The sequence below is a fragment of the Hippocampus comes genome, unplaced genomic scaffold (assembly GCF_001891065.2).
Source record: "Hippocampus comes isolate QL1 unplaced genomic scaffold, H_comes_QL1_v1.1 scaffold108, whole genome shotgun sequence".
In the NCBI taxonomy this organism is placed as follows: Eukaryota; Metazoa; Chordata; class Actinopteri; order Syngnathiformes; family Syngnathidae; genus Hippocampus; species Hippocampus comes.
In genome coordinates this window covers 356,012-428,100 of record NW_017805071.1, presented here as the reverse complement: position 1 = coordinate 428,100, position 72,089 = coordinate 356,012, and the positions used below count along the sequence as shown (strand labels likewise).

At 41.2% G+C, this 72,089-nt stretch overlaps 3 protein-coding genes across 5 annotated transcripts; 1 reads left to right on the top strand and 2 right to left on the bottom strand.

The window, feature by feature from the left end:
- The first annotated feature begins 24,683 nt into the window (after positions 1 to 24,683).
- On the top strand, positions 24,684 to 29,125 carry hps6 (HPS6 biogenesis of lysosomal organelles complex 2 subunit 3). Its single transcript, XM_019864667.1, has one exon. It carries the CDS (start codon positions 24,979 to 24,981, stop codon positions 27,679 to 27,681), a length of 2,703 nt encoding a protein of 900 aa, XP_019720226.1. The 5' UTR covers positions 24,684 to 24,978; the 3' UTR covers positions 27,682 to 29,125.
- A 2,101-nt stretch (positions 29,126 to 31,226) lies between these two features.
- On the bottom strand, positions 31,227 to 46,635 carry LOC109512680 (prominin-1-A-like). Its single transcript, XM_019864583.1, has 25 exons — positions 46,478 to 46,635; positions 45,026 to 45,144; positions 43,413 to 43,692; positions 42,864 to 42,925; positions 41,448 to 41,653; positions 41,247 to 41,367; positions 40,653 to 40,716; positions 40,507 to 40,572; positions 39,241 to 39,410; positions 38,992 to 39,066; positions 38,574 to 38,610; positions 38,359 to 38,500; positions 38,121 to 38,273; positions 37,725 to 37,848; positions 37,557 to 37,639; positions 36,962 to 37,052; positions 36,774 to 36,872; positions 35,795 to 35,857; positions 35,621 to 35,710; positions 35,202 to 35,234; positions 35,071 to 35,130; positions 34,413 to 34,472; positions 32,796 to 32,885; positions 32,586 to 32,698; positions 31,227 to 31,374 (listed from the first exon to the last, which is right to left on the bottom strand). Exons 3-25 carry the CDS (start codon positions 43,618 to 43,620, stop codon positions 31,362 to 31,364), a joined length of 2,223 nt encoding a protein of 740 aa, XP_019720142.1. The 5' UTR covers positions 43,621 to 43,692; positions 45,026 to 45,144; positions 46,478 to 46,635; the 3' UTR covers positions 31,227 to 31,361.
- Positions 46,636 to 47,353: 718 nt separating this feature from the next.
- Positions 47,354 to 60,645, bottom strand: LOC109512683 (LIM domain-binding protein 1-A-like). 3 transcript variants are annotated; one of them, XM_019864588.1, is made up of 12 exons: positions 60,328 to 60,645; positions 57,103 to 57,205; positions 56,072 to 56,116; positions 55,795 to 55,870; positions 55,103 to 55,205; positions 54,482 to 54,654; positions 54,285 to 54,407; positions 54,110 to 54,187; positions 51,878 to 52,001; positions 51,645 to 51,787; positions 50,127 to 50,460; positions 47,354 to 48,882 (listed from the first exon to the last, which is right to left on the bottom strand). In XM_019864588.1, the coding sequence occupies exons 1-11, from the start codon at positions 60,458 to 60,460 to the stop codon at positions 50,236 to 50,238; spliced, it is 1,326 nt and encodes a 441-aa protein (XP_019720147.1). In that variant the 5' UTR covers positions 60,461 to 60,645; the 3' UTR covers positions 47,354 to 48,882; positions 50,127 to 50,235. The 3 variants fall into 3 exon arrangements, with proteins under 3 accessions (XP_019720147.1, XP_019720149.1, XP_019720148.1); XM_019864590.1 differs by lacking the exon at positions 50,127 to 50,460 and having other exon boundaries at positions 47,354 to 48,740; positions 48,775 to 48,882; positions 60,328 to 60,642; XM_019864589.1 differs by lacking the exon at positions 50,127 to 50,460 and having other exon boundaries at positions 60,328 to 60,642.
- Positions 60,646 to 72,089: the final 11,444 nt, after the last annotated feature.

Sequence of the window (72,089 nt, the reverse complement as noted above, 5' to 3'; positions counted from 1 at the left end):
TTCGTCTCTGTGTGCCCTGCGATTAGCTGGCAACCGGTTCAGGGTGTCCCCCTGCCTACTGCCCGAAGACGGCTGGGATAGGCTCCAGCACCCCCCGCGACCCTTGTGAGGATAAAGTGGATCGGAAAATGAATGGATGGATATTAAATCGGTTCCTTCACTTGGGTAAAAGTAACCCAACCTACTAAAACTTTTTTTTTTTTTTTAATCACAGCTACCCAGCGAGTGGGTGAAGAAAGCAACCCAGCAATTTTGGGTGTATAGGCTGCTATTTGACCAACAGAAAGCAAGTGAGAGAGAAAGAAAGAGGACTGTCAGTGGTGTTGAAAAGCAAGATAAAGAGCATGAGAATGATGGAAATGTAAAGGCGGCAGTGATGTGATTGGGGAGTAAGCAGAGCTCTCCACTTGCCATGACAGGTAATCACTCACACACAATGTGCTTTGACAGCACACAAAATGTGTTACTGGAGATCCAGCCCTGACCCCACGCAAACATGCCACAATAAGCACAATACCACATAAAATTGCAACGTTCAATGCAAAATTAAATACATGGCATTACGCATGGCGGAGCAACAGGTGGCGCTATACCAGAAATCGGCAACATAGAAAAAAACGGCAAAAAAAAAAAAATGACATCATACAGTGAAGATAGACATGGTCAGAATTTAGTGTATGTTGTAGTCATCCGAGATTTGATTTGATTTAATTATAGTGATCCATCCTTTTTCTATAGCGCTTGTCCTCATTAGGGTTACGTGACTCATTCACACTGATCGACACTTTTGAGTCTTCAGGTTAACCTATTGTGCTTGTTTTTAGAATGTGGGAGGAAAAAATGCGTTAGCTGTCATTGAAGATAATTTAATTTAATTAAAATTGTGGCCTGTCCCAGCTCTTGGCGTGAGAGGGAACATACAGTATACAGCAGACAAATCACATTCACACTCATATCTAATGTGTGGACAGTTTTGAGTCTTGAATACATCTACCTTTTTTTTTTCCTGCATCTCATTTCACCAGATCGCTCAGACATGGTCCCAAGATCACTTCTGTCTTTTGGTGCTTTACAGTATTGAAACTATTGATTACCGGGCTCATCTGCTTGAAAAGGTGTCAAGCCTCTATTTTGTCCAGAAACACACACACATACACACACTTTTCTAGAATGGGTGTTTATTTGTTATGTAGTGTTAATACGCACACCTACACAAACTCAAACATTCCATATGTAATTATGGATACTCCTGCTCTATCATTATAGCTTCATGCATCAAAAAAAAAAGGGAAATGTCCAGAAGATTCCTCTTTGCCCTCCACCTCAACTTAGAAATGGCGAATAATGAGCAAGAAGGATTCGAGGTATATAATTCTGTGATCCAACACAAAATCTGTCACAAAGTAGAACAGATTAATCTCGCTACGTGCATGTGCAAAGTCAAACAAGGTTACGAGACGTTTCTCATTGAGAGACTCGGAAATGCTTATTCTGACTATGACATCAATGCTGGAAAACAGGAGGTAAAGTTAAATTTTCCTTTTGGTGGGGCATATGGCATTTCTGTGCGGATGTTGAAGTTACTCATAACTTGAAAAGTAAGTGGTTAGGCGGGTCGAGAGTATTGGTGGGCTGCGCAGGGCACTTACTGTATCTTACCTTAGCGGTCGCATCTCCTTTAAGACTATGTACAATGCTTGCTGTGCAAACTTTGTGAAGGCAGGCTGAGCGAATTGATTTAAATCAGTGGTCTGAAACCAAATTGCACTTTTGAACAAAAGGTGGAGCCGAGGAACAGCAAAAATAAATAAATACATACATACATAAATAAATATTAGTTAATTTACTGAAAATGCTGTCAATTTCGAAACATTTTTTGTCCAAACAATACTTGAGTAAGTTGAAAAACATGACACCAACTCTGAAATAAATGCACACCTGATGACTGCAGACCAATTCAAACAAGTCTGAGGGTAGACGGCCTTCTCTCTGACGCTGCTGACTCTTCCTCTGATAGAGTGAGAGGGAAGAGACAGAAAGCCCGAGAATAGGAAGAAAAAAGGGGGGGGGGGGGTGAATAGAAATACAATGCAGGTAACCTGAGGTGGAGGAGGGAGAAAATGGAAATTAGAAAGCAAAGAAACAAAGAAATTCCCCAGGAGGAAGAAAGTGGATAAGCATCAGGTGATGAATGAACAAGTAATCCTTTAAATAATGAGACAAAATGAAATGGAAGAGCCACAAATGAAACACGTGACATATTTTCCCTCTTAAAACACAATTATTAATCAATTCAGTTGTTGTATTTACTGAAAACCTTTTTTTTTGTATCAAACGTATCCTCTCATCCCTCATGAAAAGGTGAGGAACAACAGTGAGTACTCTCCACTGGCTCGAAACATACTGCAACTGCACACACACGCACCAGGACTACAGAAGTCATTTGTATTTTTTTGCCAACACCCAATCCAAACTGAATTCAAGAGGCAATTTGTCACAGCGGTAGTCCCGGGATTGCCTGAAGTAGCACAAAATTGATGGAGTTGAGCTCCCGCAGTCGCTATCCTGCCCTTGCATTTGAACCACTCGGGGCCGCGAGAACTGTAGCCTTCCAAGCAGGTACTACGGAGGGAAGTAACACAGCGACATGTTCACATTAACTTGTTCAATGCCAAGCGTGTTTTTTTTCATGATTTTTAAGAAACCAGGCATTCATTCCCAGGATGTTGATGTAATTTTTATATTTTTGAATGTCTTACCTTGAAAAGCATATGTGTAGGTGATAACCCCAAAAAGTGACATGTTGCTGGCATATCACATCTGGTTGCCGGCCAATTGCAGGGCAGACAGACGAACAACCATCCGCGCTCGCACGTACACCTAGGGACTATTTTATTTGGAGTGCCCAATCAGCCTGCTGTGCATGTTTTTGGAATGTAGGAGGAAAGTGGATTACCCGGAGAAAACCCACGCAAGCACGGGGAAAACATGCAAACTCCACACAGGATGGTCGGAGCCGGAATCGAACACTGCGCCTCTGCAGTGTGAGGCTGATGTGCTAACCGGTCATCAACCGTGCCACCGTCTTTTTTTTTTTTTTCTTCCCCACATTATTAACAGACAAGCACAAGAAGGAACACATCCATATGTCTACTTACATGATGCTACTTTCTTCTTTGTCTCTTATCAACATCCCTTAATTAGGTAATTAATTTGCAGATTGAGACACCATCGTTTAGTACATCAGGGCCTCCAGGACAAGTTGTCAAACGCTAAGCCTCTCAAACAGCATTTATTTTCCACACTTTTACTGGTTAATTCAAAGAGACACCCGAGGTACTTTGTTATTTGTATTTATTCGATTCTACGCTTAGTTCCTTGAAAACTGGTTGGATGAACAGATATTTAGAATGGTATATATTATGCCGTTAGATATTTTTGTTTCTTTCACTTTTTAAAAATATTTTATTTATTAACTAGCAAATGGGTAAGCTGACCTATATAGGGATATAAAATTGAGTCAAAATGAGCAGTGCCATTGTCCCAGGCAATAAGTGTCTTTCGGAAACTGAACACTGTAATGTTGTTGGAAATCTGCGTCCTCAAAAGTGGCACCAATCTTACCAGTATTAATGTGGCTGCAGTTTGCAGTGGTGCTCACCTGTTCTCATAACATTTCTGAGAATGATCCGAGTGGTTTCAGGGCAAAATATGTGATAGCTCTTGTACTGAATCTCCTCAGATTGTGTGTACTGCTGGTTGACCTTCTCAGTGACCCGAAACTTCCTAATCAGGCCAACCCATTCGTTGAATGTCTACCGCGAGTAGAAAGTTCATCCCACGTTTGCCTTCAGCATTCTTTCATGGCTTCTCTATCCTCCCCTGGGACGCCAAGAGAGCTCAGGCATCCCCACCTGCTGATAAATGAGCCACGGGAGAGGGAAGCCTCCCTTCTGTGGAGCAGACAATTACACATGGAGGTGGGGGGGAGAGGGGTGAGGTAACAGATCGGAGAATGGCAGCTGGTCACTGAGCTGTGAAATACTGCCAGAGGAATGATGGCGTTTTCATGACTACCTCACGTCTGGAGTCGTGTTCGCTTTTAGGAGGCAGTCTTACGCTCAACATAAGGATTGAAGCGGATGTTCATGCTGGACAAGTGGTTATTTTGCGTCATGCTACATACTGGATATTGTTTTGTAATGGGGCTGGGGCAGTAAAATACTGCATGAAGATAATTGACAGTATGGAAAGACACATGAAAAATACAAACAAGGAATCATTTTTTTCTATCTGTCCCAGATGAATGTTTTTGTTTCATCGAACATTTGGCCTATAAGAGAAAAATGAAGGAAAGAAAGAACGTTTCATTTCAAACGCAAATTCGAACCAGTTTGGAAAGACCAAGCTGGCATCGGAAATTTGAATGGCACCGATTTTAGCATTTGACAACATTAACATCACGATTCTGCTCATAGGAGAAATGATCATTGCTTCTTGCGACATGGCTAATAATGGTGTATTCAAATTCAAACAAACATATTGTACATATTATTTTGTGTCTTTTTCATTGTTATCATTTTCTGTCATTAATACACCCAATTAGGATTTGGCATGTAAAAAGACTAACAATCAAATGGCCAGAAAAATGTGTGATTGATATTTTAAACCAGATCGAGCGTGTGAAAACTTGTTCTCAAGGTCTTGTGCGGATGAGTTCAAAGTTAATAAATAATGATTCCTGTTAATAAATAATGATTCCTGTCACTCTCATTTTTATTGATTTGATTGTAATTCATTAACCGATATTTTCATGTATATTTGCTAATACTTCCATTTACAATTAAGTAGTTCACACCTACAGAGCAAACTGAATTTAAAAAAAAAAATACAAACGAAGAACTACTTTTGGGACACAACACCTGAAATCATGCAACAAATATTACAAAATCATGTTCCAGAATGTCATGTCAATGCTTGGCGAGCTGGATCAAAAAAACAACGCAGGACTAACAATTCAGCTTTTCATGTGTTTTGTTTGTGCGGAATAAAACATCCAGATCTTTCCAGTTCGCCTCCAAGGGAGGCAGTCTGAGCTGTCAGTCATGCAATCACATGACCAGCGTGCCAACCGCCCCCCCACCCCTCGATGGCCTGAGGCAAATACGAGCTGAAATGGCATGGCGGAGGTGGAGGGAGACATGGGATCGAGCCATTTACACGTGACATTTACTTACTAAACATGCTCACTGGCCCTCGGGTACGGCACATCTACTTCTTCACCGTGGCTCTTATTTCATGCTGAAACAAAAAAGGGTTGGTGGGGGGGTCATTTATCAGCATCTGACAGCAGGTGAAATATTTTCCCATTCTTTTTATATAACTGCGAGATGACTTTTTTTTTTTTAAATGTATTTACGTGCTACCTGCTGTGTCCTCAACCATGTTTGTAGCAATTGTTCCCACACAAATTCCTCACGGGTTTGGAGACAATACTATGTTTGTCTGCATGGGATCTGACTGTATTTGAATGCTTTACAGAAGCGTTATCAAAGGGCTTGAGTAAAATTTCAGTGGATAGCAGAGCTCCACCAGAAGAGAAAAAAAACACGAGAACCAAAATCAATAACTGTGACAGAGCGACAGAATGAAGACCTTCACCATACGGGATCGATTGTATTCCACGCCCTCTAAGATACTGTATATCCAATCCAATGTAGAGTTCATGCTAGCTCCAAGTCATTCATTTATGATTGTTATTGCATCTGATGACATCACTCAGAATGTTGAAAGGAAGAAAACCAAGTGGCAAAATGACACGAAATGGATGAGGCAAGTGTTCCATGCGGGGCGAAGAGTATAGCAGGACAACATTTTAATGTTGATTTGTGAGGCTTTTTTTAAAAAACATTTTCATGAAAAAAACGTTTTTATTTTTTCTTTCAAGCTCATAACAGTAAAAAGACATACCGGTAATAATTGGCTAACGGAGGGCATTCATTAGAAGCTTAGAAGCGTGACTCAAAGAAGTCCAACACCTTTTCTCTTTTTTTTTTTTTTTTGTGCAAGTGTATCTGTGCTAATTAAGGAGTCATCTTTCAAAGCATCGGGCGCATAAGTTTACTTTAGGTGGCAGAATTTGTGAAATTTGACAGATACCTGAATGGGGGGGGCATTGCATAATTTTCTTCTTGCGATGTTTTGTTCAAGATTGTAATATTCTGAAATGCATTACAGTTTAATTAGAATCAAATCCATTCATCTAAATGCTACAGGCTCAATTATAAAAACATTTTGTGTCACAGCCGCAACATATCTGGCAGAGATGACAAAAAGAAAAAACTAATTCAAATGGATGCAAATGACAACAGCGCCAGCACTGAGACCACTGTCGGTGGAAGTGGTGATTCACACGGAATGATTTTCAACACACCAGAAAAAAAACAATCAGGAGCATCTCGGGATTTCATAAAAGAAATTGACTACTCGATAAAAGCCATACCATTTGTAAACTGAACCGAGCAGCACTGAAATACTCCAATTTAACAACAAATCTTGACTTGCACAATGGCAAGCAAATTTTTGGGAAATGGATGGATTTCCCCCCCCCACGGTCGTATCTGTATCAGGCCAGTCGAAGCCTTCCCATCCATGGCGCCAATGCCGATGACGTTTAATAGCGTCCACGTTAACCGCTGCCCCACCATCGCTGACAAATATTTTTGGGCGTGCGATGGTCATCAGCCACAAATATTCACGGGCAGAATTTTGGTCTCAGTATCTCCGCGATGACAAGTATGATGAATTTAAATCTAGCAATGACCAGATGTATGCTAAGAGTGCTAGCATATAGCGAAAACATGATCCTCCTCTTCAACAACTCTTGAGTTCAGGGACAAATCTGTGTACAGTATAGCCTGTGTACAACGGAGTACACAAGTACAACGCACAGTTAGAATATACTCACGACATTTGGTAGACCTACACAAATGTGATACGCAATTAATAATTCTGACCAACGGCATAAACGCTCAGCACAGTAACACGGAACATATTTTTTCTCTGAAAACCTGGCGTCAACGACACTTCCAGGTGAAGTCCAGTTTAATGCAGAAGAATTGCTGCCCTGGCAACATTTGTGGAAATACAGCCCCTCAAAGCGGTTTTGCAGTCACAGCAAATATGAATATTTTAGGGTTTGCTTATGTAACGTGAATGAGTTGGGAGCACTGAAAACATATATTTGCACGTGATGATTTTTCCACTAGCGGGGTCAGCATACACCAACATTTGGGGTTGCCTTTGATTTTTTTTTTCCTCACTTTCCAATCCAAGTGAGCAAAAGATCCAATTGTTGGATGTCTTTTAAAGATTATCTTGAGCCATTATCCAGTGGTGTAGGGGACCCCTTCCATCAACACGATGTTGAAGATTGGATTTATTTTTTTTTAATCTTGTCAGATGGCCACTGGGGTGTTACAAGGGAGTTTTCCTCCCCAAATTGCTCGGGAAATAGATTGGGCCGACAAATTTATATGTGTGTGGTCTATACTGAGTAGGGGCAAGCCACGGAACACCTGATTGTGACTTGAAACATAATATTGTTAGCAGATAAGACAACAGTTAGCCCAGCTGTTTTTCTTTGCATTTTGTGGCACTTTGGATGTCCTCTGGCACTGTGCTGCCTCTCCAAGTTCTGTCTTGGCACACCGACAGACATCTGGTTTCAGGGAGCAGACTCACCCTTGTCGGTGAAGATCTCCATATACAATACGTGCGGGATGCTGACTTCACACGATAAGAACACCAAGCACACATGGTCATTTTTCCCCCCTCTCTATTTGTGTTTGGTCTTGTGTGCACCCCACTTTAGTAGAAATGTTAAGATAAGATACTGTAACTTCTCTCATTTTTCTCTTTAGAGAAGCGCATCTGACAATCTGTTTTTGACTTTTGCTCACAAAACATAAAACTTTGAAAGCCAGCACCGTTAGTTCAGAAGGGACAAGGCGCGGAAAATTATGCATAGCAACATTTTAAGAACTCTTTCGCTTCGACATCCATGTGCCATTTCTGTATTTTTTTTTTCCTGAGGTACAAATCAGGGCTAAGCTTTTCACGTTACATCTTCCAGTGTAGTTATTGATCCTTTTATCAACAAAGGCTTTGGGATTTTTCTCCAGTGACCAATGTGCTTCTCCATATTTTGTAGAGAAAGCATTGAATATGGATGAAGTAACGAGTAACACATTTTGCCTGTGAAGGAGCATCAAGAGGACACCTGTCAAATTTAGTTCTAGTAAAATGACAGAAGCAATTACTCTTTGGCTAACGGGAAGAATTCAAAAGATCTTCCATCGCTGCGGTATCTCAGACACAACCAGTACAAAAGAGCAAACTAAGAGAGAGCGAGAGATGGGGGTGAAAGATGCCAAGAGGTACCTATGCCCATTTCAGAGGTAGACGGCTAATTAATCTCCCAGCGGGAGGAAGGATGTCAAAATAGTAAAGCGTGGACCCGAGACACCGAGCAAGAGATTTTTCACATTTTAACGAGCTAGTGATACAGAACACATGACTAACAGTGACAGATCACGGCATGAGTTCTATGATGGAAATCCTGGTCATGTAAGGCAGGGGTGTCAAACTCATTTTTGTCATGGGCCACTTTGGAGTTACATCTTCCGTCGGAGGGTCGTTATGACAGTGAAACGTAATAAATGTTTCATCATCACATAGTATTATTACTTGTACACAAAAAAAAATGATGGCTCATTAGTTTTGAAATCAGTCAAGTATTTGTTAAATTATTGCTCAAGTGAATGTCAACAGGACAACAAACTTATTGCAAAATGTTACCGTTATTTATTACGTACAACAATTTGAGATTTCGGTACAGATTTACACAAGGATCATGGAAGTTGACACAAATGATTTGATTTTGCGGGCCATATAAAATGATGTGATGGGCCGGATCTGGCCCCCGGGCCATGACTTTGACACCTGTGATGTCAGGTGTCAAAACCTGGACTCGTTTGTGAAGGATCAATGAGGTGGGATAGAAGTACAGCGTAATATAAAATTCTCTTCAATAGAGTTAATTTTAGCCAGCATTAGAAGTTTAACGCTGCCCGTGTTTTGCTTTCGATACTTTTTCCGAAAAGCTGAGATTAGTAGGAGAAGAATAATGTCCACCAGCGGATCACCATGAAGGCAGCAGACAGATTTTATTTGGTGTCAAAATACTTTTGTCCACCAAGGGTATTGGTTGATAGTTGGAGATGATGTCACGAGTTAGTACTTGAGAATATCTCCATTGTGAGACAAATAAAGGCTTTCTTATCTTATCGTTCAAATCACTCTGCCGACCTCTCTCCTATCGGACACTCTTATGACGTCACTCACCTCGCACCGCCTTCTGTCCTCACATCCTTGTAGCACGTAAACAACAAATACGTGTTTTCCAACGGCGCACTGCCATGTGAAAAGGCGGTTTTGCAGTTTGAACATCTCATTCAGAGATTCTTTCACGTGCCACTAGAGGGAGCCAGTACCACTAATGGTACTCTTACTACACTTTGAGAGTCGCGGGTTTAGATTTAGGGTATTCAGCTAACTTAACATCCTTAACATGTTTCTGAAGTGCGTGTGTGTGTGTGTGTGTGAGACACAGAGAGAGAGATTTGCTTATATTTAATGTATGCATTAAAACTGTCAAAAATCTGCAGAATGAGATGGCTAGAAGCTGATAGATGTTTCGTCAAAACATTTAGCATTTTCACTCCAATGGAAATGGAATGAGCCATCAAAACTCATGGTTGGGTGACACTGTTAAAAACTTCATTTCACAGAGGCTGCTCATGAACTAGACTGTGGTTGTTTGAACCACTGCTATATGAAGCAGAGGAGCTAAAAATAGAAGCGGATGAAAATGTTGCCTTCACTCAGCACTGGATATCTTGGGTAGGATGTACAGTACCTGCATTGCTTTGCACACCCGAACACACACACACACACACACACACACACACACACACACACGCACACACACACACACACACACACACACACGCACAGGCACGCACACACAGTCACACTGTATTGCTATTTTTGTTCATGAATGAGGACAATCATTCGTGACCTGCATCATTCAAGATAAAACCCAAAACTTGTGTCACTGAAGGAATGCTAGAAAAAACAACTCAAATACACAAAAAACGATTGTGGCGCAATTTTTCCCCACTGTTGCATGCTGTAAATGTCACTGCAGGGGAAATTTTGTAACGCGTCAACTGCTATGTCATCGTTTGATTTTATTTTGTATGAATCTGGAAAATCATACTGAGGTATCTGCATTATGTGTATCTGCATGAATGAAGCGTGTGTGCGTGTGCGTGCGTGCGTGCGTGTGTGTGCGTGTGCGTGCGTGCGTGCGTGTGTGTCTGTCTGTGTCTGTGTGTGTTTTGGTGGCTTCGTTTGTCATGTAATCCATTATGCTGATGCAGCCATTGTTCCGGGTAATTGTTTTTAAATCAAATACCTTTCAGAGGATGGAGACGGAATTCCAATCGGCAGTGGCGGGCTAATTGAAAAAGAAGAACGATGAGAATATTAGTGTAATTATTGTAGCACATTGATTTTGTTTCTCAAACGTCCTCCGTTCAAACACAACCTGTCACAAATCCAAACGGAGGGCCCCATTAATTGCATTGCACGTCATGATGCGTCGTGGGCGGCGGTAGGAAATTGAACAATTAGTGGAGTTTGGCGCTTCCATTTGTTTGTTGTTGCAGTGGTTAAAAAAAAAAAAAAGAGGAAATCTAACAACTACAACTCATCCTCATCTAAACAAGCCAGCTGTCTTCACTTTCAACGCCACATCCTGCAACAGGCTGACTTCCTCCACCATTTGTTATAGCTTTCTTAAATCAGCCACTGTGAATCTCTTCCAAAGAGCGGGTTAAAGTTTGGAACAAGGGAATGGGGCTATTAAATTAAAACGGGCAGTTAAGTCTGCTTTACCAGTGGTTCCAAAAAATAAATAAATAAATAAAATTGGAAAAAACGGGCCTTGCTGTACAAGGAGTCAGTGCAAGTTGGCCAGTATAGTTATAATATTATCAAAATTCTGAGGCAAGATTCTTACTGTAGCATTTGGTACGAACTGCAGGCTTTTAAAATAAGACAAGTTAAGACCGGAAAGCAGCATGTTAAAATAGTGAAGTTTCCAATTCGTCGTCCTCTTTTCCTGCATATCAAAAGGATCTGTGAAGTGAAAGATTGCAAGATGTTGCCATTTCTGTTCATGAAATCCACAGATAAATTTTGCAGTCAGTCATTTAAAATGCATTTAGAGATGCAGGTATGAGCCAACACAAAAGCGTGTGAGGAATAATGTGATGGGACACAGTCACATAATTACAGTTTGTACTCAAATACTAATTTCTGTTGTCTCACACTTGTGAGCATCAAGCTCCACATGTTGCATTTTCCATTTGTTTCAATGCACACACAATCACATACAGCATTTAAATATAAATGACATTTGCATAATATGTAAAGAAAAAAATTAAACCTCAGAAGATCAATGCAATGCTAAATCTGAAAGTGAAGTCAAAAGCAGCTATCCAAAAAACAACCCCAAAAAAACAAAACCTGAGGTTCGATTGCCCTCTGAGGTGAGACGGACCATCTGTGTTTGCGAGTCCTGCAGCCACAGGGTTCTCATGAGGCTTTTCGGTCCTACAATAGACTTTTATCCTCGGCAAAAAATGCCTCCATCATAAATCAAAAGGAGGAGAGCACCATGGAGTCAAGCAGAGTCTCATTTAAGAATTTGAAATAAGCATCTCCCCCAAACAAAACAAAAATGAATGTGACAACATACATTATTTTCTTCGTCTTAAACGGGCCACAAGTTCCAAATATTATTTCTGCTCCAATTCTTAGAGAGGCTTTTTAAATTCACAAATAGCACTTTAAGATTTGGGCTTTCAATTGGTCAATTTGGAGCCTGTTTTGAGCTTCAGACAGGGTTGCGACTACAGTTGCCATTCATGACTATTTCATGGATTTTTGGACTCATGATTAATACAAGAAGTAGTACAAGTTTGGAACTTTGAGCGGACTTTACGTGAAAGGCTTGATAAGAGCTGGTGGGACACTGTCTGTCCCTTTGTGCTGACGGCAGCCACATAAGAGGAGGATTATTAAAAATATATAAAACACTAAAAAGGGCGATAGTGGACTTGTTGATACAATATGTTCCCAAATCACAAATCGCAAGAGCACGTGTCAACTGTGTGTGTGTGTGTGTGTGTGTGTGTGTGTGTGTGTGTGTGTGTGTGTGTGAGAGAGAGAGAGAGAGAGAGAGAGAGAGAGAGCTGTGAGGTTGAAGTTTTAAATAATGGAACAGCTCTGACCTCTTTTGTGTTTCAAGTAGGATTAACAAATTTCCAGGGCACAAAGTGTGGTCTAGAAACACACACACACACACCCACGAGAGACAACCCACACACACACACACACACACACACACACACACACACACACACACACACACACACACACACACACACCTCACGCCCGACATGCATTTTTAATAGATGCAATTGCTTTGCTTTCTTGCACAATTCACTTCGATTTCAAAAATGGCGAGTTCAAAAAAGAAAACATTTTAAAAGCTCCATGTCCGAAATTATTAACTTTTCTAAATGTACTGTTTTTTTCTTTTTTTTTAGAATGAGTAAGACTAGCTAGTTATTAGATTGCTTTTTTTAAGTGTCATTGTTTTCTCAAAAGTCCTTTTTTTCTCTCAAAAAGTAACTTCTTGACACGCTGTCATTTAGAGTCTCGAGAAGCCTTTCAACAGACGAAATTTAATTCATCTCAAAATTAGGCCATCATATGAATCAAATTTGGGCTCAACTGTATGTTACAGCAGCCTAATCAAACATCCAACTTGATGGATGACTTCTGTAAATTTGACACGATTCCAACCAAAAGCCACATAAATCATCATTCACCACAAAGGTTAACTGACAATTCTTACCTTTAAGTCAGTCAGACGGAAACTCATTTAAAATCTGTCAGACACCCAAGACCTGTATAATGAAGTCTGAGAAAAGAATCAGTCGGATGCATCATCCATCCAGACAGGCCGCACATACAGTATAGAATTTACATTTGGTTGCGTCCTCCAGTCTGCGGTTCCGTACAAGTAAAAGTGGGAGGAAAATTTGTCAGCTCATATTGACTCATCACTCCAATGCAGATGAACTCCAATGCAAGAGCTGGATCAAAAATTCAGTCAGCAAAGTGTGTGTGTGGGGGGGCAGGCCTATTTGCATTGTGCTGTTGTGATGGTCACTTTGCAACTAATTGAATACATTAAAATACCTTAAGAGAAATCGTTTGATTAACTAAGTCACTAAGACTAACAAGTCACAAGAATACTAGAGCAGAGGTCCCCAACCTTTAAGGCCGGATAGATACAACAATATAATATGATAATGACCTGCATGAAAAGTGTGGTGTTTTCAAAACATAACAATAAACACGAATCAGGACGCGAGAAACGTCCTATCTGGCCTCAACATTCTCTGGTCGCTATGGTAACGTTTAAACGTGCCTTCAAAATAAGATACGGAGCAAATAAAAAGTGCATGAAAAATACAACTCACCATCACCCCTTATTATGCAGCGTAGGCTTGGTGCGTGTGAATCTCCCATTGAGAAAAAGTCGTATTTGAAATAGGACTCCTGATTCTGTCTATTAAATATAGCCTTCTTTTTTTGAAAGTCGTAGGCTCCTGTTTTATGTCTTGGCTGGGCCTTTTCCGCTTCCCGAAAAGACTTTTCAAAGACGTTTGTTTTTTTAATGTGGTACCCTATCACGTGACGGAGAAGCGCGCATTCACCTGCGTCAAGAGTGACATACTGTAGACTGATATAACAGAGAATCCGGTAATTTTTCAAAATAAAACATCTTTCAAATCCGAAATGAATAAAACGGAAGGAATGCAAGTTATGTATTCTTTCTGTGCGGCCTGGCAACAAATGACCGGCGGTTGGGGAGCCCTGATGTACAGTCCATCCGGCTTGGTTTATGGCACTTTCCTGAGATCTTGTGGTCAAACAGATGTTTATTGACCTGAGAGAGAGCTACCTCTAAATTTCAAAACCCAGCCCGGGCCGCTATGAGAGATCGATCAAAGTACACAAAAGTGTCGCTTAGGGAGGATGGAGTGGGAGTCAGACGTTGTTTTATTAGAAGTTCACAATTAAAAGGCGCTTGCGCAGCCGACGCACGCACACGCGTTGATCAGGTTGATAAATGGCTTGGTATTGATCTGTCAACAGATAAATGTGAGGTTATCTCAAAGTAGGAGGCAGTCAATTACAAGCCCCATGCAGTGCCTAGTTTCTTTCATAGATGCTCCGTTACGCTGGTCAAAATGCACACACAGGAGCAAAGAAAGAAAAGGCCTTGCTATAAAATTGAACTTTTTCACTCTACAGTACAGGTATGTGTTTCCACAGTTAGCATACAAGAGTCGATGTGTGGCACGTCAGCGCCCAGGGGTGATGGAAAGGATCGGGGCGGTGCCGACAGGCATTGGCATGCAGGTTGATGAAGACGAAACACTTGAAGCATGCTGACACATTTGACGGATGACTATAATTCCAATATTTTTTTTTTCTACCAATTATTTATGCTACAAAGCCATGAGAAGCCTGTGCTTTCCATGTGTTTTAACAAGAGGGAAGCTTTTACTGATGCAGGGTCTGATCCGGAGAGGCTTCCCTGCCAATCTGAATGAAGTGTTCACCGGAGCGGCTCGGCAGGCTGCACCTGCTACCCGTCTTTGTGCTGCCAAATCCAGCAATGGGGATTCACTCAACATGGAGGTCCCAACAGAAGCAAATGTTTCTGCAGTTGTGTATATATATGCTCACATTGTGTACAAAGCAACTGTTGTCTCACAAATGGCCCACCAGGATTTCTGCAGGACCAAAGAAGAAAAAAAAATAAAAAACCCAAAAAAAAAAAAAAAAACACTTGGGAAAATAAGGAGCTGTTCATGATGGAATTCCTGACCATGTCATTTTTAAAGAGCAGGATGTGCGACTGATTATGATTTTTGGTTGTCTATCAGCCTAGTTTGGTTGAATGTTTATTACAATGTTGGTAAAATATCTCCAAGGGCACCAGCCCTGTTTTGAAGCGTCCCTCGCCCTATAGTTTTAGTTTTATAGCTCTAATAACGGTTTGTTTCCACGTTTCTGCTCTCAAGTGCCCCTTTTACAACAACGTGCAATACTGCAGAAATAATCTCGCGGTTAGCATTAGACAACACGGCGAGACAGACGTTTTCCTCAGCTGGTGAGGGAGGACAATAAACTGCTAATGAGACAAACCTCTCAGAGAACAACAACTCCCAAACGACTTTTGGACCATTCAACAGGCAGCTCATGTTTACACTGTGAATAAAATATGAGCATCTAAATGTCAGGATCAACACATAGCTATTCGCAAACTGTGGAAAAGCCAAACCGTACTTTTTTTTTCGGGAATGACTTCTACACTTCATGGATGAATCAGAATTAAAAGACTGTAGCGAGAAGGATCACGTGTGATGTGACCTGGCAGTTACTCGCCATCACGCAGATTACAGTGTATGAAGATCGGATGATGTCATTCAAGGTATCCATTTCAATTGAGGTTATTTGACATGCGATAGCGCGTTGCACATTTCTGTCATGACAGAACAGTTGGCTGTTTAATGAGCGTGCTTTGTTCGGTTAAGAGGTTAAAAACATGGAGGCAAAAGGGCAGGGTCAAGGAACGATCGGGGCACTTACATGAGTCAATGGCATGGAAAAAGAATGCTGGGCGTGATGATGAGATAACTAGCGACTAACACAGAATGATATGACACACAAGGTCAAAGGCATGTGGTAATCAGGAGTGACAATACACAGATGTGGGAAGACACAATCAGGGGCAGGGCGACTAACACAGAATGATATGACACACAAGGTCAAAGGCAGGACACGTGTTTTCATGCAACATGCGCGCACTTGACTTGTAGGCCACGATAATGGCGGATAACGTTTTGGATGGGTTTATCGACATTTATTTTTAGAAAGGGGCGTGTCGACTTTTTAAATCAAACGTGTCCAGTGAGTGTATAGCATCTGCATCTCCATATGCTAAAACATACAACGCAAAATTGGCGGCGCGTGTGAGGCATGTCACCGAGGGCCTTCTCTCACCAAACATCTGTCTTTGAATATACTGCGTATGAATTATAAATGTGGAAATGGTTGACTATACTTAAAACAAACTCAGTGGTTGCACCCAGTACACAAGGACGGCTGCTTGCCTCTGAGTCACATCAATACATAATTTACGCAGCTTTCGTGGCTGTATCCTTACAATAAGGTTCATTAAATGTATGGTTACAAAACAATCAAGGACACTTAGGGTGGCGTGATGCTTTATTGCATGTAATTAAAGAGGCAAATTAAGTTGTTGAGTGTCTCGGGCGTCGCTTCATTACCTCAATTTTGCTGTCAACTCCAGGCGGTATTTGAGGGAGCTCGGATGCCCGTTTTATTGTTGTGGATGCGCCACTTAATTATGAAACACATACACAGGGGACACACACACACACACGCAAGGTATTTCATTTCCATATATTTGTGATTGGATGTCATTGTATGCCCGTTTTATTGTTGTGGATGCGCCACTTAATTGTGAAACACATACACAGGGGACACACATACACGCAAGGTGTTTCATTTCCATATATTTGTGATTGGATGTCATTGCGCAATTTATAACAAAACATATATTGTCTTACAGGTGATGGATGGGAATTTTTGACTTTCTTTTCGGATATTTCAGTGCAATTTGAGAAAAAGCGAGAACACAATCATAGACAATAAGACTTTCAGGATAAACTGGGAAATGTTGCAGCCAGACACAATAAATGTTTCCCCACTCAGCTAGGTTGCTATGACAACACACCTACAGCTCTTTTTTTTTCCCTGTCTGAGCAATCTCATGTGCAAATGAAGGCAAACTACAAAGTCATTTTAAGAGTCAGCTCTCCATCTGACTCATAATGGCGGGTGGAAATCTATGCGTAGTCACAGAAAGACAAACCGGTCAGCATCTCAGTTAAAAGCAGTTTTTAATTTGTGTAATGTATTTTCATACCGGTGGATGCAGCAAGCCTCACTGCACCTGTTAGCCAAGCTGGGCGTTCCAACGTAGCAAAGGCGTGTCTGTAGAAGCGCGCAGGGCAAAAAATGGCTGACACAGCATATTTATCAGGTATTCCAGAAAAGTCATCATGACTGTTTTCACCAATATGACTAAAACAGTTTTTTTTAAATAATCTATTTGAAGAATTTGACAGCTCTTCTTGGCAAAAAAAAAAAAAATGTATTCGCATAATTCAATTTTAGAAGAAAAGACCATTTCATAATGTATGATCACACAACACCAGGGTACCTCTGAGTGCCACAAAATTGATTGACCACCACTGACATGAACCGAAATGAGTATTTTAGGTTATGCTATCAGATATTCCAAAAATGACTTACCAGTATTTGTAATTTTGTCCCCAAAAATGGTTTTCATCTATGACTGAGACCTCTGAGAAGAATAAATCGAGAGGCTGTCGTAAATAATTGCACAGAGACGATTCCAAGACTGCCTCCGACCTTAATCATCAGGTTTCTAGAAGACATAGTCAATTAATTGCATACTTCCTCAATGGGCTGTTAAATATGTCTGATTTTCCACGACTTCCATTTTTGAATCTATTAAAATGTAAATTACAGCTGGGCTTCCATCGCTCTTCGAAGTAACTGAACATTTTCTTTTTACTGACACTTGAGAAGAAGGCTAAATTCAGCATTCAAGCCTTTCCTCTGTTTTCTCAATCACTCTGCCTTCCGAGAGAGCCTCAGCCATAATAAAATGAGCCTGAATGAAACGTTGCATCATGTGCGAGCGCGTCTTCAAGCCAGGCACTGGTTCCTCATTAAGCTCAAACAGGCTCCCTGATGCGTTAGGTCAAGTCACTGGCGGTACCCAATGTAGAAACATCAGCCCTAATCAGTTTTAAATGAACCTCAGGGGACCTTGCATGACAGAAACAATGTGACATTATGAAAAAGGTGCATTATGTCAGCATAGTTGCCTTCAACTTTGCGCAGTGGTAGAAAACATATTATTGTATGACAGTGTGTTCACATCGTATTAATAGGCACTTTGAAGCAATAAGGATTACACCAGATACGAGTTTAGTTTGTTGTATGACCACGCTTTTAACTCAAAACGCTTCTTAAATCATCATCTCCAATTAAAATGAATGGAAACATCATTAATCCGTTCCAACCCCCCCCCCATTTGTGTGTGTGTGTGTGTGTGTGTGTGTGTGTGTGTGTGTGTGTGTGTGTGTGTGTGTGTGTGTGTGTGTGAAATAGTACTCCACCATATTGTTCTGGTGAAAATGTTCAAGAGGTGAGAGCCAAAGTAGAATGGAGCTGAACTGCTTTGACATCATGGAGGCTCATCAATCACAGAAGCACAGTGTTCCTGGAACAACGACGCTGAATCCATCACTTCACTTGATCTCAGATTTTACAGACGTTTGCCTCCCACGTGTGCACAGAAATGCATGTTGTATACAAGTCCACAGCGACACAAGAAAACATGCACATTTGAGTGCCACATAAACACACTCAAGGTAAGAGCAGATTATTTTTTTAAATATTTCTTCATTTATTCATTTACCAGAAGTAGAAAAGTACAATACAGCAGAAGTACAAAAGAGCCAGTGAGGGAACGTTGTCACGGGAAGCTAACGTGAAACTAGCGTCATGTAAGTATGATAATGTCGAAAGTATGGAAATTATTTCATGAGGAAAGCGGAGACATCGCATGGGCAACTTGAAGTGTGCATAAAATGGAGCATTTCACGTGGCACAAAGGATAGGTTCCAAATCATTTTTCAAAAAGTAAAAACTAATTATAATCAAGAGTCAAAAACTTCCTCACAGGAAGCATTTATTGTAGCGTTTTTGTCACATCTTTGGACTGTACACTGAGATTGTCATTGTCATTATAATTCAAAACAACTTGAATTACAAACACAAAAGAGCTGCGCGTATGAAGCATGATAGATTTAAGATTAAAAAAGCTCGGATTTGATCTAAAAAAGGAGATGTCGCAAGCCATGTTTCTGTTATCTAAGATAACAGCTGAGTCATGCTTACAGCTGAAGGGAAATTTTCAAAAGGGATGAATAGACAAGGTAAGAAACTGTGAGATCACCAGTTTACCCAACACCCACACTCGCTTTTCTTTCTCACCCACCCTCCTTGGTGTTAAGTGAAATGACCACGTCTTTGCTTATTCGACGAGAGAAATGCAATGTAACTCAGTGAGACGCTGCGCAAAGTTTCCAAAGACATCCGAGCAAAACAGCCCAACTAACTGCACATTGCGTATGCACTCAGCATCTCTCTTGTCTGTAGCGTCCTGGCAACCTCAGAACTGTGTGCGTTTGTGTGCACCTGTCTGTCTGCTGACCCTCCACATGCCCATACCGCCATGTCCCAAAGGCTTTTTGTAACACTTGCACCATTATCCCCCCATCAGGCTTGCAGCATGTGTGTTTTCCTTAATCTATAGTCAAGAGCTGGGAGTGCATGTTAAATACAAAATATAAGAATTTGCTCCCAGTATGATGCAATCTAGTTCTAAACCACTGCGAACAACCACAACAACAATAAGTTCAATTAATATCTAACCTTTGTCACATTTCTGAAGTCTGTTTTGAGTAAGACGGTAAATGTCAACATGATTTGAGTATACATTTTGGTACGGATGAATATTGTGTGCGGGTTCGAAGGCTTTTTCAAATGATGCACATACAGTAGGTTTGCATCATTTACTGTTTCTCACATTGTCCACTTCCCCCCCCCCCCACTGTTCATACGTCCCCTGGCAAGTGCGTAATGAACGTTCATAGTTGGATGCAAGTGCTCAGGGCCCTAATTTATCACGCAAAGGCCAACAGTGTCAACGCCATTTTCCTCGCAAAATGTAACTAAATAGCATGACTCACTGAGGCCGTAATGCGCAAGGTGTCGCTGAATAAATTCGAATTACCTCCACTGTCTGCATGCCTGGGAGCTCATGTTATTGACAGGAAAGCACTGGCTTGCAAGGTGGATAATGTGACATGGCATCTTAACAGTTCATTTAAAACGGTTTTGCACACTTTGTGACAAAAAATGAGAAAGGTTGTGTTCAAAAGAATCTTGACAAAAAAAAAAATCTCATCTGGGCTACACTGATAATGACAGTCGTCATTGCCCGCAGCCTCTGATCCACATCTGTCAAAGCAACTGTGTGATTTAGTAACTGTACTTCTTTCCCATTTTAATCATAATGTTATTCGTCATTCTTATGAAATAAGAATGATTATGGTGAGATTGTGAATGCCACTCTTATCTGAACCGTCGGGACCAACTATAAAACATTATAGGAGTACAAAAAGCAGCTGCTGAACGCCTGTGCAGACAATTTCAAATGCCACCGCCACAGCGTAATGGCTTGGCAAGTCATTCTCATTTCACAGCTCATCGTCTGATGCTCTCATCAGCCAGTCGCACAAGAAAAAGCAGCAGCAAAAAGGCCATCATTTGTCCCTAAAAGCATAACCCGTTTGTTGTTTTGTTATTGTTTGCCAAAAACACAAGAGTGTTAAATGCATAACCTGCACATGCACATACAGACCCAAACAGAACGAGGTTCTGCGAGACATGATTGGCTGATTTGCTTTTGTTTATCTGGATGACATTTTCATTTTCTACACTTCCCATTCAGAACACGAGCAACATGTGCGGCTCTGCTCTACATGGAAGCAAGCTGTTTGTGAAGGTGGAGGGAGTGACTGGAAGCTTCAGGTGGCTCCAGTGAAGGAAACTGCCGCTACCGAATGGCCTGTCTCTCAATCTCTCCGCCAGAGCACAGTTGATGGTGAGTGGAGGATGTTGGGTGTTCATTATGATGATGCTGAACGCATTGCTGCGGACTCAAACTGCCTGTCATCTGCCTGTCAGGAGGTCCAACATCGCAGGGAGCTGCTGAGTCAAACAAAAAAAGCCAAAGCTCTTGTGGAGTCAGTGCTCACTGAGCACAAGTTCATCGAGATTTTTGTCACCTCGTTTCAGCATTCAATCCTAGTCTGTAAGAAGGCCACATGGCAGAGCAAAGCTATGCCCGGAAATATACATAATTTCTATTACAGCTGTGGTTGACTATATGGTTGCTTCCAGGGCAGAAGCATTGGGAGGCTTTAAGGTCACAGTCAGAAATAGCAACTCGGATCTATCAAGTTCCGATTGGATTGCAGCTTCATCCTTGAAGAGAAGACGAGGCACTCAGATCAGAGCTGCTGTCCTTGGTTTCGCACTGACTCACTATCATCTCTTAAGTGCTATTATGCAAAATGGTCAGAATTTAGCATGAAACAGTCCCCAAAAAAGCCAAGCACGATTAAGTTTGTGACTGACTGTGTTCCTACAGTACATCACTTTAAAAACGGCCGGTCCTCATGAAACAAACTGCACAAAAAAAAAAAAACAACATCAAGATTTTTAAAAAGTATGAATAAATGTTTTCTCTACGCATCAAGTCAACTAAATTCTTGTGGGAAGCGTGTTCGTGCAGACTGAGGTTGAAGGCGGAATCCGAAAAAAAAGCACATGAGAAAAAGAAAACAGATCAAGTATTTATTTGTAAAGTTTGCATTCGCTTGCCACGATTAAGTATTGATTCATCTAAATTAGGACATTTCTGAAATAATGACTTTCCACAGGAAATGAGCAATCAAATTTCAGAAATTAATAAAAGAGAACCATATAACAATGTTTCAGCCAAACTATCGACCTCTATCTGCATCTCCCATCCATCTTTTTACATGACCTGGGTTGCAGCATTGACACGCACCACATCCTGATACTGTTACAGTACAAGTTAGATGTAAAAAATTGAGTTAGTAATGTAAAGGAAGTAGTAACATTCCATCATATTCATGTTAGTTGATTACTTATGGATTGTCCAATTTCAAATATCCGAAAAAAGGCAAAACACAGGAAGTATAATATTCATAATATGAACCAAAATGCCTTTAGCTTAGTGTCAGATTGTAGCATGAGGAGCTCACTATTGGCAATTAATGATTCATACAGACAAAGGGCCCTGTTTTCGGGGCCAGGGCAAGTCTCATGCAAACGCGGTTTCAAACTGTGTGCATGACTGGAGGTTTCTTTGAGTGTATTTGTAGCTGCTTTCCTGCCAGTCCACACACTGTCACATCAAAACAAGGAATTTACAATGGCACCGCGTCATAATCAGGCATGTGGCAAACAACAAACGGCAGATATGAACGAGCTGTTTTCGGAAGAACTTACCAGCACCAAAACGAGCAGCCAAAAATCAAGCCTTCACCAACCACTGGGCCCGCGGAGACCTATGAGGCCATTTGGCACTAGGCCACACTGGGAGACTGAAGAAAATAGATTTTATTGCTCATCACAATGTGAAAGGCATTTTATTTGTGACACTGTTTGTGTCTCTGTCAAAAACAGCTGCGCAATTTACATTAAACCGAATAGGCACCAAGAAAGCCTAATTTAATTGATAAACGCTCATAATATATGAGATACGTTTGTCCGATTGATCATATTTATTCATAAATTGAGTACGGACGCAGTCGCACTCCGAGTACTATGAAAACAGAGTGGGGGATCCACTTTGTCGATCAAAAAAAAAAAGAAAAAAAAAGAAAGAAAATGCAGTTTACGAGGACCAATTACACCCCCTACTGGATATTAATGGGAGGTGCACACCAAATCGAGTCAAAGATTGTATTGGATGTATATTTTTAGACGAAGCAATGTTTTGTCGCGTGAATGTCGATCTGAAACCATGACACTTCCTCCTCCATGCTTCACTGTGGAAACCACACATGTAGCTTCCTCTGCTCGCTTTTTCTGCACCTTACAAAAGAGATGGCGATTGGAACCAAAAATCTCAAAGTTGGACTAATTAGTTCAAAGGGCTGATTTCCACTAATCTAGAGTCCATTGTGGACTTTGAAGACTCAAAATTATAAAACTTACTGTTTTGATTACAATTTTTTTTGCTTAGCAAATAATTCCATCAATATTTCTTCACAATGTCGATGTTGTAAGTTTTCATCAACAATTATGGGAATTATTTTGAATGATGTAAAAACACTGAATTAGAGGGTGTTGCTTCCAAACTTCTGACTGGTATTGTATGCCACATATCTACCTACCAAGTTTATAAAGGATAGGGGCAAAAGGAACTACAGTCTATGTGCACAAATTGAGCCAATAAAGCCATGATGTTATAATACAGACTATTAGTAAATATCTTACTATAATAAGGGAAAGTGGAACTACAAAATGAAAATTATCAACCATATTATACTCAAACATGAAACATACTGTTATTACAGCCAACACAGGAATTTTGCAACTGCTTATCATCACATATGACCCATGAGAGTATTTTCCAGGTCTGCCATGCAAATAAAAACAAATAAACGCTCAGAGTAATTGCTATAAAAAGCCTACAAATACTTATGTGTGGCCAATTGACAGAATTCATGGACCACAAATTAAATGGCAAATGGTTTTTAATGCCTTAATTTTACAATTCAGTCCTAGCTGTGTATTAAATGTAAGAATAATAAAGTGCAGTTTCATTTGGCAGAGACAACAGCTGTACATTATTAATATGACAGTTCACTTTTTAGGGAAGAGCAAGTGTTAACTTCCTGAAAATATTGGATGCAACTATGGGAGGCCTTTATCAGAGGGGGCAATTCAAACAACAGCCTTTTATAGTGTACAAACATGGTCATTTTAAAACAATTTTTAAATCCTTCCATTGAAAAAGGTTCCATTCTCAAGGTAATGAAAGAAACTAATAGCTGCATTCCGTCTGTGGGGACTGAACGTTTTTAGGACTACTGTTTTAATTGAGTTGCTCTGAATTAAATCAGCTTGTGATCCCAATAACATAATCAAATCAAGAAGAAAGTTCCATTTGTTCCTGACCTTGGGTAGCCATAACACCGTCCCATGATTTCAGATCGAGATTCTTTGTAGAGGCCTGAAACGATCATTAACAATTGAATCAGGTGTGTTGGAGTAGGGAGGGATCTAAAACAGGCAGGATATGGCTCACCAGGAACCGGAGTTCCGTAATCCTGCTCTAGGAGGTCATTCAAGACGGTTGGAGAACCATTTCAAGTGATTATCTAAAAAAAAAACAAAAAAAACGAATTGAGAGAATGCCAAGAGTGTGTAAAACAGCAAAGCCTACTTTGTGGAATCTTAAATGGAAAACAAATTTGAATAATACTTAAGTTTATTTAAGGATTCCTAACGTGTTGCTAAATAGTCTGGATGACTTCAGTATCACAATGCAGCAGAAAGGAAATTGAAAAATAAAAACGCTGAATTTGAAAGTGTTTCCAAACTTTTGACTGGCACAGCTTTTTTTTCAATATTTTTCCTCGTAACACCCCTTTATGCAAATCACCTTCTGTGTCCGGAAATGAACAGTCCCGTGATGTCAGCTAGCGCTGTGTAGCATCGGAATGAGCCCGAGTCCGTTCACTCATCCAAGTGCCTCGTTCTGTACCGGCAGTGACAGGCGGCGCTCCACTGTCATCGGCTAATACCACTTCAACCGGTACCCGAATCATGTCGGAGTTTATTTCTCTCCCCAATGGACGTGAAGGGTGAGTGAATAGCGCTCACATGACATGAGGGGATGCCATTCGATTAGCAGGTTGGTGTGCTACACAGGCTAACGGGCTAGTTCAGCCTTAACATTCCGCTACTCGCTTTATGGGAGTCATGTCGCGCTTTCTCCTGAGGCAACTGTCTGATTTTGGGGACTATACCGGCAAGACCGAGTTGTACGAGAGTTTAAATAATGAGCCTGACAACAGATTGGCGAACGTTCGTCTGAGCCCAGATGGACGTCACGTTCATGTCATCCTCCACAAGCCGAAGATCGGTCTTGTGACTCTGGACAAGTATGAAAGACCTCAGCTGGTTCAAGTTCAGAGAAAGCTGGATTTGTGTTCCATACGAGGCGGTCCCATTGTGGATATTTTATATTTGGACACCAATAACAATAATAATGGCGTCAACAGAGACTTTGTGACTGTGGCTGTGATTTACGAGAATGGACAAGCTGAGTTTTGGCAGTTCCAGGATTGCAAAGGAGGCTGGAGTCTCCTGCAAACAGCCGATTTGTGTAACAGTCCCCGGGCCAGAGTGGTGTCTGTGTGCGCCTGCTCTAATCTAATCATTTGGTGTGAGGAGAGGCCCCCCTCGGAGAGCTCCCCCTTCCTCAGTTCTGCCAGGAATAAGATGAGACATTGTATCTGCAGGAGAGACTTTGAGGTGGTGGAGGGGGCTGTCATTTTAGGAGGAGTGAAAATCGCCCTTCACAACAACCCTCGATTCACCGTGGTTGCCTCGGGACAGTATGTGCACCTCCTTCCAGACGTCAAATTGAAACCACTGAAAAAATTCTTCCTCTCTTGGTGCCCTCGCCAGGACTCCTTCCGGATCAGCACCGTGTGTAAAGCAACCCCTTTGAAAAAGCACTCGGCGAAGGAGTCTGACTTTCGGAAGCTGATCACAGACTGTTTAGGGTTTCTGTCAGCTCTTGACCCTCCGGAGATCCTCAAAGTCTCTCCTTCGGCGTGTGGGGGTTTGCTACTGCTTCTCAACACAGGCTGGGTTTGTCTCCTGCACCGCGATGGGATGCTGCGCCATATATACAAGATGGCGGACACATGTCCACTTAAATACACTACACACACCAGCCTCTGCACATACCAGGACACCTTGATGCTGGTTTTAGGCAAAAATCTCTATCTTATTGACTCAAAGTGTGGCAGAGAGCTGGAAACAATAATACTGGACTGGGAGGGGATTTTGTTTTCTACAAAGACTGACGGATCACCCCACTTGTTCTCGGAAAGTGGACTTTTTAAAGTAGTGCACCAGGATATGGACACTCTAAACCTAAAAAGGAAGTTGCCTTCTTTCACTGCAGCGGAGAACATTCACCCTGGAGCCCTCTTGGTGGAAGCTGTGTTTGAGGAGGCGTGTAAATATTACCAACAGAGGAGCCTGAGTAGCACCCAACTCACTGTGGACACCTTAAAGGAAGGGGGGAGGTTCCAGGCACCCATCTCTTTAGCATCCATACTACGTGATTACCTCAGCTCGGTGCCCAAGCAGAAAGCAGAAGAAACTTCCCAAAATGGAGAAATCAGAGGCGATGTGGCGGAGGACAAGCTGAAAGTGTCACTGGAGCCTGAGCTGAAGGCCTTGGTTGCTGTGGAAAAGTTGAAGGGGACTCTGGTGAGGGCCAGCATGAAAGAAGTGGAGGTACTTTGTGAGAATCTAGTCCAGAAAGAAATAGCCCGGCTGCTGTCCACCCCCGAGCTGCATCGGGACGACTTACTGTACCTCAACTCCATCTTCAGCGTCTTCCCCTGCCAAGCGTGGAGAGCAACACAAGCTGCTCTCCAGCTCCACGACAATGGGGATGGCTCTCTGTCCAGCCAGGTGCCGCCAGACATGTGGAAAACCGTCCTCAGTCCCACGCCGAGCTTCCCTGCCTCGATCCCACTTACAAACGGTGGGTCAAAACATAGGAACAGTCCCAAAGCGGATCACAATGCCAATTGTACATCCAAGTCGACAATCTCCGCTTCATCCGTCGCCCTGCCTGTCTTCGAACTCCTCTGCCATTCTGTTTTAAGCTTCCAGCCTACTTGGCTGCCCCGCTTCCTCGAGCTCAGCCAGCAACAGCATGGCTCAGCCGGACTGCCCCTGAGCCTGGCCGCCTCCTCTTGGAGCTTCCCCGCTGGTAGAGCAGACAACGGTGAGAACAACGTGCCTCTCTATAAGCGCGCCCTGAGCGTGCTGTCGTCCGCGAGAACGGATCGGGACAAGCTGCAGGAACTGGAGGTGGAAGTGTTGATGGTCAGCGGGCGGCCCAACGCCATTCTCCAGGCGCTGAGGATTCTGATTGGCCAGCAGCAGTGGGAGAAGGTGACCCAGGTGGCCCAGAGGTTCTGTAAGCAGAGTCCCCTGCTGAACAAGGAGATCTTCACCACGCTGCTGTGTGAGGTGACCCAGCACAGAGAACTGGACCCCTACCTTGACCTGCTGTGGGCCCTGTGCCCCGAGGACCTCACCGTCACCACCATTCTGAACCTGGTGCTGAAAAACCTCCCGCCGCCAAGCAGCTTGTCGCCCTCTTCCCTTTCTGTGGACTTCAGGCCCAGCGCCTCCCCAGCTCCCTTTGGTGACCCACAGAGTGGTCAGGTGACCGTCGGTCTCCTCAAACCTCTGCTGAGAAAGGTCCTCCAGAGGGAGACCAAGCCAAGCCAGCATTATGCTGACATCCTGCAGTCCCCCTCCTTCCCACCTCCCACGCCCCCCCGCATGCCTACAGAGCCATCCAAAACAAGCACAGACTCACCCCGGGACAGTACCTTACTTCCTGGTTCTAACTGCTGACCGCCTGTGATGTGACCACACATACTTTATTTAGAGACTCCTAGTTGTGTCATAACTTTCAAGCGATGGCTACTCCATAGTGTTACCATGTAAATACTTCTGCTAATTTTAACATGGCCATAGTGAGCCGGTGAACTAATTTATCCCTTCAGCGTTACATGCATGTGGATGTTAAAGTTAACATTGGCTTGCCACAGTTGTGTTCATGAAGTGTTTGAAAGTACCGTAGCTTGTGATGACTTAGATCACTAACTTTTGGCCACATTCACACAAACCGTTTTTTTTTCCCCATTACATTTAGTAAAATGCCAGCTCAGAGCTCAGGGTATCTTCTGTGGAGTTTGGATGTCTCTTTGTAGTACGGCTTCCTCTTGTATTCCAAAAACTGCATGTTGGGTTCATTGACAACTCCAAATTGTCCAAAGGTGTAAATGTATCCAATGTCCATATGTGCCCTCTTGTTGACAGGCATCTGTGTATGCCACCTACATCCCAAAGTCAGCTAGGATAGTAGACAAGTACTCTAACAAGTACCCCCCCCCCATTATACAGTATAATATATCATTTGTGCATTTGTGGGAGAGGTTTAATTGTACCTTTTCTATCAATGACAGATTGCTGTTTGACTAATGCACTGGACAACTTGCAAATAATGTTTTTGCACTAACGGGATAAGATTTATTTTGGCAGAGTGCGTTGAAAATGTAGTTTTAAAAATACTTGTGTGTGCGTGTGGTGGTGGTGGTGGGGGCGGGGGGATTTTTATCTGACGCATCAAAGTTTGTCCCCAAATGCTCCACAATGTCCAATGCTGTCATCGTGAACCCACAACCCCCCACGCCCCCCACACACACACACATTCCTTTTCAGCTCACAAGACATTCCTGATAGAGATGCCAAAGGAAAAGTGACGAATAGTTGAGACTTCAAATTCAATTTCAGAGTAATTCCAGCATGAGGGGGCACACAGAGTCAGTGTGTCTTCCGCAGAGCTGTAAACAATCCTGAGTCTTATCGCTACTGACCTCGATGCTCTAGTTTACTATAACCTCAGTCGGTTGTTTGTATTAAGTTATTCAAGTGCCATGTTGTTTGGTCATACTGAAGTGCCCCTATTGCGGCATTTAACATCACGAGATTTGTTGCCCGCAAAAGCCACTGTGACATGTTTGTAATGGTATCAGACTAGATGGTTGCTTTCGTTTGAATGTTATTCCTGCTGTAGTAGTTTGAACACATTTGGCTCCACTGTAATCAAATGACTGTTGTCACTAAATTTACCAAGACTCGCTTCAGTGAACTCTTTCATTATTAATGTAGCTTCAACAATTTCCTTTGTTCGGGTAAGGCTCCCCTTTTGTCAAAAATAAGCCAAAACTTGTGTACAAGTATGTCTGAATGCTATTAAACTGTGATAAAATGCTTGTGCTTTTTCAGCCTCAAATGCTGCCTACTTCGTCTTGTATTTGCTCATAATTTAGCCCCCCTCTTCCTAAAAGTAATGAACTGGATTTGCGCATAATTCAATTTCAATCTAAAAAAAAAAAACAAATCAGTACTAGGCTAATCATATATACTGTTTGATTAAAATATATTTATTTTAAATACATGTATTAAAAAAAAATCAAAGGACCTTATTCACAAATAAATGCATGTTTGCTTTTTACGCACAAGATGGGCGCATCCGCAAAATCACTGTCACATTCACGACACGTGCGTATCATTGATCGCCGACAGACATTTGTCAAATATAAACGTTTCCACCGTCTGATGGGGAGACTGACTTGATCGATACAAAAACCGAGGCCTTGATTTAATTTCTGGTTGTGCGATCAAAAGTGCTTTCTTTACGTAGTTTAATGAACCCGAATGCCTTGTTGAGTTTCTGCAGCTGATGTTGAAGCTTTTGTATGAGCAGAGGTGATCTCATTCTTACAGCCAGTAGGTGGGTTCCACATGAAGACGTAAAGGATCACAGGAGCAGTCCAAATGTAGAACGAGAGAGTAACTGGAGTGTCCCAGGAGATGCCTGATGGATTTTTTCCTCCGTCCTTGCTCATAACATCCTCTGGCCACAATATTAGGTACACCTGGGCAACACAATCTGAAGGATCGAGTCCACAAAGCCAGTTCCAAATTAGCTCACTGGTGATGGGACAATGTGTTTTCTCAGGAATGTTGTAGAAATGTTATTTGTAAAACACTTGCAGATGTTGACAGAAACAAAATGTTGCACATTAGATGTTTCTTGGTGCGTCAAGTCACGATTGACTGTTGTACATCATTTAACATGATCAGTGTCCCATAGATGAATGTCAATAATGAACATAATTAACGGTAATTTCAAAACAGTGGAATTGTTAATCGTAATTAATGTAAATTTATTTCTTCTTAGGCTAAATGTAGTTTTAATTTACATTTTAAGAGTATTAATATTGTATGAAAAACCACCGTACCGTGAAATAAAAACAAATAAAACGTGTTTGATTGACGTAGTGGAGATGGAACAAGATATTTGCAGCATGGCACTGCCCCCTAGTGGCACTTTTGTAGGTCTTGCTGAAATAATGTCAAGCCATTTCAAAACGTGTGCAATGGTTGTACTGAGCAGCCAAACTTTGCTACACTACACTTAATCTTTGCCAAAAGGCCGCTGCCTTGTGCCAAGGACTTTTTCTCTTTGTCATTTCTGGTACTTTTTTGTGAATGTTGGTATGACAGCATCACAAAAAGTCTCAAATTATCCATTAGATGCGCACCAATTGATGCGCTACTTTTCTGTCTTCAGTCAGTATTCAGACCTAATAAGCCTTCTGATTTGAGTGTTACAGTTCTCCTAATTCAATTATACATAGACCACCTGCCTCGTTTAATGGGTAAAGAAAATACATGCAGCGGACTCCCAGCACGCCTCCGTTGTGTTTAAGGCAGTGATAATTTTACAGTTTGAGCCCTGCGAGTCCCAGGGACTCAGAAAAGTATGAGTCCCATTATGCATTTAGAGAGTCCTAAATTTGTAATTCTGAAATGGTCTACTTATTCAATTGCATATGATAATAACACAAACAACAGCAATATACATTGATAATAGGTTTATTTCTTATATACAAATGCTGCAAAAATGTAAATAATTCAGGCATACAAGATTATTATCGCAAAAAACTATCCAACTTTAGCTGCTTCCTCTGATATCTCTAACACTTGCTTTAATGTTACACGACTTGGCAATTGTCTGCTTTCCACGCGGTGAAGACCGATTTTGCCAATCTCGTCTCGCAAGAACGGAAATCTCGTCACGCGAGATTACTAAACGTGAGATCAAAACAACAATGGCGGCGATTATCAAACTGCGATCGTTGCTGGAAAAAAAAGATTCAAATAGTTTTTTTGCTTTTTTTTTTTTTTTGGACAAAAATTTCCTTGCGTCCCAAAAACGCACATTATTTGGAACTGTACGTCTGGCGGGAAAATTATGCGTCTTGGACGCGGGACGCAGAGGTAACAAGATGACTGTTAAGGTTATTGTGCCATTAATTTTTTTTTAAGCCTAATCTATCCAGTACAGTATGTGCAACATCTTTGCCAGAGTGCTTTGCAGATTTCATTTTTTGTCTTCAGAGTTGTCTAAAATCTCAAGTCAACGTTGTTGTCGCTGTCAAGATGAGGACCATGCTCCGTTTTCATTCCTTGTCACTGGAAATAACACATCGCCAGGCCGGAAATGTTCAGTTGGGTTGACATATAGACAAATTCATTTAAATATATGTGGCAGTTTTTAACCCACCCATATCCACAGAGCTTAGTGTTTTTCCTGGTTAGTGGTGACAATATAAATCTAATTTAACAGTTCCAATAATGCCATGTTGACTCAGGTGGCGAAATGAATGACTGGATCAATTTAAAAAATGCTCCCACATCCATCTCGCCATCAAAGTGGATTAGAATATAATTAGATGGTGAAATGAAATTAATCGGGGCATGACCTGTGTTTCTGTCTAGACTGTATTTAGTTGAAAGGGGAAGTCAAACCCAACATTTTCTTTACAATATGTTCATTGCCTGTTTTCTCAAGGTGAGCCATGATTGGTTGTTACCTGAGCCACTCCGATGTCATTTTAAATTGACAGCAAGTTGTAAAATGGCTGCCCCCTGAGATGGACAAAAACAGGTGGATTGTATTGCTTAACTCACATTCCACAGACACATATTAATAAGAATACCGTGTTTGGACAAGTGTGGCTGCACAAAACATAATTGTAAAGTAAATTTGGGGGTTGACTTCCCCTTTAATGTTATTTCGTTATTTCTGCACTCATTTGTTCCCCCCACCACCACCATCTGTTCTCATTAAACTGCTGCACTGTGTCTACCAATCGGCTTGTCTAGGTGCTCATTGTCTTGTCAGTTTGCTTGTATTTAGTTGCCTCTGGTTTCTTTCAGTCCTTGCCGGTTCATTGGCTTGTCTCGTCATGTTGCATGCTGTCATGAGTCCGTTGGCCGTTTTGGTTTGTTACTTTTATATCTTGTTTTATGTATTTTTAGTATTTAATCCGTGAATATGCCCTTTATTGTTTTGTTCTGGGAAAATATCTTTACCTTTTGTTTTTAAGTAGATACTGTCCTTGGACTTTGTTTCCTTTCTTCGCTGGAGTATTCTTTCCTAAAAAAAAAGAAAAGAAATAAAAATAAAAAAATCCCAAATATTGTCATTTTAATTAAAATATAAATTTGATAAGATGAAAATAGTGGTTTTATTTTTTCAGTTTTTGTAATGTGGGAGGATCTAAAAATCATACACCCTCCGCGCAGGACTGCCGGAGTCATTTTTTTACCCCAGAACAGCAACATGGAGCATGGTAATATGGATTAAGGCTGCATGGGCACTCTGGTGTAAATGTACTCACTTCGTGATGTCGGCGTACTTCATTCTTCTGTAGTGCTTTGCTAGTCTCACAGACAATATGATGCTGGGGATAAACAAGATGACGCACCAGCCAAGACTGAACCAGAAGGCATTCTAATGGTATGTGAAAAACACATAAAACCAATCACAAATTAGTTATTTGGATCTGACAATGCTACCTTTTTTTTCCTGAATTGCGGTTCCTGCTTACCAGAGATGACACAAGGTACAAACACAGGATGGTCTGAGCAGAGTCCACAACCTCAGCCAGAGGACCACAGCGGCCAAATTCGACCTTCATCTGATGAAAAAAAGTGTTCAAAGTTTGTACAGTAGGTTTGTTAGTTTCTAGCTAGCTAGCTAGGTTTTTTTTTGTGACTACCATTAGTTTGTTGGTTTCAAAGGTAGCGGCATTACGGTACTTTGATAATGGGCCAGCTAGTTTTTTTTTTTTTTATTCTGCTTTCCAGGAAGGTGGGATTTATTGTACTGGTACTTTATAGTACCCGTTACAACATCAAAGCATTCCAGGCAAATGTAAACAACAAAGAAGACTGATTCTAATCAATTGTTTTTTGTTTTGGTTCATCACAACACATCAGAATCAGAATCGCCTTTATTGTCATTGTATAGCATACAACGAAATTTGGGTGCCACTCCTTAGTGCATTTTGTAAACACATTGACCGTCCCCCATAATACTGTTTAGCTTTAGGAATACAGTGTTCCCTCCCTCCTTCTCGGTTCATTTGTTGCGGATTCACTCTCATTTTCATTTGTGACCATAAGTCAGACCGGTGTTTTTTTTTTTTTTTTTAAATACAAAACGGACCATGAAAAGTAGACAGTTGGTTACCTATAATCAGCAGCGAGGTATTTATTCTACATTTTGCATTTTAAAAGTTACATTTATTAAGTGTAACAAGTACTGTATTTAGGAGGGTGGGAACTCTGTGATGGGGCTCATAATGGCTTCATAGATAAAATAAAGAAAAAACATTAACCTCTACTTCATGGAAATTCATTTACGGGGGTGGGGTGGCTGGAAATGTGTTGCCTATGAAAAGTGAGAGAAAACTGTAAAGTAATATCATTTCATTGTGTAACTTAATTGGAGAGACAGCAGTCCCTATAATCATCATGCAGTCAGCACAAATCACGTGACGTTGAGAGAGGAAAGTAATTTAATCTGTGCTGTATGTTACACACAGAGCATATTTGACAATAAAAGCTGACTTGATTTGACTTGACTTGATGTAAAATAAGCAAATTAATGACAATACAGAGAGATAAATATATGTTGATAATCTTGAAACTTGTGTTTTGCCATTCACTGTCTGTGTCTCCATGTGGATCGCCATTGTCGAATGGCGTCAGGTTCGGCTAGTTTTAATCAGACCCCACAAGTACTCCCCCCTCCCCCCACTTTGCGACTCACACCGCTCTGTTCAGAATAGTGTTCCATGGCAAGTTTCCTGGTCGAAGGTCAGAAAACTCAAGACTTCCCACTTCATGAAAGGAAACATTGGTTTCACTGCAAGTTTGGTCATTACATTTTATATTATTAGCAGTTAGCTGTCCAGACAGATAGCTAACTTTTCAACCAGTTAAAGTTAATTGTAGGTTAGCTTGGTGGTTTCTTAGAACCACTACACCTGTGACTGTAGAGGGAAGGTGTGACCGATGAGGTGTCAATCATTTTTCATGCCGGCGCCCGGCACACAACAGCAGCCTCGCTATTCTATGAATGTGGGGTTGGGGTTGCTCATCACTAACTTCTGCAGGAGCCTGATAACAACAACATGGAGATGTATTGTATACGTCCTTACCATACGTCCGATACAATCTAAACCGGGAGACAGCTGACTTTGCAGGAATTTTTTAATGTTCTGTGGGTGATAAAGAATATTGAGAATAATATCAAAATAAAATCCAGAACAATAATCCTCAAATATTCTTTCTAGCTTGCAATCGTAAAGAATTAGTGGATTCTCCCAGTATGTGGCATTTGGAGTAAAGCCTCTGAAGCGAATTATTAACATCAAGAGCAGTGTGTCAGTCTCACATTTTATCCCATTCAGTCTAATTGGCTGTATGTCTGCCAAGAGAACTTTTGCATACATGGCTACACAGGAAAAGAAAAGCTAAAACATTTTGAAAAAGTTATTTGGCTGGAATAATGCTGTTGCTATTTCATTTAAACAAAAATGTGTCAGCACGTACTATTTTTAGGTTTTCTTAGAATAGGATGAAGAATTTATGAGAAGTGAAGTATCTAATTTAGTTTACAAGACATATTTCATGAAGTCATAAATAATGGTACAGAATCATGTATTTAGTTTAAAGCCAGCCAGGAATAGTCTTGGTAAATTATCGAAAAGTAAAAGAACCTAATACAGATTTGTAATGGAAAAAAAGTAAAACTGCAACCAGGGGTTCGAAAGAGCAAAGGCAAAAAAGGGGAGAGAGATTGTGATGCAAACTCACAGCTTTAATGTTTTCGGAGGTGAGAGCATTTTGTGTGTTCTCCAACGTGTTCCCCACATCCTACAAGAAAATAGTACAATTATGCATTCAACATAGGCACATCATCATGTACATATGTAAGATGAGCTCACCTTTATGACGTTTATAGTTTTAATGGCATCTTGCTGCAAAGGAAAAGCAGATGTAGAGCATTTACAACGCTTAACAGAGGGTTGTAATCGCATTCAAGGATATAATCCAAGCTGGCCACTTGCCAGTTAATAATGTTTACTTGCTAGCTGTGTGTTCACTGGTTACTTCGCTCATTCATTAGCTGCGTTTGGCTCGAATTGCAGTTTGTTCGACAATTACTTTAGCTTGTTGTTTAGCGATCATCATAGTTGGCTGGCTATGTGGTTTGTTTGCTGGTGTGACAATTTGTTTCAGAGCCAGTGTGATAGTTTAACGAGATATTAAATTACTTGACTGGCTTGTGAGTGGTTTGTTCGTTGACTGCATAGTTAGACGTCAACTTGCTCGTTTATTAGGTTGCATCGTCGAGGCCACACACCAATTTTGGGTTGATGTTCATCATAATAGAGGTCCGAATTTTGGTCAGGTCGTCGGCTGCTGTTTTCAATACCCCACTGAAGAATGGGTCCTGAAGGGTGACAAGATTAGCGGATGTGTTAACGTTCACTGTGATCATTCCAGACAACTAATGTGAAGTGGTGAGGTGACTCACATTACTGGCTGTGGCTTCATCTCTGAAGTTCTCAATTGTGTTGTCCAGTTGAGTGGTGTCAATCTAATGCAGTCCAAAACATATTACGATAGTCCATACACAACTGTAATGACAATGTACTAGATTTTTTACTACCAACATTGTTTAACCTGATTTAGTTAATGGTTTGGTCATTGTTTTCCAAAGCAAATGCAGATGTTAAGAAAAGTCTGCTTTCATGAAGGACTTTACAAATCTCAACTCAACTCAAGTGTATTTATAGAGCACTTTCAAACAGCCATCGCTGCACACAAAGTGCTGTACATGGAGCAACTAACATATACAACAGTAAAGCAACAAAAAAGTAGCAAAGACGGTAGAGAGCACCAAACAGTACAACTAAGATCATAACTTGGGTCATGCTGAGTCAAATGCCAAAGAATACAAGTGAGTTTTGATGCGGGTTTTAAAGATGGGCAGCGAGGAGGCTTGCCGAATGTTCAGTGGGAGGTCATTCCAGAGAGAGGGACCAGCAACGGAAAAGGCTCGATCCCCACTGAGCCTCAGTTTAGTTCTTGGTACTTCGAATAACGTCTGGTCCGCAGACCTGAGGTGCCGGGCAGGTGTGTAGGGGCGGATGAGCTCAGAGAGGTAAGAGGTAAATCGAAGAACAATTACTATTAAGAGACTGAAATCAAAGGATGTGGACAATTTTAAGTTCAACAATGGCTCTGAATGCTTACTCGATTGTTAAAATAGTTGCTGATTCATTTTCACACCTCCGCACAACATAAATCAACAACAACACGCAGGAGAATTTCTGTCCCATTTAACGTAGGTGGACAGGTTCCAGACAATGTCACTCGTGTTATCTACTTGGGCAGCCACAATTTTTTTTTTTTAAATCCCAAATTGCTGTATGTAAGAAAGAACATGACTTTTTGTACTACTGTATTTTCGTTGAAGAACCCACACACACACTCGGACATTTTCAGCGTACCTGTAGATGGTCCGTCTGGATGTTTTGGAGATTCGTTTTGAATTCTGCATTGATGATTTCGGGGACATTGATGTTGATATTATCGATTTTCTTGATGTGCTGTGTACCAAGAAGATGTGTTTTAAGATATGCACGTAATCATCACCAAACGTGAGAGTTTGGTGAGAGTGGGAGGAGTCGACATTTACCTGGTCTATTTTAAGGTACTGATTAATTTCAGATCCGTAACTCTGTTCCAGCTGGAGTGTGGACCACAGAGACTTGTTTTTCCCACACTCACTGCAAACACGAACATCATCCTTCAAATTGCGGCCTACTTGAATCTTTACCAAAATTTAGCTTTGTATGACAGTCAAAGCCCTCGCCCTCTGCAAATCATCTGCTGGTTTTAACAATCGGTCTACGTCAAACTTGGAAGGAGGAATGTGGTTGTTTGAACTGAGGCAACACAAGCATGGCAAGGTCACATGACAAATATCGTCCTCATTTCAATATTAATGTCTTGAATATTCACATCTCGATTTCAATACAATAAGGATATCTCGCCCAGCACTAGACCCTTCAAAATTTGTTCACAATTGTCCAGTTAACTCTTTGGTTGCTTTGCTTGACGTGCAATCTAAATGTGGTCACGAGTGGCAATGCCAACAATCCTCTCATGTTAGCAACAATTATTAACAGTATCGTTTTGTCTCGTGGCCCCTTTGGACAATTAATTGCACACCCTTAACCTGTGGTGCGTTGTAATGCAGAATAAACATGCGTACGTGTATGTCTATCTACCTGTATATACTCGAGAGAGTGAAATTGCCCTTCAGCTTTAGAGTTTTACCCAAATCCAATTGTGGTATCACAGTTGGAGCGAACTGTCGAGAGGAGAAAAAAACAAGCATGTTCACGCATGTGCATGTTACGTTTTTGTTGTTGTTTTAAGCATTTTAAACACTTTACCTTCAGCAGTTCTCCACTGCTCCATGGTTTACACACCAGCGTGTGAACATTGCCTCCCAGCAGAAAGAGCAGCGTCACAGCCAACATGAGCAGCCACGAGACCAGGAAGCTCAAACTTGCCCCACTGAAAATGAAAAGGAGACGGTTACCTCCGACAAGCACAAAGAGCAGCAATTGATTTTCATCTTCTTTTTTTTTTCTTTTTCGCAGGAGCAACCATGTAGCCACAGCTTTTGCAATGTGGGGATCATGATACAAAGTCAAATATTTGAGCAAATAAAAATGAAAATGTATCAAAAGATTGACTTCTGTGGCCAAGATGGCAGTGCTAATTCAATCAAAGATTAAGAGGGGAAGGGTACAGTAGTAATTTGGCCAACACTGAACTGCACTCACGTGATGAGGATAATTCCACCACAATTGGCCACATTGGATCGTTCCGTGGGCTCTTGAGTCGGTTTCAGACCGAGGGGTCCCAAGATGAGACCCAGAACGTTACATAGAACCACGAGCAGGACCACGAAGCACATGCTGACACACACCCCCCACCTAGCAAAGCAACAACCAATGAGACAATGGATTTTGTCTCCTCTGCTTTCATGTGTCAATGACGAGCGCTTTGGAGTCTTCTTACCTGATGCTCTCGGCTCGGTCCACCTTCCTCTTCAACTGGATGTTATTCTGCAGGTTTTCCACCCGGCCCAGTAATTGATTCATATTTAACTTTTTGGAAATGTCGTTCACCTTTTGGGAGATCTGAGTTTTGATATTGTTCACTAAATTTGAAATGGGACAAAATGAGTAATTTGATATCTTGACACATGGCTTGGGCACGTAATGATTACTCACGGTTCAAGGTGTCCAAATTGTTTGTGATGTCCCTTAACTACAAACAAGTCAAATGGTTACTTTTTAACTTTAAAGTAACGCACAATGCATCATAGATGAAAGAGTGGATAATCTACTGAGTATCCTTGGTCACTGCTATTCAAGATGTTTTGTCAGACTAAAGGCATGACATTTATGCACACAAAAAATTTGAACAGATGGAAAACCAGGCTAAATATAGAGTGTTTTTTAACACTAGGCAACCTTAGTGAGGCTAAGAAGAGGTACAGAAAATGGATGGATGAATGTTTCAAACACAGCCAATGACACAAATATGTAATTAAAACAGAGGTTAGTGTTAGCAATTCCAATAACAACAATAACAATCGTAATAATAATAAAGAACATATGACTTAATGAAATAATGCAATGAACTGACCCTGTCAGGTGATTTACTTGCTTCCAGTTCCTTTCTAACTTTAGTTAGTGCATTTTCCATGCCAGCATTTGTGAACTGTGGACCAAAAAAAATGAAAAGAAAGTGTCATGCTCAATTTTGTCAACAGCATATTTTCTATTATTCTTGTTATGGTTATTTTAATCCCGCTGAGTTGAACTGAATCGAAACATTCCACTTTTAACACTCTGAAGAACCAGTCAAGTACAATATTTGATTGTTGTGACTTACATCGGATGGCAGGTTAATGCTCTGTAGATTCGCCCTCACATTGTCACAGTCGGCCGTGATGCATGGTGTCAGTTCATTTGTAATTTTGTTGTTTAAATTATTGAAGTTCGTTTTCACATCTGTCATTTTGTTGTTCAGGTCGTTCTGCAATGTCGTCAGGTCATCCACAGCTACCCATGGAAAAGTACACCGTTAAGCATGGGTGTCCACATCGTTTTCAACCAAACACCTGACAAAGCATTCTTTGGCTGTTTTGGGAAAGAATCAGCCTCAACACATTTGTATAATTTTGACATCGTTGCATTGTCTAAATAAACAGCTCGGTGTGTCGCAAATTATTCCAAATATGTAAAAATGTTTCATGTTCAACACGTTTAATGTACACTTCATATTTTAGGTTTTTTTCAGGGCATAAATCGGCATTCAGTATGAATGTTGTGTTAGAATATGCTTCACAGTCACCCAAGACTGCAAGCGGGCAATTTCCGACCACCTTGACGGACAGAAAACTCCCGACCTAAACGAAATTACCTAGACGACAAGCTACCAAAACAGAAACACGACCTACCACTCTACCTCCTGACCGAACAATAAGCGTAGCTAAACAAGAACCAATTACCCACTCCCTTACTAAGATACCAACTTACCGAAACAAAAACTACCTGCCTAACAAAAAATACCAACCCACCCAAATGAAAAAAAGAGCAAAACCTATCTACCACAAGAAATGATCTTCCTTTCCAGCTACCCAAGAAAAGCTACCAACCCAATCACCACCTACAGAAACACCACCTTACCCATCCATCCACTTACTTCTATCCCTACTTATATATTAAATAACAAACGACTTAAACATAAACTATTTACTTACCGATCCATCACTACCCAAGAAAAGCTACCAACCCAATCACCACCTATAGAAACACCACCTTACCCATCCATCCACTTAACTTACTTCTATCCCTACTTAAATATTAAATAACAAACGACTTAAACATAAACTTTCATAAATTTACTTACCGATCCATCCATCCATCAACCTATACCACAACTTCCAGTTCTTGTATGTCTAACATTTGATCTAAAAGGCAACCAAAGAGTGCAAAGCACTTCTCAGGATGATGGATTGTAGATCGTGGCCTGGTCTCTGCTTGTCGAAACTTGACAACAATGATGCAATCAGCTCTTCACGCGCTCAGTCACAAACAGTACTTGGTATGCAAACGCTCAGTCACAAACAGTACTTGGTATGCAAACGTGTCATACCAACTTTTAGACGGTCAAGGTCAGGCACCCCAGCATTTGGAAGGATGTGATTCAGTAACGCAGGTCCTGACAGGAAACATATTAGGCGGAAAGATGAGAACAAAGATGATAACAAATTTGACTACATTAAAAATTACTCTTGATACCTTTTATGGTTTTTTCAACATTGTCCACCATGTTACTGCTCTGGTCCCCCACATGTTGGAATTGCTGTCAACAGGAAGATCACTTTTACCATATTAAACACAAGGCTGAAACATCGGAAATCGTAGAAATGTTTGGCAATTGTGACAATAAAAATGTCATAAAAATGTGATGAAGTAATAAAACTGAAACAATATATCAAATTTTACTCTTAAAAAAAAATCACTCTCGTGTTAAGATGTCATTCGAAAAAATAATTCAAAAATTGCACCCATTAGTTATTCAAATAAAATGGATATTTTATTTTAATGGTATTCAACTAGTCAACCAGTTAGATTTGATAAAACAAATTGAAAAAATGCATTTAATGAATGAAGTTTAGGAAAAATGGCTTGCAAAATTGCAAAAAAAAAAAAAAAAACAGTTCACTCTTGTTCATGTAAATGGTCATTAGGCCCAATTAAATAACAGAGCAAGGACCCGTGTTCTTTGAACAGCCCTGGATTTTGATTTGGTTTGAGCAGCAGCAATCATCCAAATAAGCATGAGTAAAGAGAAGTAAACAAAGGTCCCCAAACAGGCATAGTGGAAAATACCTTGTCCAGGTTTCTGAGAAAGGCTTTGATGTTATCAAAGGTGTTGTTGAGTTTTATTTGGCTTTGGTCCAGTCTCGCTCTGAATTCCCAGTTACTTTTGAACATGCAGATGTTACCAGCTCTGCAAACACAAGAGTCCAAAATATGACTAAGGTTACTTGCAATGTGCTACCACAGAGTCACTAAAATAAAAAGACTTACAAGAGAAAGATTGTGATGATGGCAGTGCTCCAGTATAAGTTCCTCCTTTCCTTCAAAATAGAGCGTGTCTGCTCCAGGTACACTTCGGCCCCACATTTGCCAGCAAAGCGGCAGCAGGCAAGCACCGAGCCCACTATGGGCATCACTAGGATGTAGAGGAGGCCGATGACCGCGCACACTACAAAGCCAATATCGTAGGCCAACACCTGTTCATGAACAAATTGGGGTATGGTAGTTGTCAAAATACCTCTTCCCAATTAAGCATTTTATACAGGTGGTAGGGGAGAAAGAGTGGGGGGGGCGGTTGGTAGGAAGCGATGTGGTAAACTAGATGGGTAAGTAGGTAGTGTGCTAGGCACATAGTATGGCTAGAAAGGTAAGTAGCTGTCAAGGTGGCTAGGTAGATAGGTAGTTAGCTAGATAGGTAGTTAGCTATGTGAGGAGTTAGGTGAGTACCAGGCTAGCAAGCTTTATGGCTAAATAGGTAAGTAGTTAGTGACGTGGGTACACTCTAAGAACACTTGGGTTAAATTTCTGTATATATAGATCTATATATATAGATAAATATCTAAATATATAGATCTATATCTATTTTATTATATATATATTATATATATACACACACACACACACACACACACACACACACACACACAATGCCTTACCAACCAAGGCCCTTGAGCTTTTTTTTTTTTATTCCTGCACTCAAACTGTCCAACTAATACGCAGTTACAAGGCAACGTGACAGTTGTCTAAGGATTAAAATGAGTAAAGTACTTACCAAAACAACGATAAAGAAATTCAAATGTCAGTTATTTATTTCAACATGATGCTGTGCGTGTAGACATAAGAACGGGAAGTCGATGGCTGTCATGGCCACCAGTCAGACTTGATTGGTTGATTTTTGACCGAACAAAAACATTACAGGCATATAACCCAATACATGTTTAATTTGAACCAAAAATTTGGTTACTTCCATCAGAAATAACCCAGAATTTTGACCCAACACACACAATGCAAACATTGAGTCAATGAAATAACCCAACTATTGAGTGGGTGTTGAGTGTTTAGTTATCCAGATGGTTAAGTGGGGAGAAAAAGTTCTTGCTGAGGTTGGCTTGGCAAGTAAGGTTCTAAGCATGGGTGTAAATTTTCCTACATATGTATTGTTCAGTTTAAATACAGCCAGAGAAATGGTTGTCCTGTATTTTTGAGCAGTGAAGGGCTTTTAATGGGGAAAAGAAGAGACCTCCATAGCCAGTAGTTTTTTTCTGTAGCTAAAAATAACCATGAATGTGAACACACACACACACACACACACACACAAGTCAATGACTCAGGATATTAGTTGCTCTTGCACCACAAGAAAGCAGGTGAAACTTTCTACCAGGTCTCTAACAACAAAAAAACACTCACCTGTTTAATGTACTTGTCTGATCGCAGAATGCTCATATTCCGCACTGCTTGCTCGATCAGCCCTAGATCAAGGGATTCAAGCAGAGAGAATGGTGAAACCTTATTTAAAACGAGTTTCTGCAGACTAAACAGAATTTCAGTTTTTCAAAAAGGGATGGTTAGAAGCATGTTGTGTTCCACGCAAAGATTTTAATCTGTGAGATTGTAACAACAGAAATGTGACACTTGCGTACCAGGAGATGACAATGCAAAATGCAGAGTTGTGCTGGATTTGCATACTCGTGGTAAATACAGTACGTATAACTACTGACTGCTACCTCATTCACCTGCTGGTGACACAGCACCAGGAGCAACTGGTGGTTTGGTATCTTGCTCAAGGACACTTGGACATGGCTCCTGTGGCCGGGGATCAAACCACCAACCTCCAGGTTGGGAAACGACCACTCTACTACTGAGCTACTTGTGCACCTTTCCAAATGTTGCTTTTTTTCTCCAAAAATTGTGATTTAATTTCTCATTGGAAAATGCTTCTTACAAAGTATTACTGACCTTCAGGAAAGGCTTTGGGTTGGATAACAGTGAGAAAGCCATTGACCGTATTAGCCATGAAGCTGGTAGTCTTGTCAGACAAATCAGAGTAGTTAGCCGAAGGCATGTCCTGTGGGTTACATGCTGCGTTTTGTTCCGCTGCTAAGTAACCCCCAAGAATCCAGAATCCTGCTATGGCCCTCAACACTGCAACCATGCCGTGCCGCATCTTGCTGGCCTCTGTTGCCTTGATTAGCGGAAGGGAGTACCGTCAGGGGCCACTTGGTGGAAAGTGTCTCACCTGCAACCGACATCATACAAATACTGTAAGATGACAAGCTCACATAGGGGAACCCACACAGATGGTCACAAAAACAGGCAGTCGGGCTCGTCATAGAAATAGGGGAAAAACTAAATAATGAACATTCTCCTTAGTTCCGCATGTTAAATACTATGTTGACACATTAGTGTGGAGAAAGAGCTGACTTTTAAACAGTACAGCCGAATAACAGGAAGCATTACAAGATGTTGGGTGAGTTTCTGTGTTCGTAGTGTAAACACAATGAAATGCTGTGTGCACCTGAAACACCGGCACGCCTCTATTACTGCAATCCGGTGAGATTCCAGAGAGGCACAGCAAAGTACTTAAACTTCTGGTCTGCTATTCGACCCCTGTTGCACAAACCTAAATCCAAGACACAAAAAGTTTTTGAAGACAACAGCATTTAATGCTACAAACTACGTCAGGTTTAGGAAGAACAAAAAGCGCTCATGCCTCACAGATGACAGTGTACAATCAAATGTGAAAACGAAGGTGAGGTCTACAGCCCTGACGCTGCATGCTGAGGTTCGGGAACAAAAATACTTTATAACCAGGATAAAATAATGACTTTAATTGGCTGTTATTTTGCAAATGTGTACTATGCATTATTAAGTGAAATAGATCTTTATCATTTGACAGCTGACATGTTGATCAATTTATGCCGGAACACAGAAGCCGACGGCATTTTTGGTTGCCTGCAAGTGGATAATTTCAGTTTGGCCTTCATTTCACAAACAAGGGGAGGTCTCATTTCGATATTGAGTATTTTATTTCAAAGCCAGCTTCAAAAAAAGAATCATTTGTATTGTTTTTAGTGTTGGTGGTCGTAGTGGTATGGGCATGTGAAGCCCTTGGGAGACTTTTTGTCATGAAGGGCTATTTAATAAATTGGAATTGACTTTTGACCAGTGTTGCTTTTTACATGGTGGTCGTAGTGGTATGGGCATGTGAAGCCCTTGGAGACTTTTTGTTATGAAGGGCTATTTAATAAATTGGACTTGACTTTTGACCAGTGTTGCTTTTTACACCACAATTGGACTACAAATTAAAATATTAATTTAACTAATTACTTAATATGAATCCTGATGTGGACCACAGGCCAGAAATTACATTTAAAGTGATAAAATAATAAACTTTTGAATATGGTTGGATCACAGCTATACTATACTTTTGTCAATATCATGTCGTCTACATGCATTTAATCCCTCAAATCAGACCAGTGCTGATAAAAAAAAAAAACTTCTTAAGGTCATGAAAAGGAAGCTGGAAGTAGTGCAAGAGGCACTAAACTGATATAAATTGACACACCTACCACATCTCAGTGACCTCCTGTGAAATGCGATTCTGATGGCGGTCCCACTCCACGCTGATCTGCTCTACAGGTGGATTACATGCTTTGCCTCTGGGAGGAGGGTGAAGGAAATGGTGGCACTAAAAGATGAAGGAGTGAAGTCATGGAGGAGGAGCAGTAGGTGGGTGTGAAGGAAGTAAATAGAAATGTGATCTTGGCCCACCAGCTTCGCAGCAGTTGGGATCACGCAGGTTAAAAGTTATTGGAAGAGCAAATGCAAATGAGCCCAGACATACTGAACCAAGAGATTACGGCAACATAAACTTTTAGTTGAATGGTTACACAAAAGGCAAAGTTTATGCCATCTCTAATGTTGATTGGCTTACGTCATCCATCTTTTAAAATATATATTTATAAATTTCCACATTTATCTCACTGAAAAAAATTGTCCACGCAAATGAAACTATCCATCCATCCATTCATCTACACAGAGACGAACAACCATCCATGCTCACACTCACACCTCGGGACAATTTAGAGTGTGCCATTAACCTGCCATGTATGTTTTTGGAATGTGGGAGGAAACCGGATTACTCGGAGAAAACCCACACAGGCGCAAGCAGAGCATGCAAACTCCACACAGAAAGGCCAGAGCTGGAATTGAACCCTGCAACTCTTTACTGTGAGGCCGATGCGATAACCAGTCGACCACCAGGCCGCCGCTGGATTGATTAATTAAAATTTAATTCTAAATAAAATTAAACAAGTTTGACTGTTTGTTTAAAATGACACATTTAAGATAAGATAACCTTTATTTGTCCCACACTGGGTAAATTTGCAGTCTACAGCAGCAAAATTTGTTTTAAAAAATTGCAGTTTAACTTAAGTACTTGATTAATTAATAAATTATCAATGTTAAACATTCGACATAAAATACTTTGAAAGAGTTATACATCACAAAGGCAACGTTTTTCTTCATTTTGATTCCTTTTTACACTACATTGTTATCAATGCAACATTTCTATTTGTTTTATCTGAGTTCAGAAAAAAAAAACAGTGTCTCAGAATTACATTTTTAAATTATGCAAACGAATTAAAACCATTTCTATTTGTTTTATCTGAGTTCAGAAAAAAAAGCAGTGTCTCAGAATTACATTTTTAAGTTATGCAAACGAATTAAAATAACGTTCACTTAATATTCCGGAGCTTTAAATTGTACTTGGGCACCACCACTTGCTGACGGATAAACACTGCGGTTTGGTGAATTTTTTTTTTTTGAGCTCCGACTGCCGTTTGACGCCTCATATCTTCGGTTTTCCAAAAACACCCGAACTCAACATCAAGACATCACATGGGTCGGGGGAGAACATACTCGGACAAAAATGTTTGTTTATCTCACCCGAACTCAACATCAAGACATCACATGGGTCGGGGGAGAACATACTCGGACAAAAATGTTTGTTTTCATCTTACTCAGAGCTACCGGGTACCTCTCGAGAAGCGTTGCCTTTATGTCGTTTTTCTGAAGTATGATTTATCGACTGCTATTGCTAACGAAGCTCGTCAAGCAAGCGCAAATTCCGACTACAATTAACTCAAGGCCGTCTAAGTAGTAAGTACAGCCAAACATTAAAGAGGCGAATATGACCAGGAACAAACAGTAGACTCCACGTGTGACGTCATTCGTCGGGATTGGTCAATTTAACGTCCTTATTACGTGTTATAGCGTTGATTCGTGATTTTGATAATTAGTGTTGTTTCACTGCCCAATAACACGTAATTTTTTAAATTGCTTTGAAGGTCACAGATATGTTCGTTGGCTGACGACAGTGACATTGTTTTTGTATTCTGTTACACGTCATATAACAAAAAGATGGGAGTTTAGTACAGGGCGTCGTCAGTTCAGGCACCACCGCCTCAAAAAAATAAATACCAAAAATTCGAACACTGGCAGATTTATAGAACGTGTTGCATATACATGTATTCCCTAATTATTGGAAGAAATTAACACAATCGGTGTCTTCAAATAAATATGAATTATTAATAACATGATTATATTCTTAGAGGTAATTAGAGCCAACATGTTATTTCATAAGTGTGTCAAACTGTTTGCCCTTTGCATGAATCAGTTCCCCTGAAGTAGCTCTGTTTCAAAAAGGTTGGAGACTCCTGCTGGAGAGTGATGCAGTAGCCTGTTTTCAGAATACAAAGCAAACACTACTACTACTCTAGACACGGGTGCCACACTATCTCACCGTTCACCATAAGATCCTTATGCATTTGCAGAATGCATCTTAAAATATATTGGTGAAACTGAAGTGTAAATAAAGACAACGTTGTGATCATAAAGTCATCTAACTGATTATTTTATTTGTACATCTGATACATGATTCAGATGGACCGAGAAACTACAACAGCAAAGAAAAGTTATTTTTGTGCGTGTGTGAATAATCAGACTGTATTTACTTGGGCGTTGTATGACCAAAAAAAAAAAAAAAGACCTCTTTCAGCATTTACTGACCCAGCAGCCATTAAAAACTCTGCTGGTTATTCTTGAGCACTGTACAAGTGGATTGGACTAAAAACAGCATGTCAGTACATAGAAAAATAAATACAGTTTGCTAAAATGAGGCCGCAATTGTAGTATCTGTGATTGTACCATTAAAAATCACATTTCAAAACAAAACTTTAAAGAGGCTTTTTTTATCTCTTTACATTAAATTGGGATTCTTATAGTTCTAGGAGAGGGATACATAGAATAACCTTTACAGAAAGGACTAGCTAAAAATATACAAGCACAGACACACACATGAGAAGTAAAGCCAAGAAAATGTTTCTTCATGAAAACCAAATAGCGCAGTGTAGTTGATATCGAAAGATTCTTTACATGGAGCTCCTTGGTCTGCAGCTTTCTTTAATTGGGATTAAAAACGGTTCTGGGAAACTTAATACAAAAGGGTTTTTTTCCTCTTCTTATTTTACAATGGTGTCAAAATGTGTTGTTAAAATATATGAGTAGCAAATTTGGGCTGTTTTCTATTCCCTGTTAGAAGAGAGTACCCCCCAGGTAGAATTGAAGATGACAATGAGACAGCGAATACAAAGCAGGCCTTCCTATCGTACCAAAGGAGTGGGGAACCTTTTGCCTGTTGGATGGTCCAAAAAAACGCCGATCGAAATGGAAAAAAAAAAAAATGTGACAATGAAAACAAGGTTCATCACAATGAGCATTTGCCAATTTTGTTGTTCAATGATCCTGTGTGTTTGCCCATTGTGATATATTTTTTAATTGCATCCCATCGGCTAAAGTGTCCCCATCCCTGCCATCCACCATGTTATCAGAGCATTCAAATCACTGGCCTTGATTGACTGACAGTGTGACACAAGATGGAGGATTCTATATCGATTCACATTATTACCATCACAAGAAGAAAGGTTTAACAGCAAATATTTATACATGAATATACTGCAAGGTTCAGATGGTTTTCACTTCTTACATCAGCAATAAAGAGGGAAAGGGAGAAAAAAAAGAACACAGTCAATAAGAAAAATAGATTGGAGTTAATGGTGAAAACAGTGCATAAAATATTTCTGGGATATTTTTTTTTCTTTACATTAAAAGGAAAGAAAATCAAAACACACTCCTGTCGAATCTTGTCCAGACATGCTGCGTACCACAGTTCTGCTGTACCCAAATGTTGGATGTTGTATGAAACAGAGATTGTGTGTGTGTGTGAGTGCGTGTGTGTGTGTGTGAGTGCGTGTGTGTGTGTGTGTGTGTGTGTGTGTGTGTGTTGGAGGTGATAGAGATTGCGTAGTGGTTCTCAACTCCGGTCCTCAAGCTCCGGCACTGTACAGGTTTTTGTTCCAACCAGGTCCTACAAAAACAAATAATTGAGTTTTATGAAGCGAATGAGGAATTCCGAAACTAAAAAGAATGCACACACATTTTTTTCTGCAGCCTGCAACACAAACAAACAAAAAAATGACATTATTTCTTTTTCCTGTGACATAAGCACGACAGAAATAGTGCGGCAGAGCCACCGCCGAGGTGGACACTCGTCCGAGAGACCCGAGGTTGGAACAAGAACCCACGGAGCAAGCCAGCCGTGGCGAGCGCTCCGGACTAAGGCACATCTGTGGCTGAAACGCCACAGTGAGCTCGCACGTGCTAAACACACAGGCCCGCCGCCGGATGCATCTGGGCTGACGAGGGCTGGGCTTGAGCACCACTGACCAAATGCAATGTGAGGGACCATGTGACCGTCTGCAGTAGTCCAAGGGTGGGCAAACTTTGTGCTTAAGGGCCACATTTGATTTTTAATATGGACACAGTCCTTTGGAGCTGGTGAAAAAGAAAAATAACTCATGTTTAGATATTATCATATAATATAGAATATGGTTTCGAAATAATGTTAAATACATGCATTGATCCTTTTTTACTAATTGGTGTGTTTTTGAAAACAGGTATTCAGCCTAATTTGCAAATGTTACTTTTTAATTAATTTAACCATTAACCAATTACCCAATAGAATATTATTCCATTTTTTTTACCTATTCCTATTTTTAATCAGGTGTAGAGAGGCGCTATGGTCTTCTGCAATGGAGGAAAATGTTTTAAAGTACTTGTAACTTGTTTTTAAATCAAGAGGTTGCATCGATAAAAATGTTAAAACGATCACAACTATTGTACTAATTCAACAAATGAACTCCATCTTGATAAACAACGTGTTTGCATCTATCTCGTATCACACGTCCGCTCTAATCAAGGCAGTGTATTGTCAACAGGTGACCCAAGATCTACATTTGGAATGGTTTCAATCGGAGTCATAAAAAATACTCTCGATGTAAATCCGTCCAGGGACGGTGCGAATGTGATTGTGAATGGCTATAAGTGCTCTGTGACTGACTGTCGGCCAGTTCTGGGTGTAATCCGCTTTTTGCCCAAAGCCAGTTGGGATATGCTCCGTCGAACCCTCGAAATTATTTAACACTGACATAAATGACTCAAAATAAATAAATTTTAGTTCGCCAATTTTTTTTGGGGGGGGGGGGGGTCTACATTCTTGCTCGGTGGGCCAGATTAAAGAGTTGGAGGGCCCAGGGGCCATATTTTGCCCACCTTGGTCTAGTCCATGAAGGAACACCCCTCCATCTTCAGTCATGCAGCAGCCATCTTTGAATTAACAAAATAACTGCCTTCCCCGCACCCTCCTGCCTCCGTTTATAGTTTACTGAGACAACTGGGAGTTGTCATTCTTGCTGTCCTGACTGGAGGGGGGCTTGCTGTTCCAGGGCGAGTGTGATCTCAATGCTGGCGAGCTGCTGAAACAGTCCTCATCCTCCAGGCCGTTGGCCCCGTCCAACTGTGTGTTCTCCAGTCGCGTGATCAGACGCTCATCCTCGTCACCAAACTCCCCTCCCATCAGGGTGGGTTCTCCCACCATCATCACGTCCTAAAGGGGACAGTAAGGGCCGGCACATATTATCCCCTTTAGACAAGGGGGGGACGGCGGGCAGAACGGCTGTCTGAATGGACGTGTTCTCTATCGCGTGGTATGTTTTTGGCCAATGTGCACACTGTGTGTAAGAGGCCTAATATTTCTGGCTGTCTCACTTATTCTGTATAAGGGGGCCGGCGGTGGGTGCTAAATGCTTCCATCCATCCATCTTCTTTCTATTCCACTTCTCATGGAGCCTGGAGCCTATCCCAGCTGACTGTGGGCGAGAGCCCGGGGAGGGCCTGGACATGGTTGCCAGCCAATCCCAACGAACATATGGGAGAGGCCAAAAACCATTCAAGTTCACATTAACACCTATGGACAATTCAGTCTTCCATCAATCTAATGTGCAAGTTTTGAAATGCGGAAGGAAACTGATGTAATGGCAGCAAACCCACTCCTAAAAGGAAGGCCTCAGCTGGGATTGGAACCCCAAAACCTCAGAACTGCGAGTAAAATGTGCCAACCATGAAGTCAACAGGGAAAATGTTCCCCTTTTGGGGATTGCATCAGACCAGGTAGAAAGGCCCTTGAGGCTTGCCCTGTCATGTTGAAAGTGATTGTCAGACAATAGTGATGCGGACTTTTCTCTGCATCACCTCGGCAAATTTACAATCCTGCTTCCTCAGACGTCAACACCATTAGGAGCCTTGCCAACCTGTGGGACCCTCCACAACAATCTTCCATCATGCTGCTGTTCACTATGAAGCCAGCTAGCTACTCCTCCAACATGGCGCTGCAAACATTCTCAACCTTGTACCCCAAACTTAAAATATATTTTAAAGAATTCTCAATGATAAACTTGTTTCTAAAACTATGCAAGTAATACAATCATTAATGTTTGAATAAAGGGGTTCATTCCACCTCGGGTCTCAACAACCAACCCTGTGTGTGGCTCATGTGAACCTTAATCCGTCAAACCAAAGCAACACGCCCCCTCTCCCAATAAAAAGAAAAAAACACACACACACACACACACACGAAAGCGACTGTGACTGCCCACTGCTACCGTACCCCAGTCCTCTGCACAATACCAAGCCCACCTCCAGGTGAGCTCTACGCTTCCATCTTCATCACAACCTTCAGCGGACCTTTGTTGCTGCACCTATAGGTGAAGTAGATGCCATGCTAACGGGTACCTGGTTGGAGAGGGAGAAGCTGTTGGCTGGGCTCTTCTTTTTGCTGTTGCTGTTGTTATTGCTGCCCCCGCCGGAGCTCACATTGCTGCCGCCTGACACCTTCCTTTTTCGCCGCTTGTTGGGCGCTTGTCTAGCAGGCTCGGCTATAAGCGCGTACAAAAGGGAGACCGTGAGCTTCTATTGACTTCTATTACAATTTTGGTTACAGCTAGGTTTTTTTTTTTCTTTTGTACCTGGGGGTGCGACCATCCTCTGCCACTTTTGGAAGAGGCAAGTCTTCAGGCAGTCTCGGGGGCTCAAACTGTAAGTCTTGTGTCTTGACATCAGTTCTTGCATGGGCTCCAATATCACACACAGCTTAAGAGGGTAACATTTTTAGGACATCATTAATAACAAAAAAATCTGGATTGTTATATGTACAGCTAAGCCCATTACAGTGGTACCTCCAAAGTCGAACACCCTCAGTTATGTGGTGCTGGTCAACGTTTAACACTTTCACCAATTTATCAGCATTACATAACCTTATTAAGTGTACAAGCTAATCTTTTAAGAACCATAATCAGAAATTCACATTCACCAAATTCATTTATCTACACGGAAAAGTAATCTCAGCCACTTCCCATTCTTAACCCACAGCATTTAATATAACGTCAGTCCACTCTTGACAGCTTCAACTCTTCCGGTAAGGCTTTTCCCACAAGATTTACAAGTGTGTTGATGGAAAATTTTGACCATTCTTCCAGAATTATGACCTCACGATTGCATTTGTGAGGTCACACTCTGATGTTGGACCCGTTTCCAGTTTTCGGACATGTGTGTGCTTACTGTGTGGTTGTTGTATGTTTTCCTCTCGAGGCACTTGACTTGCTAATGTGTTATTCATAGCTGATTACACTCCACTCTATTATTGAGGACAGCAGATGAAACATGATTTGATGGGCAAAAGCTTTCACTCACCATTCTTATGCCACACAAACGCCACCAGGTGGCAGATTGAACAACATCGGCAATTGAATCATCATACATAAAGTGAGGTGTCAATAAAAATAAATAAATAACAAGGCGGGTGAACGCAAATAATGAATTGGACGACTTTGGGAAAGAATCAACCAACGACAAACTCGTAATTATTAACAACTATTTACAAAAAAAAAAAAAAAAAAAAAAGCCACCTCTTGGCATGCTTGGTACTACTCTACGCATCGCAGTTTGCATTTTGACCCTTACCAAAACACAAAGCATAAAACTGAGAATCACAGATTTTGAAGGTTTTCTTATAATTGAACCACGGTTTCAGAAAGGCTTCACTGGACTCACGTCCCCTCCCGCAGGTCGTCATAGAAGGGAGAAAGCTCTGTGCTACTTACGCCCCCAGCACCGAGCTAGCAATAAACTTCAGCTGGCTACTAATGCGCAGAAATCATGTTGCTCTTTAGCTCTTGAGACAGTAATCACAGCCTCCATGGCGCCGAATAAGCTACACTTCTTACAAGTATTGTTCTCACGAAAGGATTACAAGGAGTAATTAACTGAGAGAAAGACGGAGAAGCCACGCTAATTGCTAAGCTAACCTAATGTTATTGTGAAAGACCTGAATTAAGTGCTTGGGTGATAAAGTAACATTTTCTGTTTTCACTGGAACCGTGTTAGAGCGGAGAGTATCCATCTTAGAACAGCAAAATAGTAAGCAATTTAACAAGCGTCTGGCGAGAAAATTATACAAAATATTGCTACGCACACAACAGGAAACGACTGCTATGTTCGTTAGGGCATCCCGCACATCAGTCAGGAGGAGTGGCCAACAAGATTATAAGTATATTACTGAGGATTCAGAAAATGGATGGATAGTATATTGAATACATTGCTAATGTGATTTGTCACAAAAGTCCTGAGTTTTGATTTTGACTTTTTAGATCAGCACAATAAATTATTCTCAAAATTACATTGCAGTTGGGCTCAGCTTTTGATGAATTATTTTTTTATTTTGAATCAATTTCTGTCAGAAACATTATTTTATATGCCTTTTGTGCAAAAATGTGTGCTACTGCGCTTTTGTTTGCATTTGATCATTTTATATAGCAGCACTACTGGATGTATTTTTCATTTGATGCAGGTCTGTTTAATGTCACTTCAAAATAAAGAGATAAAAGGTAACCAGTCATAATAGGTTACTTTTTTTTTTTAAAGAATAACTCAAACTATATCGTGGCATATCGTTCTATAGAATGGCCTATATTGCAACAGATTATTTTTCCCTATCGCCCAGCTCTAGAAAAAGCAAAACACGAGTAGAACTTAGCCTTGCTTGCTGAAATTTTACAAGATTTGCTGACATCACGCATGAGTTTTGTTTGCGTTTTGAGGCAGTTTTCTAGAAAAACTGACCCGTTTTAGGGCTTCGTCTGTGGACATTCCACTGTATTAATCTAGCAGTGATGAGCACTATTAAGGGCAAACTTCCTTACACGGAGGTAGTTGAGAGTGGAGTTGGACAGCCCACATCTGGTGATATTTTTAGCCAGTTGATCCAGCATCTGAGGATCCTGCAAGCACATAACGGACAACATCAGAAGTGGAATTTAAGGGTACGGCAACAACTGTAAATGCATGATGTTTGGGGTATTTAGGTTGAGCACTCACATGCATGGCCAGGATGCTTCTGGGGAGGACCTCTCGGTGTTGTCTGATGCTGAAGTGCCACGTCTTGATTCTCATCATGTCATCAAACATGAACTCGAGGTACAGACGACCCTCCACGCAAACCTTGTTAGGGAGACCCCAAAATAAGTTATACTGAGTAGTCCACAAAAGAAAGGCTGTAAAAAGACTTGCCAGACCTGTGTGAACATGGGTTTGCCGTTCTGGGTGACCATGGTGCACTGGTCACAGTCGAGAGACACAAAGTTACTGTGGAAGGATTCCTTCGGATGCTTCAAATTGTAGAAGAGCTCTGTTGCCCCACCCTCAAAGATGCTTCGAAAATATCTCGGAATCAACGTCCTACCAATGGCTAAAAGAAAAAAGAAGACATCACTGTCTAGTGGGGGGGGGGGGTCCGTTTATGACATATGGACAAAAACACTTGCAAAAATTATTGTAGTACAGGATATTATTTTAAAAAATAATTATCAGCGCGTTCATAATAATAATGATATAACAGTCAAAATATAGTTTCACAACCCCTATTCTCTGTAGTGTTTCTGATTTGGGTCACGGATGAGCTATACGAAAACAACAAACACAAGAGCTGTTCATTTTCACTTTCATGGGTCACAGTTTCGAAGGCTCATTTTGTATACTTGGAAATTCTTTTTATGATTCATATTTGGCAGGATTGTTGACACCTTCTCTGTGGTTGACGGTCAGGGACTCATGAAAACTACTTGCTGAGCTCCACACAGTGCGCGACAATTCGGGTTTGGCTACGTCGCTCGGTATGCGGCAGGCCTTAAACTTACTGTATCGTTTGGGTCCATCTTCAAGGCAGAAAGTTATGGTAAGCATCGCGTCGTCCTCGAAAAACTCTGTGGTGAATGCATCCCACCACAAATTGTCACAATCCTGAAAGAGGAACCACAGACAACTTGGCAATCCTTAGTCATAATTCATAGTTTACTTGCTGCATATGACCACAAGACAACAAAACTCATCCCATCTAATTTCGGACGCAAGTTGAAAATGGAAATGTATTAAATAAGTCCACATGTGTTTTCTTAAATTTTGCTGAACACGGAATTTCAGTACACTGAATCTAAAATCCTTCTGATGAGCAGAGATTAACATGCATGTGTTCGTTGCCGCGTCTGCAGACACTAGGAGAAAATGTGCGTCTCATTACCACCAACTCAGCTGGGCGCTCGGGCATTTAAACAGTTGGCACTTCAATTACATTTTAACCAGGTTGATCAGATAATCCTATTAGAGCCTGAATGTAAATTAAGTCGAGAGGGTTCTGGATTCATCTCGCACTCTCATCTTGCCATGGTAAGCCACCAATAAATGGCAGCTGGGAGGTAAATGTTAAAAACATAGCCGCGGTACATGCACAGCTCAGAGTGGTATTAAAAAGGCCTGGAAAATTAAAAGAGCCGGCCGGGTGTGTTTGTTGAGCTTCTAAATCTCTCCAAATAAATTGCATGACATCTCTCACCTCTGTCCAATTCTGTAGCCTTTTGTTCAGCTCATACATGCGATAGTCTGTCTGGTTTCCATACGGTGTGGGTCTCCTGCGGCAGGAAATGGGAAATTCAACACTCGGTATGAAGTTCAAGCTGCACTGATGTCAAATCCCACAGTACATACGCACACACATGCGTAAGCCGAGTAATTACAGGAGATTTACAATGTTAGTCTTTGTCGGCAAAAATGTTAAGTCCACATTGACGACACCAAGAATTCCTTCTTTATTTGCAAGGCTCTGAACTCACCCCATTCCTGGTTCCATGTATGACGGGGGATACATGGGTGTGGGCCTGACAGTAGACACACCAAAAAACTATCAGAATCATCAGATTCAATTCAGGAATGAGAGCTGCTTCATCATTGTGAGGTTCATGCATATTATGACCCATTTATGTTCTGTTATGAGCCCTAGGAACATTAAAATACATTTAGTCTGCTTCAAATGACTTGAAATGCTGTCTCATCTTTCATGAAGTAAGGTACAATGTTTGTGTAAAATTAGCAAATAAACTGATATGTAAATATAAATTTATGTTTTACATATAGCTAGCTAGGTAGCTAGCTACCTAGATAGATAGATAATGTCAACAGTCTCCGCAGCCCATCGCCGTATACATTCTTTCCACGACAAAACCCACAATGTCGCCAAAACGTTCTGTACAGTATTTCTAAAAACTTTCAGTTGTTTATAAGAAAAAGTTTCGAGTTTTTTTAATGCCCGTGCCTGAAAAAAGGTTTTATCTTTGGTTTCATTCAATACAGTATTGTATTGTATCCGTAGATGACAACTTCATTGATTTCACTCGCAGGTTCTTTTTGGAACATAACTCCCGCGATAAATGAGGGATTAGTGTACCTCAAAACACTCAGTTAAACACAGTCAAAAAACTCAAATAATATAGTTTTGATAGTTTCAGAATTTTTTTTTTTGTTTTTTTACTGAGGGTACTGCAGCGTGCTGCTGCAGCATCGTGAATATGGGCCACAGGGCGCTTACAGGCTCCTTCAAAATAATCTATGAGTGTCTCAAACAAAAGTGCCACCAACACAAACTATGAGCCCATCATTCTCCTCTGCAAGTTTTAATGATTTAGTACTTGAACATGATAATAGTCATTCTTATTGGAACTCTTAACTTAAAGTATGTTTCCTGTAAAAGAAAGTGAGTCCGTTGAATTTACAGAATACGTGCACGGCATGGTGCATGGTAAGGATGGTACCACCTCTGCCTCAATATTAGCCGGGAAAAACCCTGGTGTGGTTCAAGGAGACTTACCCCACATCTCGGTCCAGCATAGCGCCTGGGTGGAAAGGTGGAAAGCTTCCGCCGTTGGGGGGTTCCTTGGGAGAGTACAGCTTGAATGACTTTGACGAACAGCCTGCGCAGAGACCGAGTGACAGACAGCGAGACAGAAAGAGAGGCAGGGGCGGGTGTGGATACAAGAGGAAAGATTTAGAGAAGATTGCTTTGATGTAGATGCATTCAAATCACAACATCATCCACAAGTAATCCAACTCTTGCTGTTTTGTTGCGTTTAGCTCCAATAAAAGTACGCAGTCTGAAATGTTTTTTTTGTTGTTTTTTTTTTTAATTCCCCCAGAATCCACCCTCCCTGCCACCACCCCAGCTAGCCTTTGCAGGCTGCTTTCATTACCTAATGCATCTTCAATCTGCTAAATGGACAAGAAAAACAAACATGATCTGGCCGGTTCTTGTAGCATCCACACTGATGTAGGGATCCCTCCCTTCAAAGAGCGCCCATCACCATCTGCGCTATGTGTACAAATCCCCCCCCCCTCCAAAACCCATCCCCCACAACCCACCCGGCCTCTCTGTTGTTAACCCTTGTCTGGCCAGAGAAAGCATTCATGGGAACACATCTATTCTGTGAGACCTCACACAGGCAGTGGTCCAACTAATGATATCTTAAACTCTAGTAGACAGCGGCAGAGTGGGATAACAGGAGAGGGTGTTTGGGGGGGGGGGGGTTTCATTCCTTAGAAACATGAGTCTGTCTGCCTCTGCCTCATTAGAGCCAGCCACTCTCTCCACACATGTTTTCATTAGACATTAATTATGGCGCCGCAGTAGACCGTTGGATCACTCGGGCCTGCTTGTTGGTGATATTCTTATGTGGGGCATGAACATGCTGCACCTGAGGTGACGCATAGTTAATTGAAATAGTCACAATTTACGTGCAAACAGTGTGTCACTCTGAGCTTGCCGTTTAAAAGGCAGCGGTGCCAGATTAAAACCAACATGGGGATGACTGCGACACTGTCTTGTTGGGTTCTACTTGTTTAATCTTCTCACTGACGGGGCAGCAAAAGCTTGATTTTTGATGTTAGTCCAAAACCACTTCTACACTGCAAATACAGTCAAAGCCAGCAATTATACACCATTTTTCCATCCACGATCAGAGCCGTAAAGAGGCGGTCTTCACTTTACAACGGTACTGATGTGAGGTTTCGAGGTTATGAACAGGGTGCAATATTGACTAGTGAGTATACGTTAGCGACTTAGACACAAATTCAGGTTGGACCCCATGAGTGAAAAAAGGCTGTAAGTACTTTTTAGTAGGGGTGGGCCACAAAGTGGTACTTTTCTTTGATACAAATCTTTCTCAGTTGGAACTATACAGAAGAAAAGTTGGTGATTTTCCACAGTGCACTTCAACACAGCAATGCATGCACACCTGCGTACTCTCAAGTGGCCCACTCCCACAGGCTTTCACAAACGCTGAAAATATATTTCCAGGTTGGAAGCGAACGAGACTTTGCTGCCGCGAAGCCGCACACTTTCCAGAATGATTTGATTCAGGCGGGGGCAGATGGACTTCTCGGTGCTGGCAGTCGCAGGCGATATCTGAAAGGGAGGACGGCATTGTCTGGGGGCAACTCCCACATTTGTTCTAAATTCATGATGTTGTTTTGTTAATTGTCAACGTTTACAAATTGAAAAATCAATATTACTGTTAAATGAAACAAAAAGATTTTATTACAAACATTTATTACCACAAGCTAGAACTAAACAAATTCAAGAAAAGGTCATATTGTGATTTTTCTGGCAGATTTCATTCCATCAATATTTTCTTCAAATTACATCACCCTGCTGGTTTGGATTTTTTGTTTTCAATTTAGAAATGATGGAGGACATAGTGCTCATTTGAACCTTCAACGCACCAGAAATTTTTCTGTACCCTTCCCTTGATTTGTGCGTCGATTCAATCGTGACTCAGAGGTCTACAGACAGTCATAATGCTTCAATTGTGCTCTGGCATGCACTATCACCTGGGGGGACCTTATATAGACAAATGTGCCTTTCCAAATCATGTACAATCACCTGAATCTACCACAGTTGGACACCAATTAAGCTGTAGGAAACTCTCAAGTGCGATCAGTGGAAAAATGACCCGCTCTTCCATGACAGATTCCAGCCGCACATCGCATGGCACCACACCACCACCTTTGTGGCTTTTCCATTGCAACAAGTGCGGTGCGGGATTGACAAACTGTGCAAGCCCAAACTTCACACTGCACACTCGCAGCGTGTGGGGTTTTGGCCTAACATTTCAAGAGTGGCGAGTCTCAACCATTTGTTTTGCGGCAATTTAATACATAAATAGCCGTTGCAAATAAGAGACCATCAAATGCACAGACACTTTCAGACAGACGAAAAATCAATTTCTAGGTTCAAGCGAGAGACAGCCGCCCACCAGCAAAACATATACAGTATACAGAGTACACATATACTTGTTTTGCGTTTTACAACATTTCACCATATTTACAATTTCACATACCAGTGAATGAAATGGTAAAGCTTGTGGTAATTAAGTTTCACCGGGTCCATTCTCTTGGATGACAGCGAGCTCTTATTCACTCGCCTGCCTCTGCAAGTTGCAGTCACCGACTTTGTCTCGTATATTTACAGTAAATATAGTAAAATTTAAGTGAGTGCATTAATTAATTAATGCATTAATTAATTAATGCACTCGCCTAATAAGATACCTCCATAGTTTGGGATGAATATAAAAAAATAAGATGCAAAAATTCATATATCGATCTCATGAGACGGATACATATTATCACGTCGTTATCTTTATTATCGATTTGTATGGATCCGCCCACCACAGTTGCAAACAATGGAGCGCCGTCCGAACACACGGATGCTCAATGTGACCGCAATCAAATAAAACATTGTAAACAACACTACAAATACATCGGCAAGGACCCTCCTGGAGGTGTGTTATTACACAAAGTGTAATAAACAAGAAGCCGCGCGCACATGAACACACACAAACACTCCGCCAAACACACCGAGGCTCGGTGTAAACGGAGCCGCAGGGCCGCATCCATGACCGGACGACGCATGTCATTGCTAAGCTACTACATTGCCGTTAGCAGTCTTATCCTTTCGCAATACCCATTACTTGTATTTACTGAGCTGCGGTGAGCCGGCCGCGTGGGCGACGATGCGAGGCGCGCTATGAGGTGGGATTACCTGCAGAGAAAAGGCCACCAAAAGGCGGAGTTGCTCCTAGCCAGCTAGCGTCGATGCTAGCCGGGGAAGCTGGACGGCGAAGGCTCCAAGCTCCGTCGCGGCTTGGGAAAGCACTTGTACGGTCCCAACACATAAGACGCCAGCCAGGCGAAAATACTACAACCACCAACCTACAACTGTTTTAAAAAAATATCTCTATATGTACTTAGATATTGAGTGTAAGTGTATTTTTAGAAATGCATTAACATATGTGTGCGATGATAGTGATCTACCGCTGCTACTACTACTTGGGGACCCTTTGTTCAAGGGAGGCAGTCTTTCGCTACTTGATGAAAAAAAAGGCTCCGCCCCTTTGCGCGTATTAAAACACACGCGCACGCAAGGGCACAAACACGCGCCCGCACACGCACACACTTTGTTGTATTTCTATAGCCCCACTTCACAACAGAAATGATCTCCGATCACTTTACTTGGAACCTTTATCAAGTCAAAGCGCTCATATTTACATTAGAAATATCTCACGGCACAACCTCAGACAAAAATGTCACAAAAAGTACTCGAACTGATGTTTTTGTTTCCATTCACTCATAAATTGACTTGGCAAGAGTCAAAGTTGGACTTTTTTAAGAGGAGATTTACAGAAAGCTCTAACTTATTCTATTTTATATTTTATAAGGCCAACAGGTGGATAGTCAACCACAATGTCGTACTTGTGGAGCGTGGGCCACATCTGGCCCACCGCATCATTTTCTGTGGCCCGTGTAAGCAGATTAAACATGTCAACTTTCAAAATGCTTGTCAAAATTTCTAATTGTTACATGTATTAATAGCGTTGAGATATTGCACGTATTTTCTTATGTTGTTACTGTAACTTGAAGAATAGTTGAACAAATTATCATTATTGATTTCAAAACATATATATCAATTTGTTGTACAGTATACAGTATATGTAAGAATATTAAGAGGTGAATAAAAATGTGTATGGTTTCACAATCATAACGCTCGCTCCCCCCCAAGGGAAACTGTAACTACACTGTGGCTTGTGACAAAAATGAGTTTGAAACCCCTGGGACTGTGTGTTTTTATCAAACCTTCTAACATCTAATGGGAGGGCATTTAATTGTTCTGCTTGTCACTATAAACCACACTGACATATGCAGCTCAGCATATATTTTGTAGTAGTGGATATTTTTTTAGCAAGTCACTTTTTTTTAATTCATAACCCAGATTCAAATTCCCCAACCTCAGAACTGTGAAGTCAATGTGCAACCATGCCAGATTGAAGCTACTGTAACATTAGGCAAACTTTGAACACTTAATTCAGTGATTCTCTCACATAACACAAGAGGGTGCCCCAGAACACTTTGTGGTACTGGGTACATTTGCACAGGGGGCAAAGATTGGACTGAGCTGATGTGTTCAAATTATTACCCTTATGGGCCACTTTTGATTTTCAAATCTGAAATACGGGCCGAGTCGATGGTGTTTTTTAATAAGTGTTTGTAAAAACATATAGATATTCATGTTGATTCTAATAATTTCTTCAGATTTTTTTTCTGTGTATAATCATTTATATTCATCCCAAAGGATGATTTACAGTCTTCAAATTCTCAAAATCTGGAATGTGGGAGGGAGCCAGAGTACCTTGAGAAAAGTTAGATTTGAGTCCTAAACCTCAGAAATATGAGGCAGACGGGAGCTACACACAAGAGGTAAATAACTTTACGTAGCTTTGTGGAAACTACTTGTAACAAGGAAAAAAATATTTTCACCATATTTTAGAGCGGATCTCTCTGATCCTGCCAACCCCTCATTTTTTTCCTACAATTTCACTGTATCATACCAACATTAAAATTGTTACAGCCCAGCAGAGACTCAACATCAAGCACACAGTTAAGTGATTTTATGTTACTCTGTTTCTGCAATTTGTTGGTGCAGCCTTCATTTCTCTTGTGAATAGTGGGGGGTAGTATCAAAACCCCTTATGAGACTTGGCAGAGCACTTCTGTTTTATTTTACACTTATAACACATGCAACCATGTGAATTTAAAGATTTTTGAACTAGCTATTATTATTTGCCAGGAACCGTAATCGTTCCGCCATGGCAGAGCTCTTACAAGGCCTTATTTTAATTATTTTAATTAGGTTTTCAAATTTGATATAGTGTGGTTTCATTATTTTTTATTTCATAAACCGGTACCTAGTTTGGTCAAAACAAAACCACTCAGACTTGATGTAGGATGAAGAAAATGTTCACATGAATTATGGGGCCTTATCTTTTCATTTGTTCTGTTGGATGAATCGGGCAATGAAATCCATTTCCTCAGTCTTAATCATCATCCCAGCGTAATGAAATGATGATGATGAAATTAATTTGTACTGTCCTGACCTTCTCCGTCTTAAAACAGCGTTTGCTTTCATCTTCCTGGCGTCTGGAGTATGATCAAGCGCTCTGGCTTGCACGGCGCGGTACAGTGATGAGTATTCATCAGGCTGGTTAATTCAAGGCGTCTTTGTTAAGACTTTTGGGAAATGATTGACTCTGCTGATGGCTCAAATCCTTTTTAGACCACAGTCCTGATCCTTTCCTAGCCTCGTCTTATGTAAGGATATAATCTGCAACCTCACTTTTAATCAATAACCACTCTGATGTTTACAAGCAATAGATTTGAAGGAGCAGAAAAGCCTTTGTGGTCTCTAAGTGGGTTTTAAGCTCAATTGGTTGAGGCCTTCGCTTAGTCGGTTTGTGTAATTATATAAAGCAGGAGAGCAGATGAGGAAAGTGAAGTGGTGGGTTTTATTGAAAGGCTGCGAGTAAATACATCAGAAGCCCACCGGGGACTCTTACTGGAAAAGCTGCACATCAGATCACGGCTACTATAACGATTTGAGAATCTTCAGTCTACAGGTGAGTGGGTGGGGCAGCCGTCTCCATCAGGGTCACCAGGGGCGATTTTAGGGTCAGAGGTTTAGCGGTGCTGGTATCTTGGCCATGCAAGGTCATCTTCACCATTTAGTACATTTTAATGCCATTTGAACTTGATTCACAATTTGTGAAAGAGAAGACTTTCTGGAACATGGACATTTAATCAGTTCGCTTCTCAATAGCACCATGGCCTTAAGATTTAACAGGACGCACCGGCTAGGTTCTCTTATTCCAATTCAAACAGAGGACAGTGGTGCCATCTCTGACAAGCTGAAATCTCCTTTTCTCACTTTAAAAAAATGCCGGCTAACCCTACCTAACAACAAAACTTAAATTCATGAAAAATTAGGAGTAGTATTGATAATCGTGTTGGTGAGGCACTGAGCGGTAAAGGTAAAGAAATGTTCCACATCAGCAAGATTTTACTACTTACACCAACACACACACACACACACACACACACACACCGCGTATACTGTACATCCACACACGTTCTATTACATACTCCTCATAATCCACAGTCTTAAATGTTAAATTTACAAAGCTGCTGATGGAATACATTATAACTAATGCATGAGGAATTAAGGGAGAAAGCTGTTCTGACAACATTAATCTTTGTTTTTTTTTTGTTTTTGTTTTTTCTTTTAATGCATTGATTGCCAACTTCTGTGGAAGCTCGAGAAACAAGGAGCTACACTGTCCTCTGCTGGAGACCCTGCATACACGGTAACAATCCTTGCTCATAAAGTTTCCAAAGCACCAAATCAAAACTATTCAGGAAAAAAACAACAATCCAGTTATTATGAATATCTTTTTACAGACATTGAATGAGTTTTTATCAAGGTCAGCAACGGATTCTAATTATAAACACTAAGAGACACCAAATGAATCAACAAGAGAGAGCAAGAGAGTGAGAGATTTGTACGGGTTTCCTCCTTCCTGTTGCATTTGGGGGGTGTACTAAATTATGTTTGGATTATTGTTATTGATATGCACTACGAGTTCCTTGGGTTTTGAAAAAGATTGAGAACACTTTCATGAAGATGTTTTTTTTTTTTTTTTTATCACTACCCGAGTTTATCAGTACTAGTAGAGAATGAAATGACGTGCGCTGGGGGGAGAAAAGGGTGTTTTCCCTGATCTCACTGCAACACTGTGTGCGGTGTGTACTTCTCTGCTGCTTAGCAAGCAGAGACAGATGGGAGCAGTACGTCAAGTTATTTAAAGACTAATGTTGGAGCTGTTCCACTGAATAATGAAACACCTATGGCACGGTACTAAATTTGACAGGAATATTAGCACAGCTGATTTATAGGGGCGGCATGTAAAGAAAAAAAATGTCAATGTCACACCTCAAGTACAAATTCTCTAAGCCCACAGTGTTGGTTGCTAATTCAAAGGCAATGAATCAACACGGCTGCTGATATTTTCATGACTGCATGGCGCCGCTGGTAAAATAGGACTTTGTAAATCCTGTTTTATGGCATCTGATTCCTTTAACGGCTCCCATCTGCCAGCATTTACCTTGATTTGCATTCTCTCTGTCACGCGCACTGTGTGCATCATTCACATTGGATCTCTGGCCTGTCAGCAAACAGACATTTATTAAGTCTTATCATAAAAGTATGAATCAGGGTGATGATTTGTATTTACAAAGTCGTTCAAACTGCCTCAAAGTGATTCCCTCCATTTTGTGGCTTTAATATTGGGGCTGAAGATGTGCTCTGGTCTTTAAGAAAGTCCTCATCTCTTTCTTTTCCCCTTCATGCCCCTCCCTGCTTAGGTGGCACATGCCAGCTTTCGGCCGCCATGCTGAGGGGCCTGCAGCAGATGTGACATCCATCACATCAGCTCATCTCCACTCTGCAAAACCCCTCCTTTCCTGATGTTAGACTCCCCAGCATCTCCCACACATTCCTTCTCTCTCCCTGCCTCCGCACACACGGCCATTTTGGTCTCGTTTACAGTAAGGAGTGGAGAGAAGAGGCATAAAAAAGACGCTTTTAACCAGCGTTGTTGTGTAATCCCCAAAATAAATAAATAAATAAAAATAAAAGGCTGCCATCTTGGCTCTGCTTGAAGTCACTTTTCTCCAGTCAGGGGCCATGTGACTTTCTGCATGAGGTAACAGCGATGTTAGTGCAGAGGGGGAGTGAAACAAGGGCAAAGAGTGAGAGGAATGGAGGGGAGAGGGGTGGGAGTGATGAGCCAAGGGGAGAGTGCGCCGGAGTGGGTGCGTTTAGGGGAAAGGGGCGGGGGGGAGCATACATGCAATCTATTTTTACCATTTAGTCAGAACAAAGGATGTGATTGGCTCCACTGCATTAGGGCGCAGAGAACAAAGCCTTAAAAAAAGGCAATGTCACAGCAACAACAGAAGGTCGCCAGAACACTTTAAGCAGGCAGATGTGTGCCACCATATGAAGACACGTATTAACGTGCTTACATGCTCAAAGCAGGCATCTTTAATGGCTAATGTTATTGCACAAAGATGCCCAGAGGGAGAGAGAAAGTGATGTCAGGATTTAGAGGGGGCCATATGTTTTTCCACGTGCGTGTGAAATGCTTACACACACGCACGCACACACACACACACACACACACACACACACACACACACACACACACACACACACAAATACACAGTTTTGAAGGTGAATTTTAAAAATATACACCATGGAATGCCGGGCGACAAATTTGGGGGAATTAAAAAAAAAATACATCTTCCATTGATGGAAATTAGTGTCAATTAATCAATTCCAGAGTCAAACTGTTTCCATTCTTGCTTCATGTAAGAAGTTAACTACTGCAATATTAATACACCAAAACAGATTTTCCAGAAATTGGGCATTTGACACAATTGTTAGAATGACTCAGTGGTTGTTCAAGTTTTTTTCAGCCAAAGAACAAATTATTGTTCTAAAAGTCACTGTAACATATTGTACAGTTTCGACATGATAACTGTGCCTAAATATAGTATTTTTGCAGGGGGCGGGGTTGTTTTAGAAAATATAAGATTATGACTTTTATGTAGTATGTTTTTTTTTTTTTTCAGAGCGGCTCTAATAATCCTTCCTTTTTTGTTGGGGGAGTGTGGAGGGTAGGGGAATATTACGTTTTGCTCCCGGGGAGTTGGCAATTTTGTAATCTGAGTTTTGATCTTAAAATAATTTCACAATCTCACAGACGCACCTCGTGCTTCTCGGTTTTAAGCAAGTGGAAATTCACTTTCATACAAGACTAAAAACAAGTTACTCGCTGTAAATATAAAGATTAATAAAAACAGTCACCCTTTGAAAACAACTCGTAGTGTGTCCATTAAGAGTGCTGTACAATACCTCTTTGACCACATTTTAACATTTGCATGCTCACTGAACTGAGATCGAGTGAAGTTCACTGAGGTTTTGCTGGCAAGAACAATGACATTGAATAAAGCCGAATGTATGAACTTCTGGCATTTCAATGTACACTAAAAGGATTATCCTCCTACTCTTCACAATACAAGAATGTAAACAAAGCAGCTTCACATAACATTTATTGCATGCATTCATAGTCATGCGGCTCTGTGGCTTTTTCTCTGAGGGATCCACCAGCCTTAACATGCCTCAGCAGGCTCGGGCTCCACTGTGATGGGTGCTCGAGCACACGTACTCTGTGCGCACGTCCTCCCTCATTTGCTAAAATTTGCTTCACAACATTCACTGCAATACTGCATATCCTCCCTGTGCACCATTCGCACACACATGTGGATGTCATTAAATGTTTCTGCCCTACAGTGAATTCTGTCAACAACAGGAGTGGGTTTGAGGGGACCACAAGAAAGGGCCAGGAAAGAGACCAGACCTTAAAAATGACCTGTCATGTGTTATATCTGACAGCTGAAGACAAATAAATCATAACTTAAAAAGAAAATCTTGTCCCACCATATCCCCCACCCCTTTTTTTCAAAGACCTCCTATCTCTTGGGGGACAGGTAGCAAAAATTTGACAGATGACTTGAGGAAACACAATGCAAATCCTTATGTGGAAATAAAGGCAACACAGAAAATGAACATGTGTGGTCAGATGGTTTTTACAGTTGAACGTTTCCAATAATCAATGTATAAAAAACTATTGACACTCACTTTCACACGTAAAGATATTTTAGAGTCTTCAAAGTAATTTAACATGCCCTTCTTTGGTGATGCTTTTTGTACCCAGAAAAAAAATGTACTCAAGCATGCGCAGAACATACAAATGCCACACAAGAAGGCAGAAAGTCAGACTCAGCCCCCAACATCAAAACTGTGGGGTGAGCATGATAACCACGAGTCCACAATTTAGCAATAAATGAAAGCTAATCGGAGGACCACCCAATCCCCACTACTACGAATGCAGCAGTAGACCCTTAAAACGTGAAAAGTTTGCCTGGTCCAAAAGTGGCGAAAGTTGAACTTAAGTCCAAAATCTGCATTGTTTTCGTGCAGTGATTATATACTCTTGTGGGACGGACATTATCCAATTGTCGCAAAGTCGTTCCCATTTTATAAAAGTTAAGAACAAAAAATGTTTTTTCTTGTTGAAAAACAGCTTCAGAAAATATATGTACATGATGTTAGATTTTTCAACCCAGTTTCAAATGAGTTTGATGTAACGCCAAATGCATACTGCTAGCTATGACGTCCGCTAGCTGTTGGCTGAACTGCACTGTATTCGTTTACAGGGCAGCTTGTGATTACAGCACAAATGAATCACGTTACCTGACCGTTACCCAATAGTGTATTTTCGATGTGAGAACGTGGTATGACTCAGTACTGTTCTGAAAAAAATCAGTCGGGAAATACATTCTTTTTTTTTTCTTTTCTTTTCTTTTTTTTTTTCGGTCTGCGATCCACTCAAAAAGGGTCTTTGACCCACTAGTTGAGAATCATTGTTTTCATGTATATCACATTGTAGATGGCTTTTTTGTGTGTCATACATACAAAAAAAGTAAACAAATAAAAAGTAACTCATCAAAATTAGTAATCATCAAAAATAAAGTTTACTATATGCATTTTGCTGCAAAATACAACGAAAGTCCCTAGGCACGCGACAGCCAACAATCAACCATTTCGAGTTCCGAGCACCAAAACAGTTCAAACTATGACTCAAATCATCAGGAAGTGCATGAGAGCAAGAAAAGGAGCATCCATTTCCTTTTTGTGCAGACTCGCAGCAGAAAAGTGAACTAAGCCGATTGTGTCTCACGCTATGGCAAAACCTAAAGTAGCATCGATGTGCAGAGATTCCCATGGAGGGGTCACCAATCTTTTCGAAGCCATGTACTTTTTGGGTGGTGCTTCATGTGAAGGGCTACCAATTTGATAGACACTTCCGAAATAACAAATTGGCTCAAATTATATTTATTATTCATGATTAATGCTATTCATCTATGCAAAGAGACTAATTATGTTAATGATTTCTTACAATAATCGCCAAGAATTATTTAGCAAGGTAGGAAACATAAATATGATATGCAAGACTTCATTTCTGTGAATGTCTGCAAGTGTTTACACTTTCAAACGATCACTTCTGCAACATGCCAGTGTTCCATCACCGGTGAGCTATTTTTAGAACAGGCCTTGGGGGCTAACTGATGGTCCATGTTGGTGACGCCTGCTGTAACCCTTGCTTTAGGACAAAACTTGACCACTTTGCAGCCCCCACCCCTTTTTTTTTTTTTTTTTTTTTTTTTTTTTTACATAAGTTATGTGTGAGACAGCAATGTGCAGCAGAGAGAGGGTCGGCCAGACGAAGCACTCACCGGGACAAGCGCAACCTCCAACAGACATCTTCTCACATGTTGGGGGCTCCGCTTTGAAGGAAACGGCAGCACTCGGCCCTCACGCTGCTTGCATGGGCTATGCTTCTGAGGAAAAACAACACAGACAGACAGGGGGGTGGAGAGATAAGAAGAGGGAGTGGTATGATTCCGAAGCAGGGCCACCGCTCGCTCGCTCTCTGTCAGAGGCAGGAAGTTGGCAGTGACTGCATCATTAACAGGCATGTTGCAACACAAGTGGGAGGGGAAATGAAAGAGAGAGACTTGATTGCACAGCGGACAGGAGTACATAACACGGAATGGCGCTCAGTGTGTGTGTGTGTGTGTGTGTGTGTGTGTGTGTGTGTGTGTGTGTGTGTGTGTGTGCAGGTTAAAGAAGAAAGCGCGAGAAGCAATTAGCTGAAAAGAAATAGTGTGTGTCTGTGTGTGCACGTGTGGCATTGATGCATCATCCATTTTGGCCGTGCTGCTGCGAGAGATAAACATTCTCAGGAGGAGCCCAGAGGCAGAAGGTCATTAATGCCAAACAAACACATGCACTCCTGCCTCATGTATGACTGATTTCCATCTCAGCCCAATTTCTTCCTCTCGCATTGCTGCCTTCGGCTGCACACTGAAGAAGATGTGCGTTAATCACCGCAGACAGTATCGATTAAAAATGCAAAGCCCACCTGGAGAGCAGAGACACCCGAGGCCCACGGGAGGTGGGAAGACCGTGTTAATATGCACCCGCTCGCCAACATGAAGACCCTTTTGCTCCCTTTCGATGCACTCTAATCCTGCTTCACTCTCTTACTGCTCTCATCCAGATGACGCAGCCTTAACCTTTTGGCAGTTCAGTCCATTTCCATTAACGTCGACACATCTCTTTTGTCACTTTGCGAGCAAAAAGCCCGTGTTTCCGTTACTAATGCATTCAACATTGCTTGTTTTCAGATTACACAAAACTATTAAATGAATTGAGACGGCGTACAGAGCCAGGAAAAAGCCACGGATAACCCTTTTGCACTAACTGATACCACTCGGCTCACCACACCAATGACGCTTTGCCACTAACAAAAAAAGGTACCGAGCGGCTATTTCTAAATCTTCAACGCAAGAACTGAGGATACACACCAACTAGAAAAGATTAATTAAGCCTGTTGCTTTTGCATTGGATGCGATACTCCATAGTCTCCACTTTGCTGCAGAGCCTTTCGGTGGTGAACAGACACTTTTGAGAAGTAGACACGGGAGTGACACCTCCATTGTTGTTGATTTAAATTTTTTTAGCACGACTTCTCACTACAGTCAAATGATGTGCCGATTGTCTGGCACTGTATCTTGCTTCTATTTTTATGTCAAGTGTTTTAAAACTAAATGTATTTTAATTCCTTTTGATGATTTATTCTCTACAGTAATTCGTCGTTTTATTGGCCTTTTCCAAATGTGGGCATGTTTTTTGTTGTTGTTTGTTGTATTGTACTGTATGTTGAGACTGCTTTTGAATATGTTTCCTAAAATGGCAAATGATTCTTATTTCAACAGATTGCTTCCCCTTGCCACTATCTTATTTTTAAACAGTTAACTTCAAAATTCATCCCATAAGAAAAATGAATTGTAGAACATATTATCTCAATATCTCACTGGTATTGTCTTGAAGTTTTCGTATTTCAGCAAGAAGCAGCATGAAGTCGACACGGGATTTGCCTTCACGGGTAACATAAAATTATGCCATGGGTTGCATCTTGCCCCCAGGTCTTGAGTTTGACACCTGTGTACTCAAGTGTTTCCACATACCAGTGGTAAAGTTCTACTTTCTTTCAACATGTCCAATAAAAATGATTCTAAAGCATTTGGCGTGGCACAGTTTTTGCTGTTTCCGTGTCTACTGTTTTGAAGTAGAAAACTGACCTGAGAGGTTAGCCGAGATGATGAGATGCCACGGAACAGTGGCACAAATGTTGGAATGATTTGCCTAAGTCTCCCAAAACAGAGCATTGGATGCACATTGGATGAAAAAAATAAAGGTCCAAATATAAAACTGTTTAGATGAGGTAATTTCCACAAACCATACAGTCAAGGGCCGACTGAGAATCTTAATCAGTTTTAAGATCTGTCTTTTCTCCCTTGTTCACAAAACAAGTCAAAGATTCCCGGTGGTGTCATTGTTTCTGACCAAGCTTTGTCATTAACAAATCCTCACAAAAAGGCACACTTGACTTCCACAAGCGCACAAGCGAGTCTTGCACTTGCACGCTTGATCATGTCAAGGCTGATCTTGACTACTGACTGCCTCTGCTGTGATATACCATCTGACAACTTGGCTCTCAGACAAAAAAAAAAAAAAAGTCCCCACATATGGATCTCCCACCGCAACTGAAGACGCCAACGTGCAGCTTTGACAAAAGCTCTCATCACCGACGCCTGTCACTCAGAGGCGATACAGCAACAAAGAGCAAATATGAGTCAGCCCAGGAACCAGAGCTGACAAGCAACATTGGCTACACACCAGTGAACAGGCAGCCGCATCACAGTTAAATGTCATACACCATGTCAGACAATGTTCCCGGGACCCAGACACAATGAACGTCCCCGCGGGCCCCCTTTCTTCCTGTCACAAACACTACCTGCCGCCACATGTTGTTGGTTTTTTTTTTTTTTTTTAATGCGTGGAGTTTCAAGGTTGGGATCAAACAAAGGCAGACGGAGAGGTTGTGTCGGTGTGATTCAAAAAATGGCTTCCAGGAGCAATTAAAGCTGCTGTGCGCTGCTAGGCATGCTCTCTCTCCCTCTCCCCCCTTTTCCACATCCAGATGCCCGCACTGTGTCGACATGTCAGCAACAAGCACTGCTCTTAGAATGAAAAAGTTCCCATAATCACCGTGCCTGTTCTACTTAGGCACACATTCTGCTTGAACGCACACCTCTAATGTTGTGACAGCACACACTCACATGGCTCTTTCCCTCAAAAATCCAAAGTGAAGGCTCCTGATGCCGTCATTCACGCAATCACTGCTTATATGCGCCGCTCTCCTTCATCACCGCACTCCATTT

What these genes read in the sequence shown, in the direction of transcription:
- hps6 (XM_019864667.1), top strand. Translation starts at nt 24,979, where the DNA reads ATGGGAGTCATGTCGCGCTTTCTCCTGAGGCAACTGTCTGATTTTGGG.
- LOC109512680 (XM_019864583.1), bottom strand. Translation starts at nt 43,620, where the DNA reads ATGCGGCACGGCATGGTTGCAGTGTTGAGGGCCATAGCAGGATTCTGG. An exon ending in GACCGAGCCGAGAGCATCAG is followed by an intron (nt 38,274 to 38,358) that starts GTAAGAAGACTC and finishes TTGCTTTGCTAG; the next exon opens with GTGGGGGGTGTGTGTCAGCA. An exon ending in TGAACATCAACCCAAAATTG is followed by an intron (nt 35,235 to 35,620) that starts GTGTGTGGCCTC and finishes TTTCCTTTGCAG; the next exon opens with CAAGATGCCATTAAAACTAT.
- LOC109512683 (XM_019864588.1), bottom strand. Translation starts at nt 60,460, where the DNA reads ATGTGTTGGGACCGTACAAGTGCTTTCCCAAGCCGCGACGGAGCTTGG. An exon ending in ATGCTGGACCGAGATGTGGG is followed by an intron (nt 56,117 to 57,102) that starts GTAAGTCTCCTT and finishes GTCTACTGTCAG; the next exon opens with GCCCACACCCATGTATCCCC. An exon ending in GAGGATGGTCGCACCCCCAG is followed by an intron (nt 51,788 to 51,877) that starts GTACAAAAGAAA and finishes ACGCGCTTATAG; the next exon opens with CCGAGCCTGCTAGACAAGCG.